Source organism: Oxyura jamaicensis, chromosome 10, assembly GCF_011077185.1.
Source record: "Oxyura jamaicensis isolate SHBP4307 breed ruddy duck chromosome 10, BPBGC_Ojam_1.0, whole genome shotgun sequence".
Lineage (NCBI taxonomy): Eukaryota > Metazoa > Chordata > Aves > Anseriformes > Anatidae > Oxyura > Oxyura jamaicensis.
This window is the reverse complement of record NC_048902.1, coordinates 6,214,259-6,272,147: the sequence shown is the minus strand read 5'-3', so window position 1 is coordinate 6,272,147 and position 57,889 is coordinate 6,214,259. Positions and strand designations below refer to the sequence as shown.

At 39.3% G+C, this 57,889-nt stretch overlaps 1 protein-coding gene across 2 annotated transcripts; it reads left to right on the top strand.

Moving 5' to 3' along the window:
- The first annotated feature begins 6,470 nt into the window (after positions 1-6,470).
- On the top strand, positions 6,471-31,550 carry ANXA2 (annexin A2). 2 transcript variants are annotated; one of them, XM_035335975.1, is made up of 14 exons: positions 6,471-6,648; positions 10,911-10,970; positions 14,753-14,852; positions 20,182-20,276; positions 21,017-21,073; positions 23,300-23,413; positions 25,073-25,163; positions 26,505-26,584; positions 26,913-26,972; positions 27,603-27,696; positions 28,412-28,507; positions 29,426-29,484; positions 30,110-30,232; positions 31,173-31,550. In XM_035335975.1, the coding sequence occupies exons 2-14, from the start codon at positions 10,923-10,925 to the stop codon at positions 31,230-31,232; spliced, it is 1,077 nt and encodes a 358-aa protein (XP_035191866.1). In that variant the 5' UTR covers positions 6,471-6,648; positions 10,911-10,922; the 3' UTR covers positions 31,233-31,550. The 2 variants fall into 2 exon arrangements, with proteins under 2 accessions (XP_035191866.1, XP_035191867.1); XM_035335976.1 differs by lacking the exon at positions 21,017-21,073 and having other exon boundaries at positions 6,488-6,648.
- The last annotated feature ends 26,339 nt before the right edge of the window (positions 31,551-57,889 follow it).

Here is a 57,889-nt window from a genome sequence, read left to right as displayed (position 1 = left end):
TTGTTTTCTGTGTCAGCTAGGTGAGAATAATGATGGATCTTGCTTCATTTTGAGCATCTTGACTGGAGCATAGATGATTCCATGTTGTTTTCTGTTAACAGCAGGCAGCCAGTGTGATGGGATTCCACTACAGTTATCAACCTTTGTTTTTTGGTTACTGGTGGTGACCTTCAATTAGGCTATATATATATTCCCTGAGACATCTTTCTTTATTACTAGCTTCTGTGTGTACTTAAAGAAGTTTCTTTCCGACTGAGCCCTGTAATTAAAGTCCTAGGTTGTATTTTGCTTCGCTACTCCCTTGTCTTGATTTAGATCCTACATCACCCAGGCATCTGTTTCTTTGTGGAGGCAAGCTCCTTGCTGCCCACAGGGCTAGGGAGCAAGGATCCACTGAGGTTGTAAGATAAAAGAGTGAGGATGATATTTCCACCGGTGATGAGGAAAATCTCTGAAAATAGAGTTAATTCTGCGGTTATGGTTGGACACACAAGAAAGTGTGTTCAGAGAAGGAACACAGAACAGCAGATGGAAGTGAATTTACATGCATAAAGACTAGAAAAGGAGCTGAAGAGAAGTCCAGTGATTGAACAGAGTATAAGGAGATACAAGGTGACTTTTGGAAGTTGTGTGCAAGGTGCAGCCAACTAGTGGGAGAGAGAGGTAGATGTTTTACTAGTCATGGAAAGTATTTGCTGTCAGGTTCTGGTGCAGTGGGCGAAACACCTTGAGCTTCACTATGGGAAGTAACTGTAGAATATCGCCATCACCTCTTTGGTTGAAAGTATTGCTAAAATACATATTTAAATAAGGTTCAATCCATTTTCTTGTGTGTTGGGTCCCCATGTTCAGTAAGGGCCCCACTGCTGACCAGAGCCGAGCCAATAAGCGATGTTGTTTGTGCCTCTGTAAGAGCAGATTTAAGACAGGAAAGAAAAAAAAAGAAAAAAAAAAAAGAAAAAAAAAAAAACTGCACCACACAGCAGCTGGGAGAGTGAGAGGAGTGAGGAACAGCCTTGCAGGCACCAAGGTCAGCGAAGAAGAAGGGGGAAAGGTGCTCCAGGTGCCGGAGCAGAAGTCCCCTGGGGCCTGTGGTGAGGCCCATGGTGAAGCAGGCTGTCCCCCTGCAGCCCATGGAGTACCACGGTGGAGCAGGGTTCCACGCTGCAGCCCGTGGAGTAGACCATGGTGGAGCAGGGGGACCTGCACTGACAGAGACTGCAGCCTGTGGAAGAGCCCTGCTGGAGCAGATTCCGGGCCGGACCTGCAGCCTGTGGAGAGGAGCCCACGCAGGAGCAGGTGACCTGGCAGGAGCTGCTGCCCGTGGGGGACCCAGGTTGGAGCAGTTTGCTCCCGAGGGATGGACCCCGTGGTACGGACCCAGATCTGGAGCAGTTCTTGAAGAGCTGCTGCCTGTGGGCAGCCCACGCTGGATCAGTTCAGCAAGGACTGCATCCCATGGGAGGGACCCCACAGCACAGGGGATGAGAGTGACCGAGAAGGAGCGGCAGAGAAGAAGTGCTACAGACTGACCATAACCCCCATGCCCCCGTTCCCCTGCGCCGCTTGGGGGGAGGAGGTGGATGAGGGTGGGTGGATGGGGGGGAAGGTGCTTTTGGTTTCTTTCCTTTGTTTCTCACTTCTCCAGCTTGTTAGTAATAGCAATAAATCTCACTATCCCCTATGCTGAGTCTGTTTTGCCCGTCACAATAATTACTGTGCAATTTCCCTGTCCTTATCTCAAGCCTTGAGCCCTTTTCATCATATTTTCTCCCCATTACTCTTTGAGGAGGGGGAGTGAGAGAGCGGTTGTAGTGGAGCTCGGCAGCCCACTTGAGTAAAACCACCACAACTGGAAACAATTTCTTGACTATGATGTAATTCTTTATGTTGAATTAATTTATTTGGAGTTAACAGTCAAAAGACAGGACCTGATCAGTGAGAAGAAGGCAGTGATCCCAGATCACACAGTAAGCCATAGCATACAGTCCAGGCTTCCTGTTTCTAACCTGGATGGCCTGCTCACAAGCATACTATCTATCTGCCTGTAACCAGGCTGAAATGGCAAATGCCACCTACACTTATCTACTATAACACTTTGTAAAATGCACACATAACAAAATAGGTGAGATCTGTCTAACACAAGATCACTGCAGAGATAAGTGTAGCTCTTTAAAAAGAATTATTTCAAGTCAATGAAATTCTGTGTATAGAACAACATTTGTACAGGAATATGTGCGTACGTGTAGGAATTAGATTGCACAGAACAGAATTGATCCCAGGGATTAGGTTTCTAGGTGGAGCATGTAACAGGATATCTAGTTCTCCGGTACTGTAGCAGATAAAAAGATGGCATTGATATTCAATGTACTTTTTGAAAACATAGAGCAGAATTACAGTTCTGTAGGATTAAGAGTAAATCACTATGGATGGTAATGAAAAATTCTGCATTTCCCAAGGGGCAGAAAAAAGAAAAAAAAAAAAAAAAAAAAAAAAAAAGCACTTCCACTGTTTAGAGCTTTCCTCATATAGGCAAGGTGTGCTTTCAGAAGTCTGCAATAGATGTAATAACTTGCCAAGTCATTATCATGGGAGTCCAACTAGCATAACTTGAAAGGTAGATTTTCCTTTTTTTGTAACCTGTGATCCCTCTAAGTACTAATAACAAATCTGTGTATTTGTTTCATGGCAGTTCCCAAATCAGACCAAATAGCCAAGGTGCAAAAATAATACCCAGAGGTCTGCTTGATCATATGTTAAGCAGAATGGAATTTGTTATCCTCTTGCAACATAATACATTCAGTGAGGCAACATGGTACATAGAGGATCAGCCACGCCTAAACCAGAAAGTCCTCTGTCCTCATCCCGTCGTTTTGGTATTTTAAGAAAAATGTTTAAATAGGCAATGAATGTTGACAGAATTGTGGCCTTCATAACTACAGTGTTAATGCACTTTTTTTTTTGAGAAAGCATTGTGAGAGAGAGTGAGCAAGATCTGTGTAGATGAAGGAGCCAAACAATCCAGGGACAGAAGTGAGAGAGAAAAAAAATTGAGAGCCAGAGTGGCCCCATTTGTATTAATGTTATTGCAGTAGTAAAGCTTGGTGCAGAGGGGAACTTAAGTTGAATGTTCAAGTTAAACGGATCAGTTCTCCAGTAGTATAAAATAAGACGAAGATAGTGACAAGGAAAATTAGTGATGTTGCTGAGATGGAAGAGGTGTATTAAATAGAAGGTAAACAGAGAGAAAATGAGTATCAAACATATCAAATCATATTAAGGAATAAAAAAAAAAAAATAGGAGAGTTAGCAATGGTGATGTCACTGAGTCTGAGAAGGTGGAGTAAATGGACCTACAGGCATGTCCATAGAGGGTAGGATGTACCACAGCCCCAGTGAGCTGTCGGAAAGGAAGAATGAGAAGTTAGCACAATTACATTGGTTTTTCCATCCTCAGGACTCTGGGGAGCTCCAGTCAAGAGAAGTGCTCTCTGATTTCTGTGGTCAGCATGCAGGAAGATGGGGATCACAAATGGGTAATTGCAGTTGAGGTAGTTGCAGGTCATTTGAAACATGACTTTCTGTGCAGGTATTTTAAGGGATTGTGGGGATTTAGCGATGTAAATACAAGTTGAAAACCTTTCCTGGTACTGCCTTACTTGCAGGCTAGTTGCAGCATGTTTCTTCTAGTTAAACATCTGAGAGGCAGGCACAGAGGGAGACTGGGCCTGTGATAAGTGCAGTCCTTCTCCGAGCCTTTTAATCAGCCTAATGCTATCAGTAGTTACTCTAATGTCGTGCTAAGGAGTTGTGTTGTGGACCAGAACATACTGTGATCGGTGTTGTACAAACCCTCCAAGCTTTCAGTAAATCTTCAGAAATAACCTATATGACTTACAAGCGTATGTCTCATTTTAAAAAGTGATTCAGGCACTTGGCTGCTGTTCTCCCATTGAATTAATTTCCTTTCCTTGTTTGGCAGATAACGAGTCTTTCCTATTTGCACAGTCTGACTGCTGCCTTCTTCAGCTCACTGGTTTTGCAGAGTATTTTTTTTCCTCAAAGACAGGAAGAATGTATAGTATTTCCATGGATCACCAGGCCTTGGTATTAGAGGATGTTTGTTGCTTGCTAGAAGTATTGATGTCTTTTCTGCTGCGCTTACCTGTTAGGTTCCCCAGCTGGTACAAGTGCCTTTGATGTCAGTAGACCTGCGTAAGCAAAGATCAACTGAGGTAATTCATTATGTTTTAATGTAATGTTCATGTCTTCGTGACTGATTTCAGTTACTACTCTTTTTTTTCCCCGCTATGGTTCACTCTTTTTTTCCTTACTGAAGCACTTCAGCAGTCCCCGAAGGTTGTCAGATCAGACAGGCTGCTGAATGTGGGATACTGTTTAAAATGAGGTGAGTGTGCGATTCGGAGATTGAATAATTGATTAAGTTGGATATTAGAGGCAATATTATCTGTTCTTTTTCTGAAGCTGTTGGAATTACTGGAAAACGTTTTCATGCTGCTCTTAATGTAGCTAGAATAGTAATAGTTTGCTTGATATCAAAGCTGCTTCAAACTGTTTGTATGAAAATCTAGTTAAAATAATGGTGGTATATGAGCTATATGCTACCTCAAGCTTTAAGAAATATTGAGTTGTTAAAAATAGAATAATTTTCTGAGGAAATGGGAATAGTAGTGCCATTAGAACAGGCTGCAGTAGAGGACAGAAAGGTAAGTAGACCTTCAGTTAAGAGAATGAATGTGCTGAGATTGAATGTATGTTAACATGTGACTCGGGAGTTTTTATACAAGAATGCAACATAAAGTATTGTCTACACGTACATATGTGAAAACATTTTCTTCCAGCTGAGAGTGTTCTGGTTATGCTTTTCCACTGCTTTGCTTTGAAATTTGTTTGACAAGAGATTGGGAACCCACCCCTAGCTGCCAAACTATCCCCGAGGGATTGCATCCATTAGTAAGCAAATTGGCTGTCTGGCATCTGCTCAGCTGCTCATCCCTATTTAAAGCCCCTAATGAATATTGCAATACAGGATAGCTGTTACTTCTGGGACTGTGAGTATTTCTGATCTGTGAATCACCTTTCCAAGTTTCCAGTGATTTTTCTAAGAAACCTGAAAAGCAGGGAGAAATTATATGTTTAACTGTCAGTGACAGACCCTGGTGGACAGGAATTAATTCTTAAAGAAGATTCATTAATAGAGTGGCCTTGCCAAAAAGAAAACTTAATGCGATATTGGCAATGATGTTCTTTGACAAAATGCTGTGCCGTACTAACTCTTTTTTTGAATAAAATAGACTTGTAGGAGATAGCCATAGGAAAAGGCTATTAACGTTATTTTTACGTTCTGCAATGACTGGTTAATCCATCCACTCTTTTGCTTCTACCTGATGTTTGAAGTCTAGTAATACTTCTTTGTTTTTGAATCTCTGATCTGGTTTAGTCCCAGCAGTTATTTGGTCTCACAACCCATGTTCTTCTGTCTCTCTAGTGCTTGCCTGCTTTTGTCACCGCTGCTTTATGTCTTTTGCCAAGCCTGAAGCCAAACTTCATAGCGGAGGCAAATAGCTCTCAAATTCACTCTGTGGCAACATACTCTTGAAATAACTGCCTCGAGGTGGTCACCTGTAGGGGATTCAATAAAAGACAAGCATTTAAAATACAAGATTAACCCCATGTATTGGGAAGAGGGAGTGCTTACTTCTCTCCAAAGCATTTGGGCTTGATTACCAGTGAATTGTCCACATATCGTGGTGAAACAGCAATCTCAAGTGATCATGTGAAGTTTTTATTTTAGAATTTCCTTTTACTCCACGTTGCTTTTTGTGACCAGTGTCACCTCCGGGCTTTGATCAGTCATTTTTTCACGAGAAGTTTATTTCCCTTTTTTTTTTTTTTTCCTTCGTTGGGTGTGGTGTGCCTGAGTTCCCCGAGCACGCATGGGTGAGCCTTGGAGCAGAGGGCTCCTGGCGTTTATTGCCGGTGACACACGGCTCTTCGCCTTGTGCCAGCGGCGATACTGGGGGCTTGTCTTATGAGTCAGGACCTGTGGCAGGCCTGGCGCTAGCCGCGGGGCCGGAGGAGCTGGGCTCGCCCCGGGCAGGACGCGGTGGCAGCAGGGCCCGGCCTGGCACCGAACGGGGCTGACGTGGCTGGGCTGCGGCCGGGCCCCGCCGCGGGGGGACCCCCGTAGGGTGGGTGGTCCCGACCCGAGAGCTGCCCTCTTCTCCTCTCCTCCCCGTATTCTCCCTGCCCCGCGGGCCCCGCTCCCCTCAGCCCCCTCAGCCTGAGCCCCTGCCCCCGGAGCGTAGCTGCAGGCGGCTCCTCCGCGCCCTCGGGAACCTCCGCGGCTGGGGCGTCGGGGGATACAGATACCAGGGCAGAGATACGGGGACACAGATACCGGGACGAAGGCCGGCCCGGCCTGGTCCTGCCCTGCCGTCGCCCACCCCGTCCCTCGCCCCTTCCCCAGGGCGGGCAGCGGGCGCGGCCGGGTGAGTCAGCGCCGCGCGGGGGGGGGGCTCCGGGGCGGGGAGGGCCCGCCCGGCCCTACAAAACCCCGCCCGGGCTGCCGCTGGCCCCAGCCGCTGCTAGAGCCGCCGCCACAGCCGCCCTGCCCGCCCTGGCCAGGTGAGGTCCCCCCCGGGCGCCCCTCGGCCCCCAGAAGCAGCGCGGAGCCGGGCGGGGGCAGGCGGCGGGGCCGGAGGGGGCGAGCGGGGGTCGGGGCAGTCGCTGCCACCGAGGGCGGGGGTCGGCCGCCGCTCTCCCCTTCTCATCCACCTCCTCTTTCTGCGGCCGTGCCCGCCCGCTGCTGTTTCTCGGCTTCCCCTCGGAGCGGCGACTCCAGGGGTGCGGCTGCCCGGGGCGCTTGGTGTGCCCCGCAGCGGGACCGGGCGTGGCGGCAGCGCCCGGGAAAGAGGAACCGCCGGGCAGCCCGTTACCCGCCTCTCCCGGGGAAGGCAGGGCACGGCTCAGCCCGAGTAACGCCGCGGTACCCTCAGCTCGCTTTTCTCCCCCGGGAAGAGTGCGCTCGTCCCGCCGTGCCGAGGCTGAGCTGAAGGCGGCCACGGGGCGCCCCCAGCCCGGCGGGGGCGGCAGGAGAGGGGCGGCTGCCGCAGGAGGCGGCCCGGGCCCCCTGCGGCTCCTGGCGGCCCGGCCCGGCCCGGGCGTGGCGCTCCCGGCGCTTTGCAGAACCGCTCGGGGCTGGGAGGTGGCGGGGCTCCCCGCCCTCCTCCGCCCTGCGCCAGAGCACAGGCAGGGCACAGGAACGCTGCTGTCTGCTTTAACGGGAGGAAAAGGGAGAAGTTTTTTGTTGTTGTTGTTTTGTTTTGTTTTCCTCCCAGGGTACTTAACCAGGAGCTTGTCGTGTTCTTATGCGTGACTTTTTTTTTTTTTTTTTTTTTTTTTTTTTTTGATAGGGTTTTTCTTGTAAAATCTCCGAAGTGAAATGAGTTGAGTTCAAAGACATAAAGATCCTCATTTTTCTATGGTCAGTGTTCTCCTGGAATGGGACATTTCCTGGGTTATTAGTGTCTGTGAAAGAGAATGGTTCTAGAATGGTTTGGGGCTGCGTGGTTTAACAGTTTTGAAGAGCCTTTTGTTTACAGCTATTTTTTTCTTCAAGCACTTTGACTTCAAACGTCCTGCTAAATCTTGCAGTGTGGTTTGGAGAGAGAGTGAGCCTGCCAGATTTGTGCTGGTGATTAGCATAAAATATTCTGTAAGTGAAATAAGGACCCAACAGCTTTCATGACATATGTCAGCCACTGCAGCTCTTCCTCTTCCCCACTCTCCCTCATCTCCGTTGCCAGGCCTCGCCCTAGTTTGGAGACCTGACACAAATGTGCTCTGAGTGAGGCAGTTTCCATTCTCTCATTCCGGGGATGCCGTTTCCTTGGCTCATGTGTATGGGAACACCCTTTGCTCAGTCTCTGTCTACAGAGGTAGATTAAATTCTTAAAATGCTAACTCTGCTTATTGAGCAATGTAGTTGTTTGTGCATACTTGGCACTTTTTTCCATGGATCATGCGTGGGTTTATGTTTGTTTGGTTTTCCCCTAACATAATGTACCTGGGCTGCCTCTGGGATTCAAGGTATGGGGCTTTTCTGCCAACACTGAGGGGATGTGAAGTACAGACTAGACCCAATACAATAATAGGTTTGTGTACCACTGATTATTGTTGGTGGTGAATGCAGACTGGGGTCAAAATAGTTGTTCATCACTTTTAGTAAAATAACAATTTGATTCAGGTTACACAGTGCAAACTTATGAGTAAAACTGACTATAGAAAATTGCCTGAAGTTATTGAAGTTTCTGTTTACATTAGGGAGGTAGAAATGGATTCTTTCCAGCATAAGGAAGAACAAGCTGGTGCATGTATTTTCTATTTACATGCTCAAACCCAACCAGAACTTTTCAAATCTACATTGGATAGAATCAGTTCATCTGAAAAACACTTAGAATTTGTTCTCAAATGTGATGGCATTGCAAAGCAGGGTGTTACAAGAGATGCATTTGTTCTGAGCAAGGTCTTTCTCTGCAAAGTTTTTTGCAAAAACTCCCATTTTTTCTGTTGCCAACATGCTGCTGACGGACGGGTGGTTGCTATAGCATTGTTGTGTGCTGATGACACGAACCTTCCAGCCCCAGCCCTACGTGAGGGCGTGTTAGTTCTGTTCCTGGATGCTGTTCAAGTGTTTTGTTCCAACAAGCCTGATTCAATGTGGTTTTTAATTGATTTAGAAATAGGAGTCTTGCGAAAAGCTTTGTGAAAGATGATACTGCAGTGCTTTGCTTCAGTTTTTACTGGTGTTTTCTGGTTCTTTGTGGCAAGGAGGACTACAGGACTTCCATTGCTTATCTGTGGGTTGTAAAACTGTCCGAGTACAAAGGTCTCATTGTTAGGCACTTCATTTTATTGAAATAAACATGAAGAATTTCATAACTCAGGAATACGTCATCCACCTCTAAAGAGTATATATAATTAATAGCGCCAATAGCTCATTACAACTTCTGATGCCTATCTTTAAAAAGCCGGGCTGGATTTTTGCTCTGAAAAAGATTTATTCTCAAATAAGTCAACGTGTGACTGTGCTTTTCATTCTCTGCCCTTTTTTTCCTCCCCGGGATCTTAACGTCCCTTGAAATAGAGTTGCATTTGTTACTCATGCACATAGGTTGCTTCAGAAGATGGAAGGTTTTCTTGTTGTATGTTAAGTGAGGAAACATGCAATTACTGCATTTCTGCTATAAAAGCCATGTAATTGTGTTTCTGCATTTTATTCCTAAAACTAAGGTTTTCACTGCTTTTCTCTTGTAAAGAATGGGGGGGGGGGGGGGCGGGGATTCCTAGATGTTGAAACAATAAATACTTATCTACAGTTTTAACCAGATCTCTGCTATTTGGAAACTATTTCTAACTTCTTGCTAAATTCTGAGGTCTTGATTCCAGATCCAGTCATTGCCTGGAGGGTAGTTCTCTTTGTCTGGGATATTTGCCTGAGGAAGCCCCAAAATCATAAAAAGAGTCATGAGTAATTTCAAACAATGACAGCAAGTTCTGAAAACCTCTGGAATGGGCACGCCTAGGAGTTGGCTCGGAGGGCAGTGGATTGGGAACTGGTGACAGCATTGAAGTGAAGGGAATAGCTCCCAGTGAGGCTGAGAATAATGCAATTTTGATTCCAGGTCTAGTTATCAGTTAGTTTAACGTCACTGATCTTTAGGTGTCACTGAACTTTCTGTCTTACCTGTCATCAAGCCCGTTCTTTTCCCTGTTTGATAATGCTGTCTCTACAGCTTGACTGTAGAGCTCCTGAGAAGCAAGCTTTGATTTCAATGGACAAAATAATGTTTATTGCAGGTGCCAACCTGAGTGACTAGAAGGAAATGTGAATGGCAATATCCTTCCTTTCAGTAGAAGAATTTGCAAGCTGTGTTTTGGGAATGCATCAAGCCACTTAAATATTGCCTCTAGTGTATAACCTGGGGGGGGGGCGGGGGGCGGAGGCAACTTCTTCCTTAGTTGAGAGACCCTTCCAGTAAAACAGCAATACAGCCCTGGCAAACGTCCCTGCCCAGAAAGCAAAGCTGAAAATAAGCAGGGTGTTGTAATGTACATACATCAAATCGTTGTTTGTTTTTGCAATGTGTCAGTCTCAGGGCTGTTTTTTTTCTGTTTTTCTTTACATGTCTTAGCAAGATGTTGTACGGTTTCTGGCAGTGGAGCGATGGTATTGATTACCTTACCTCATGGGCTGTTATTCAAGCTAACATTTTAGAATAGTCTTTGTTACCTGGTATCTGACAGTCACGTTACTAATGGACATTTGTAGCCTTGTTCTGAGGTTCCTATTACTGGGAAGTCACTACAGTGCCATATGATATTGGAGGTGTTGAGGCCTGCATCCAGGATTAAAGATTAAACAGCGTTATGATTTTCTAAAATGTCTGCATGGATATAAATAGTTTCATTGTATTTTTTGAGCACCTGAGGAATTTAGCATCTGATTTAAATGCTGTTATTTGTTGCTGATGTTTGGATTTGAGCTGAACCAGGCTATACTCTTTCTCCACAATTTTCCTTGTACTGAGTTGTAGGTTTGGTTCATCTTCTTTCTAAGGTAGAGATTATCCAGTTCCTAAGCAGCAGAAATTGTTTTATAAGAAGTAAAGAAAAATTTTTGTTGTACAATAAAGTGAAGACCTTTCACTGTTGCATTAGATGTAGTAGTGTGGCTTGGCAACTCTTAAATCAGCATTCTTGCTTGGGATTAGTAGACTCATTGGATTGTGTCAGTTTCAGTGCTGCAGTGTGCAGATCTGTATAACATGCTGCTCTAACTGTAAATATACTTAAGTCTGCTTGTTCTATTTTTTCTCTCCCTCCAGCATTCTTTCACGATGTCTACTGTCCATGAAATTTTAAGCAAGCTCAGCCTTGAAGGAGATGTAAGTATTGTTATTCAAACCAGAAAAGTTTGTTTTACCTAAATGCTGTGTCTTTTTTCTTTTACAGAACTCTTCCAGCAGTTTTGCTGAGCTGTACGGTTCACAAGATTCCACACATCTCTGCTCCTTAGACTTATTTTGACTAAAATCTTGTCAGTAGTGGTCTGTTTTCAGCCACGAAGCTACTGTAAATCATAGGACGGTTGTATGAGGTGACTAATGACAGCTTGTCCAACTGGCCAGCAGCATGAGCAGTGTTCATGTGCAGTTTAAGCAACATGCTGGAAAATCACACTCTTTGACTTCTTACATTGCAACATTAGATGGTGGGGTTACCAGTGTAGTGTCAGGATATTGTGCCATGAATTTGTGGTTCTGTGATTGGTACTGAAGAGGAAGTGAATCCCATCTAAGCATCATTTCATCATGTTGCTTATAATCTTACTCTACATTTAAATTTTATGACCAATAACTGCAGACCTGAGCTTGGTACAAGCAAACTTTTGCCAATTTTTGGTACTCGTGAAATAAGTTAGACCGTATGATCTCTGTGAAAGAGCTGATGAAAATAACTCGTTAGTGCATTGTAAGTAACAAAGCTGCTTTTGTATAGCGAAAGTGGTCAGCTCTTCAGATTTCTGGTCCATTTTATTTTTAATGAGGAATTTCTTTTGGAATAATAATTGAACAATCTAGTCTTCCATGAGTAATTTCAAAAGTCAAATTTGAGTACTATCACATGCTTGCATTTTCATCAGAAATCCTGCCTGCCACAGAGCTGAAGAAATTCCAGGGATCCTATTTGTTCTGTAGGTCCTAAGTTGGAAACCAGCATTGAGTATGTAGTTCACATAAATGATTTGCCCAGTTCCATTCCCCTAAACAATGATTCAGCAAATCAGCTAATGTAACACAGTATTTCAGCCATCCATTTTCCTCAGAACAGGTTTTAATTTTTGTATTATAGAATAGTCACAGCTGAACGCTATCGTTTGCAGTAAGGGACATGTGCATTCTGCATCACTGGTATAGCAACTGATTTGTTTCAAGACCAAAAAACTGCCTTTAACTGGCCTGCTTGCTTCGGACTCAGACTGCCTTCTCTTTCCAGTAACGAAAGAGGGAGTTGAGGTGAAGTTAATCTGTGCTTACCATTTCTGCATCTATCCACAAGAGAGAATTGAAAGACTCTGACAGAGATCTTCCTGATACGCTTTATCATATCCTCTACACTGGGAAACGGAAGCCTGGATTTTAGTCATGACTGTATAGATCACTTGCAGGGTGATGTCAGGCCAACTCATTTGCCAAAGATGACTGGTGATTTCTTTTTATTTTTGAAGGCAGAGAATACTGAACTGTGGCTATCTTGAAAGATTCATGGTTTTTGTAAGAAATTTTTGGAAGAAACCTTTTGAGCTTTCCTGTTAGTGATGTTTAACCTCTCATTGCTGTTTTGTTCTTCCCAGTATGGTTTAATTCCTCAAGCTTGGAGGAAGTAAACCAGTTGTAGGATGTCTGAAACAGAGTAGGTATGTGGGGAAAAAGCAATCTTGCCCTGCTTTAGTCTGACCCAAACTGCTGGTGCATTTACACACTAGACTGAACTTTTACTGCTACATCCTGGAAAACTTTGTACTAAACCAAATGCAAAGTCAGTTGGAAAAACTCTTCTGTCTGAAAACATACACTAGCTGTACTCTGGTACCAGAGTAACGTGAGACCTTATTGTCTGGAATGGCTATTTTTCATAGGCAGAATAATCATCCTGATAAGACCTTTCCATACTTCACTGAAGTACCAAAGAGTCAATAAACATCACCCCAGAGAGTAAAACATCTATGTGGATGCTGATTTTGGAGGCAGTCCATTTACTGGTGGAGTAGCTGGCAGTTTTCAGTGTTTCCTGGATATATATCTGCATGGCACTTTCTGGGTCTTTTGAATGGTGCCTGGAGATCTGAATCCAACTTGTTACATGCACTGGGTGGAGAGACACCCAATGGCTCTGAGTGGCCCCCAGATGGCTTCACATTGCAAATATGCTATGTATTTTCTGGGTGTATGATGCAGTCTTGCAGTAAAATACTCTGTCCAAATGGCATGTAAACTATTTAGAGCTGGGTGGAAGGAGAGGCACGCAGCTGTGCTCAGCTCACCAGGTGGCTTACATGGGATTATCCAGCTATGGTGGTTAAACAGGAGGGCCGCGTTGATTTGTTCACCTGTGTACTAATGGACATCAGTTTAGGAATCTTTCAGGCACACTGATTTCTTTGAGACTGCATTGCTCATCTCCACTTACTGTTTTTGTTAGCAATTCTGTCTGCTGTCAGGAAAGGCTGTGCTTTGCGGTATGGCTGTGGGCCAGACTGCAGTCAGTTGCAGCCAGACTGCTAGGTTGAGCTGATGGTAAGAGATGAGCAAGAATGGTTCAGTTTATCAGTGATTTATGGACTCCCATCTCTGCAGGGTAACACAGATGTTCTCAGGCAGGTATAGTAGCTACAGCCAGAGGAATCTGTTCAGGACAGCATGACCTCTACAGGTCATGACAGCATCAAATGTAGTTTGTTTGTTTGTTTTTTAAAGAAACTTAGATTTTTTTTAGTTAAAATTTGTCTTCATTTTAACAACTTGTCTGTAAAAAGATCTTCCAGGCATATTAAGATACCTTAGTCCTGTTTATGAATCCTGATTTCTGTTAGAGTTGGGGACTGAAGCAAATGTTTCCAGGGATCCTTACCAAAAAAGCTTAGTCATTCATTCACTTAGGGAACAGCTATGGCAATTTCAAATATTAGTCACTATGCATCTTTGCCAGAGTTTTAGCTCTCTAAATTAGGCTCACCAGAATGGGATTTATGCATATTTCTTGGCTATTGATATGAAAATCTGTGGTTTAGTTTAACCTGCCCATGGGAGGTGATATGCGTTAATACATTACTTGCATTGAAGCAGCTGAGAAGAGCTCAGCTGCTATTCTCTTGACCTGCTGTTTGAAGCTGCAATCCTCTGGAGAGGGCTGTCATAAACAGCTGATAAAATCTGGTAACTTCTAATATGTTCCAGTTGTAGATACTCAGCAAACAAGTGCATTCTTAGCAGAGGTAATTTGAAGTGTCATTTAGTTTACTTTAGTTTTGTGCTGGTTAAACCAAGCATCTGGAGGCACAGACTTTGAAAAGGAGATAGTAAGTAGCTTGTGCTTTCCAGAAGTGTAGGTCCAAAAAGATGTATTTGGTGTTATGTTTAATGTCCGTGAAATAGAGGATTAACAATCAGCAAGTCAGAACAAGTTTCATGCTCTATCTCACTCTACTTATTTTTCTTCATTGTAGCTTGAAATCCCAAGTAACGTGTTGGCTTAAAATCTAAAATACTTCAGACTTTCAAAACAGTTGCTTAAAATTTCTTTGAATTACTTTTATGTAGTCAAGTTCTTTCAAATCTAGCCAAAAAGCTCCAGATTTTAAAAACTAGGATTAGCAAATAAATTTGGAATGTGATAGATTTTTGCTACAGTAGTATCCATTTGTACATATAGGTTGGTAAAGTAAACATGGTTGAATGGATTTCTGGACAACATACATCTGGAGAACAGTTTGGTGGCTCTTAGCAGATCTCAGTCTTCATAAATAGCCCAAGGTAGTTGTTGTATTTAAACATTTGGCTAAGTAACAGCTAACTAAAGGAGGTACATGTATTAGCTGCAGAGAGAACAGCTTATATTGTTTAACCTTTTTTTTCTTTTTTTTTTTTTTTCTATTCCCCCCCCGCAGCATTCTCTCCCTCCAAGTGCATATGCCACAGTTAAAGCATACTCAAACTTTGATGCTGACCGGGATGCTGCAGCCCTGGAAGCAGCCATCAAGACTAAAGGTGAGGACAATGGGCTGTGGGTTTGATCCAGCTTGTAAGCTAGAATGCTTACATACAAAAAACAAAACCAAACAAACAAAAGGTACAGTGTCACACAACTAGCATTCCAACATTTTAATGTCCATAATCTGGATACCTGTTTTAGGGTTTGGATTTTTTTTAGGGTTTTGGATTTCTCAGACCTAACCGATGAAATCTTAACAGAGTTAGATTTCAAGATATGTAAATGTATGCTTTAAGACGTGTTTTAAAAGGTTGTACCCAAGAGTCGTTTAGGTTATTGCTGAAAATACCCACTTGTTTTCTCTTGACTTACCAGTATTTGAAATTCTACTACTTTTCTGCCACTGAGAATCAAGCGTCAGCTTCTGTGGCAGTGATTTGGGACCAAGCTCTCAATTACAGATTTCTATTGGACTGGACACTGCTTCCTTTCAGCTCTCCAAGCACCTGAATAGGGATGGTTTGAACATCTTTCTCTGGGTTTTGAACTAAATGCTTGTGTATCTTATAGGGGTCAATGTCCTAGAAACAATAGAGTCTAGTTTCTGAAATGATGTTGCAATATTTGAGGAGTGAGGCAATATGTCAGTCCACTACTTCTCTGAACCGGGCTCCCAGGCGGACTTACATGTCCTTTTATCAGTGTCAGGATCCACCACTTCTCCTAACTGGTGGGGAGACCATGATGAAGCAGAAGAGATGCAGCCCCGTGGAAAAGCCTGGTGTACTGAAACAATCAGGAGTACAGGGAGTATGGGCTCCATCTCCAGGGTGATACTATGTTGGTATTCCTGGGGTGGTGATCCTTAATCCTTGACCTGCTCTAAAACAAAGAAAGGGTGTGTGCCAGGCTCTCCAGACTTTCTTGGGGCCTGAGAGGCAACACCTGGGAGAAATTTAAAAGCCAAACAATTTCTCATCAGAAAGAAATGCCTAGTCTTCCATCAGTGCCAGCAAAGCACATATTTGGTTTCCTATTAAAAGGTAAAATACTACCCCTCTCTAACAAGCATGAGTCTCCCTTTCACAAGATTTCTTAATTTAACAGGAGAAATCTGTTATATGCTCGTTAAAGTAGGTTCAGTTCTGATTTTAAGTGACTTTATGGACTGTTTTTAAAAAAGTTTATTTTATTTTTTTTAAGTAAATGTTATTGTTCTTGGCAGAAGATGCTTTGCACATATGTAGAGTTATGTTTAGATTTAATATGTATATAAACTACATATATTACAATCCTTGGAGTAGTCTTTCAAGTTGTATCTTTTGTAGCAACAGTACAGAATTTATATCATAGAGAGTCTTATCTCTGGGTAAAATTATTTGGATATATCTTATGCACTTTTATATAAAACAATATGCAAGTACAGCATTTGTGTTGGGGAGAGCTAGTTTTGAGAACTTACCGTTTAATTTTCTAGTTGTTTCCCAGCAACGCGAACGCCCTGTATCAGTGTCATCTCTGTTTTGGTGGTTGTGTGTGATGTGGGTAAAACGTAACCTTGCTGGCTGAACAACAGATCTATTTGCCTCAGGGCAAAAACCTGGGGTAGAATGTCTGACTATTCTGTTCTGTGTAATATCTCAGTACTCCAACATTCATTCACACTCTTCAGAGGTTAGCCATCTAGTTATCTGTTGCGGGATCTGTGAGAAATACTGTGGTGTGTTTATTGGGACTTAGATGCTATCTGCAAAAACTGTGCTGCACAAATACACTGCTCAGCCTTTTGCTGGGCTTTAACTGGAGTTGAATTTAGTGGAGGGTTGTTCTGTGTATCCAACAGCCTAGAAAGGGAGATGTGCAAGTATGGCTCTAGAGTACAGAAAAACTGGTGGCACTTAGGAATAGTTTGCGCTAGAGTTAACATAACGCCAGTGAATTGTTACAGTTCTATCTTGTTCCATTTGTAATAAATGTGATTGCTGTGCCATTTTCACTTTTACAGTATTAAGGTTTTCTGTAGATTTCATCTCGTGCCATAGTATTTTCTTTTTAAGTGTTGTTTTGTTGCATAGGACAAGAAATCATTTAATATCTGTGTAACACTCCGTTATGCCCTTCATGTTGTATAGATTAGCTCAAGTGTATGAGCTTAAATAAAGGAAATACTAGTAGAGCATATGCTAGATTTCCTTTTCATTCTTTGTAGAAAAGAAGACTGCTAAAGTCTCTTTCTTGTTTCCAAGTTACTCCCCAGAATTATGACTTTATGCATCTCAAATAGTTTAAATAATTTTATTGTCAGGCTAGTCTGTGAGTAGTTAAATACTTGTGCTCAAACCACAGCATTTTGTTGAGGTCAGTGGTATATATTTCGATTCTGACTTGCAGAATTCCTACATAGGTTTTATTGTAGGAAAGTGTTTGTGACATACATACATACATACATACATACATATATATATATATATATAAAATTATGTCCAGAAGTCATTAAAACATTGATGAGGTGTAAACCATAGTGTAGGTCTTGTGTAAAACTGAATTCACTTTTTAATGTGGTGTGTTCAACATGCCCATACCTTTTACAGAGTTTTTCTTGTTTTGGAGTAAAACTTCAGAGGAAATGTGCTGGCACGCTGGTGAGGGGGGACAGTGCCTGAAATCCACCAAACTGTATCAGTTGATATTGAGAATATTAATTGTATCGGTACAGGAACATTTCAACACAGTTTGGGTTTGGAGCAATCTTAGTAAGCAAAAAGCCAAAGCTCAAATTATAGTCCTATTTTATCTGAGTTTTTCTCTTTAACGCCAGTGGGATCAGGGTTTTATCCAAGGAAAATAAGACAAGTCATGATCATGAGCTCAGTTGAATGGTCATAGGACTGTGTTGGTACCAGATCTATGATGGTTTTGAGGTCTCGCAAGGGCTAATTGCATACATCTCCCACTAATAACTGGAGCCAGCTACAATCCCACTTAATTGATGGATGCAGGTTGATGATCTCTGCCGTACTTCAGTGCTGTTAGGGCTGATAGCTTCTGGTGTTCTGTCTATTGTGTGTTTGAAAATGAAATTTGAAGAGAACAGACTTCAACTAAGTGAGCTGAATGAACGTATGCCGGCTCTTGCAAAATAAGAATGTTTGCTCTGTTCTCACCTCCTCTAAGGAAATTAGGAGACTGTTCGTATCCTCTTTTTTGTTCAGAACAATGCTGGTGCTGTTGTTTTGGCTTGTAGAAATTCAAGTATGGTGTCTTTTAACACAGAAAAAATTGTCTCCAACAGTTTGCATGTATTCATTTCCTCTTTTTTTCGCTGATTGAGCCGTAACACAGTGATCTTACCAACACAACAGATTACCTTGTTTAGGAGGAAAGTTGTCCTTTACTGGGGGAGTGGGGGTGTTGAAAGTATACTTTTTATCTAGTATATTTCCATCTGCAAGGAACATTCATGCTGGGGAAAAAAAAAAGCAAGCAACTTTGTTACCCACTGATAGAAATACACTGATGAAGTCTACCCTGAAACTTCCAGAGACTTCAGTGAACAGCAGAGAAAAATGTTTGAGCGGCTGAAATGCTCCACCCCAGCTCAGCAGATGTGAGTCAGCATCCTGTCCAGGCAGTACCATTCCCAAGTGTGCAGTCCATAAAATGCCAGAGCAATGAGTTAGCACATATTTCCATCCACAAAGTATTTGAATAAGAAATCTGGATGCAGTCATTTGTGGGCTTCTAAGCTATCACAATTGTCATAAAACTTTGAAATGTCATTTATCAGTTTTGAATAGTTAAATTTAGAATTAATTAAAACACTTAAGAGATTGTTCTATGCCTAAGCCCTGTAAAGGCTGAAAAGCTGTGTGTGTGTGGCCATTTCTGGACTGGGAGAATTTGCTTTATTTTGTAAAATGGAAACACTTTAAAATGTTCTAGCTGTAGATTATGGCTGAAGCGTGCAGTCAGCATGTTTTCAGACCAAAATTTCTAAGACGTATAATGCTTTCCAGGGCTTTTTCATATTTGCAGGCGAAGCTTACGTGAATAAGAGCACGGATGTAGGTCTGCCTCAATATGAGCTAAGGACATGAGGCTATCAAGTACAGTATTTCCACATGAAGAATGTGGGCAAGAAGGAGACAGGAAGCTGAATCTTTTGGACTCATCTCGTTTCAGATTCTCTAACTAGGAACTACAAGTTTTTTTGCAACATTCACTGTGATTTATTATATAATATCTATTGCAGTTGTCTCAGGCTGCTGTGAGGTTGCTTTTGGTATTAAGGAATATAAATGTAAATGGGTTCTGGCAGGGATCTGGGATCTGCTAGTAGCTGCTGATGCATTCTGTACTTTATGGTTTCTATCAAAAAAAATCATCATTTACGCTAATGTTTGCACAAATGTGAAAGAAGCTATTTGTAATGTTTGTTGTAGTAAATGTAAGAGACCTGAGTCACTCTGGGCTTGATCTGATGTCTAGTTTAGAACTTCATATTTGCTTCAAAGCCTACCATGCAATTCACTATTTAAAAAAATATATATGTATATATACACATCATCTTTCTGTTGCAGAACATGCACTGTATTAGTCTTATATGTACAACACTTAGAAATAGATTTTCCTTTTCTAAGCTTGTAGTTGAATGATACTGCATGGATTTGGAAAACTTCACTTAAGTTCATTTAAAGCTAAACCTTTACTGCTGCATTGTTCAACTACTAAAACAGAGGTTGGGATTTTGAGCACACAAGTCTCTAGCCAGCTTAATTAAAGCTCAGTGCAAATCTTCTAGTTGTGATTAAGAAAAAAAAAAATACAATGTTCCTTCCAGTGTGGAAAAGAACAAACAAAAAAAAACACAACAAACTACTATTCAAACTACTACAGCTGGGAGAACACAGAGTATACTGTTTTATTTACCCCATTTTTATGTTTGGAGTGTTAGTTAAATGACTAGAGGGTGAATTAGAAAATATACCCGTTTTATTAAGAAGCCTTAATTGAAAACACTGAACTCAAAAGACAGGGTAGATTTTAATAAGTTTAAATTGGTTTCAGTTGTAAAGCCTGTGTTCTTGAGCAACTTGCTTTGCAGAGTACTGAGTGAACACGAGTGAAGCAGAAAACAGAAGCAGCAAAACAGGTCATGGACTAGACTTCGTTGATATGTTTACTTGCCTGTGCACACAAAGATCTGCATTGCATTGAAAATCTGTTCTGTCTCCAATGCCAGGGCATTACATATACCAACTAGTAAGAGCGACTGAACTCTGCTCCAGACAGCGCATATGCTATGTTTTGAGTGTCAGAGAACATACTAATACAAAGGGAAGGGTAAAAAGAGTTTCCGTAACTCTTTGTCTTATGTCTTTGTAGGTGTGGATGAGGTCACCATCATCAACATCCTGACAAACCGCAGCAATGAACAGAGGCAGGATATTGCTTTTGCCTATCAGAGGAGAACAAAAAAGGTAACAAAACTTGCAGAAATGCCAATTATTAATCTTGTGGATAGTTATTAGATTTTCAGGCCTTGTACATCTCACAGTTAATTTGGAATAAGCTGGAGATAAATACTGTTTGGTTATTTTTTTTTCAGTGGAAGATGTATTTACTGTGCCCAGGTGTTACAGTTAAGGACTGGTAGTATTCCAAATAGGTTACATACGTGCAACTGGGACTGAAACCTGCTGGAGATGCTGTTTTCCTAGCACTTGTAGAAATCATGATGGGTAACACATCAGCCATCAAGATTCCATGCTGAAATGTGTTGAACAGTAGTGAAAAGCCATTGACAGCAAGTGTCTCAATTGGAAGGAAAAGGTGAAAAGTGATAGTTTTAGGGGAGATACATATGTTGTTAAGACAACTCAGCATAAAGAAAACATTCCATTTCTGTTCACAGGTGTAGTTTAAAAGAGAAAAGACTGCAGTCAGTTGTGCTACAAGGGCTGCAGATGTGGAACGAAGTGATGTAATGAGCTGGTCTAGGTACTATCCTGTCAGAAATATTGTATGCACTGATCTATTGATGGAGAGGAATCTGTAAAATAATAAGCAGCCGTCCGCATAATGAGTCCTTCTGTCTGGAAGGCAAGAGATGTTCTCTTGACTTTTGAAGTTGATAGGCTTATCAAAAGTTAAGTTTTATGCCCATGTAAAAGAAGAAACTTGTGTGGAGTTGGAATTATGATGAATGTATCTCTTTCAGGTTTGCCAGTCCCCAAATGGTAGTCCTCCAAGCCAGAACGCTCATCCAAAACCACATGTAAATCTGAAGTTTAGTTTTGTAAATTCACCAGCTGTTATGCATGGCTGATATAGACACATGTGCGGAAACACACATAGATTGGACACATGCATGTGTGCATGTCTGCACCTTGGCAGTCACTTCCTGTGGGCAGCTGGGGAAATGTTCTATATAAGCTGGACCCTAGTAGTCAAGTGTATCACTGTTAAATGTTTTGCATGACCACAAAAATGCAGAGTCAAGAAAATATGCAGCTTCTTTCATGTAAGTGTTTTATCTCTTCCTTTACCTTTTTTCCTTGCTGCAAACAAAACCAAACTGAATTTATCAAGTATAACAAGTGCCAAAGGATAAACAGCTATAGAAATAATGGAAATCTGCAGTAGAAACCACTCAGTGAAATAAACAACTGAATGGTAAGAGAGGAGAAAATGAAATACAAAGACGTATCTTGTTTAGTGATGCAGGTATATGTTCCAGGGAAACTGTCTCATGGATTTCTTTGGCAATGCATCATGGTAGGCTGCTCATTTTGTATGTTGCAGGATTTCTAAGTAGATGAGGAATGGTCTGATCTATGCAGTCCTCCCCCATCACAAGCATGAATGGAGTTACCAGTGACTACTGAGGGATCTGTATTTGTGTCTTTCCAAAGCTTCACGTGTTTCTGGTCAATCTGAACTGCCACCAATGATCTCCAAGTTTGAAATGATCTGCTAATATCCAGATGATCATTTGGAACACTTAGTAAAATCATCAATTTATAAATAGCAAAGAAAACAGTTACCTGTCCATTGCCCGCTATGTGCTCCTCTCCTAGCTGCGGCAGAGGATGGCAGAGTGGAGCCCCTGCTTTCTTACGTCGGGGGAGAAGTTCTTATCTTTCCAGGAGCCTGCTCATATGAGAGACCATGTTTTTGATTCAGTTTGGGGTGTTTTGTTGCAGTTAGTTTGGTAACTCATTTTCTATTGATTTGTATTTCCTTCAGCCTTCACACAAAAGCGCAAAGATTGCAAAAACTTTACTTGTTTAATTGTAATTCATGTCACTGTTACAATTCATTTTAGAGGTATGTGGTTATTCTCTGTTTCAGCTGATGTCTGAAGAATCTGTTTTCTCACAATAAATAGTGAAATCTTTTATGCAAACAATTAGTGTACTAAAATATCTGTTGGACTAAATCAGCTAGATGTCCAAGACTCAAATGTTGTGGTCAATCCATGCAGTAAGTGCCTAAAATATTAGCATATATTAGCATCCTGGATTAAACTGGTGACTTTGGAAATAAATGCCTTGGCTGTTTATATCTCTGATACAGATTTATTTGCAGTTTTGCTGAACCTACTTCATCTTTTTCTCCCCTACCCCTCAATCTCACAGATTGTTAGTGTAGAAACCAGCAACTGAAAAGCAACAACTCTCCTTTGAGTGCTATGTACTTACCTTCAGCTTAGGGAGGGTATTGACCTGTGTGGACTCCAGGCTTGATTCCAGGGATTTGAACTTCGGAACTACACTGCACTGAAGCTGATCCTAACATTATTCAAGTTACATCTGAACTCCATAAAAGAGGAAATGTCACTGACTTTGATGCAGACTTGCATGCATCCTGTGAAGTGAATATATGTGTCTCTTCCTCTAGGATTGACTGGTGATTAACAATAGACTTTGGATACACAATTCTGATAGTTTTCTTGAAGATCAGGATAATTTTTCTGCCATTAAGGATCATTCTTTTTTTCTTCAACCAGCTGTTTGGGAACTGGGCCTTTACAGTGGAGTAACTGCAGTCAGTTTTCCAATGTGTCAGCTAATATAGGCTTGTGATAATAGGAAAAAACACAAATAATATGCTACAGGGAAAACTGAACGTATGATGGAGAAACCCTGACTGCAGGGAGTCACACTCAGATCTGTCAGTGCTTATTAGATCTAACAAAGTGTCAGTGCTGCAAGACCGGAGCTGAGCTGTTCAGAGTCACTTGGATGTCTCTGCATCATGCTTCCCAGCCACCAGTGAATTTCTTCTTATATTGAAAAGATGAGAAAATTTTGATTTGCCCTAACTTCATTTTTAGGATTTCACAAAACAAAAGCTCTTTATGTTCTGTTTCCTTGTCAATTGTTTAAGAAACACTGTTGCAGGCTTGGAGACGTAAAGAAAGCACTACGGGCTAAATTCACTGGAGATCAGAAGTGAGCCTTAATTTTGTTCTTCCATTCTGTCTCCTTTTTCTGTACAGGAACTTTCGGCAGCACTGAAATCTGCTCTGTCAGGTCATTTAGAGGCAGTGATCTTGGGCTTGCTGAAGACACCATCACAGTATGATGCATCTGAACTGAAAGCTGCCATGAAGGTAAGTGAGACTTGAAATTTCAGTCTGTTAGGCTGATGTCACTATGTCAGGAATGAATATGGCCTTTGTATTCAAGGGCAGCTTTCAAATACATCCATTTTTAAATTTTATTATTTTTATTTTAGTTTGGCACTACAGTTTAAGCATCCATCTGAAAGGAATCCAAAATCTCAGTGGGAAATTAAAGAAGTTCTGTGATTTTTTTCATGTTATTTTTAGTGTTAATTAATTTTTTTAGGAAAAAAAAAAAAAAGAATCAGTTCAGGTGTAACTAATAGGCTGCTCTGACTACTTGCTGCTCTCATGACTGTTCCTTTAAACAATGTACAGGTTCCTAGTACAAAAAAAAAAAAGAGCAGCTGCTAGCTGGAGCTATTAAATCCTCTGCATGCATTTATAGGCTGAAAAAGTAGTTTGCAGTTACTGGGTCATATCACTGATTTTGTAAGAACATTGTGTACCAGGCCTGCATCTATGTGGAACATGAGGAGGAGGGGGCATCAAAGCATTCTTGGAGCAGCAGTAACTCACTGAACTCAGTCCCCTACAGTCACACGCAAGCATGGAATAGGTCACTAGTTGAGAAACATCTGCTCTGCCAGCCACTAAGACAAGACTTTGAGAGGTGCTCATACCAGTGCTTTCACCTTTCTAAGCAAACCAAAGTTTGGAAGCTTGTATTTATAATCATCCCTTAAATTCCAAATATTCTTCATGATGTTGCTGTTTTCTTAATATGTAAAAAATAATAAATAAATAAATAAAAAAGTATTACAATTTCTATGCTGAAACCCAGAACAAGACAAAGAGCTGATTTACTAATTTGTCCAGACTATGAAAAGCAAGTAGAAAAGAAAAAATGCCAGTACTGAGGATGGTAAGCCTTTAATGGGAGAGGGGCAAATCCTTTCTTTGAGCAATCAGATGCTGCCCTCTTCTGGTTTAAGGCCAGGCTATCCAGAATTTGCTGTAAATCTAGTATGTGTGTAACATATGCCACACTATGTTTAGGATGACCGTATACTTGCAGCATTTCTGCTGCATTTACCACCTGAATACCAAACCATTACCTTAGAGTAGCTATAGGTACAGAGTATTATATTCTCTTATTAAGTCAGATACTCCCATCTCCCAAGCACTCAGTCTACTGTTCTGAATTTGCTTGAGCTTAAGATCGATTTGATTGTTTTCTTAACTTTGTTTTCATAGTGGGAGAGGTGTCTGGAGGGAGGTAGGGAAGAACAAATTGGTTGCTGCCCATTTGCATGCTAAGAATCAGTTTCATCCTGTCCTCTCAATAGAAAGAACCACACATAGGCTACAGTAAGTTTACTTCCAGCAGTTGTGGTGGTGGTGGTGAGGTCACTGAATGTTACAGACACTTATGAGAAATGCACGTTGCCCAGAGATAATACTTGCAACAAGATCTCAAAGCTATTGGAGAAAACTAATATTTGGCAAATAGAAATGTTCCATCTGGGCTTTCTCTGGCCCATTAGAAACATCTATACAGTTACCAAAAATATCTTTGAATGGTTGTGAAACTGTTAAGAGTGGGAGAAAGGAGAGAGGATAATGAAACATCTGTAAAATATTTTGAAACTGTTCAAGCATGTCTGTTTATTTCTAGCAACTAACTGAACTACATATCTGTTCCAGGGCCTGGGAACTGATGAAGACACTCTCATTGAAATCATCTGCTCACGGACAAATCAGGAGCTTAGTGAAATTAATAGAGTCTACAGAGAAAGTAAGTTCATTTTGAAAGTTTCAATGCATTATGTGTGTATTTGAAGCTACTTGGATAATACCCCCTTTGTATTGATTTCATTGATTTTCTTATAGCATGTCTGCTTTGATTCTCTGGTGCTTGGGTATAAGAAATTTTAAATTGGCATGTTGGATATTAGTGTGTGTATATAGTTCCATATGTTGCTCGGTAGCAAACAAGTTGGAGAACATTCACTACTCATCTAAGTTGTGTCTAAATGTTCTTTTGGAAGCTACATGCATTCTGTGCATGGTGATAGAATCCACGATGAAAGATGTATGGATTCTAGGATCAGTTATGCTATAAATAGGTCTATCTGAAATCCCCTAAAACATACTTAGAAGTTTTAGGTAGACCTGCCAGAAAAGACATGAAGTAAAACTTTATAAAAGTATATATGCTCTCTTTCAACTTTTCTATAAAGCATGTTGTCTGATTTAAGGTATAATTCATAGTTGATTGTAAGGAGCTATGACAGTGACCTAAGGTCCATCTTAAAAAATTACTTGCCTTAAATATTCATATTTTCTTACTGGCCATTCTGTTTGTGTCCATTGCCATTTGTAGTGCAGCTGTCCAGTACCTGTTTGTTTCTCTGAGCTTCAGAACTGAGCTTCACCAGAATTAGATTGAAATGGAGAAAATTGCTCTGTGCTAATGCTTAACTGTTGTCAAGCAATTCCACTAAGACACTGATAGAATCAAAAAGGACAAGCAAAACCAATGTAATCTTAATGATCCGTATTGAAAAAACTATGTAACAGCAATGAGAATGTCCTACTGTAGATGAAATTGCTGTAGAACAGTAGAGAGAGAATGTGATATTGTAGCAATAGAATATGATCACTTGGAAAACCACAAAGATGTTGAGACACCATACTGGAATCATATTCAACGTTCCTTTGTTCTATCATAACGGCTTTTGTCTTTTACATTAAACTTGTAGTTGCATTTGTCTAGTCGTAAATCTGTGAGTGGTGAAGGTCTACATGCTATGGCTGGCAAACAAGCAGTCATTGATAACTAAGAATGGTGTAGTAGTATATTCAGCTTCAAGCAAAATTCCCTTCCTTTTAATATTCTCAGACTCTCCTGTTATCTTTCCACACCAGGAGATACGCTTTGTTGACATGGGAACTCCAGAAACTAGCTGATAGCAGTGTTTTTTCTTTTGTATGCAAGCACGCGTTGTTTTCCTTGCTTTCCATATATGATTTAGATAGCTGTTTGCTGTGTATAAAACACAATGATTAGGTACTGTTCTTGTGAAGAGGTATTTGTAGGATACCTTTAGTTGAAAAAGAATTTTTTGTTTTCTAGTGTACAAGACAGAACTGGAAAAGGACATTGTATCAGACACATCTGGTGACTTCCGCAAGCTGATGGTTGCCCTGGCCAAGGTGGGTCTTTTCATCTCTTTCTGCTTTTCCTAATGTGCCTGCGCATTGGTAGTTGACTGGTGATTGCCAGTAAAACAACAGGATTTCTGATTCAATTTTAAACTTCCCTGTATTTTCAATCTTTTGAAGATAAGTAAAAACAATTCAAATGTTGAAGGATGGTATATTTTGACAGGAACACAGTGTTCATAGCAGCTTCATAATGGAGGTGAAGCATAAGTTTACTCATTTAGCAAACACTGTTTAATAAAACAAAAGAAAATATGCATGTAGTAAATTGCTTTCAATCTATTAAGCTTCTTCTAAATCCTGCTATCCTCATTTGAAGGGCAAAAGATGTGAAGATACTTCTGTGATCGACTATGAACTGATTGACCAAGATGCTAGGGTAAGTGCTGGTAAGAACCATGAAATATCTCAAGTTGGTCAAACTTATGCAGATATTCAGAGTACAATTGCTGTGAGAACTAGAAGCATTTATGAAGACAGGTGTGTATATTTCAGATTGTCTTGCATAGCAGTGTTTGCATGCTATCAAGGTATTTGTTACTTGCAATCTTGATAACAATTTTTATGGGCTACTTACCCACTAGTACCTGTACAGAAACTCTTTGTTACTTCTTTTAGGTACATAGAAAATGAGATCTTCTAACAAAAGGGAATATCTTGCAAAGACTGGCAAACAAAAAATTGCAAAAGATTTAGAAAGAGTGATTATTGAACTTAGTGGCTGTGTAATCCTTGTTGATATTACACCTGTAGGATATCAAAAGCAGTTCTGCTGAGGTAAACAGAGGTAAATACAGAGTAATTGCTTTCTATTTACCTCTACGCATAGTTTTAGTCTTGGTTTTGGGTTAGTTCTATATATTTTGTCCTTAGTGGTCTGCCCAGTCATGTGTCTTTTTGTATTTCTCCCACTGACAGAGTTCCAGTAGTGCTGTTTTTCTAGTAATTTTATATATATTTGAGATGTTTTTTGTGTAACTCATGATTTTGCTTTGCTTTCTAAATCCAGGAACTCTATGATGCTGGTGTGAAGAGGAAGGGAACTGATGTACCCAAATGGATCAACATTATGACTGAAAGGAGTGTTCCACACCTGCAAAAAGGTACTGTTTGAAAGAAAGATATTTTTTTTTTCCCTACAAGAGAAAGTTAAAGTGGTAACTATTTTATCCCAAAATTGATTGAGAAGAGTGTGAAAAGTAATAAAACAAGGAAATCTTACTCGAATACGTCTTGTTACAATTTCTTTAAGTATCTGTGGATGTGTTAATCTCACAATTTGAATGTATGTAGAGCTCTTTTTTACATTTTTTTACCAATTCTTTTTGCAACAATTTTCCAATGGTATGCCATGTACATTGATAAGGAAAATATTACAAACCTAGAAAGTGGGGTTGCGTGAGACCTTGAAGTGGTCCTTTAACTTTTCATTCTGTCTCAGGGTAGGCTAGCTATATCACACGTTTAAATTTGACATTGAAGACCATCAAGCAGCTTCTGTAAGCACATGGGGAAACCCATTTGAAAGTTATTTTCAGGAGCTAAATCACTGTTGTTTGAAAAAATACTAGTGACAGCACTAAGATGGTATTTTGCAGCATTGTGGAGGTGTACAAGGAAAACAAAAAGATGATAGCATGAGAACTTTATTATCAGCTGGCAAACTGGCTGTACTTAAGATGAGTTCTCAGTGGGACTGGAACACATATTTTTTAAATCATGTCTCTGCATTGCTCTGTCTGCATTTTTTGTTTGGGTGGTTACTTTTAACAACTCTTGGTTTGGCTTTGATTTCATCTGCTTTCTTTCTTGTAATAGTGTTTGAGAGGTACAAGAGCTACAGTCCATATGATATGTTGGAGAGCATCAAGAAGGAGGTTAAGGGAGATCTGGAGAATGCCTTCCTTAATCTTGGTGAGTTACTCTGAAGTAAAGTCTACCTTTAGATAGCGTCTTTTTCAGTGCACTTGCAGCATACTGGGATGAGAATAGGGCTCAGTTTCCTCTGTTTCTGCAGGAGAAAGAAACCAGAAGGGCTGGCACTATTTGGTCCATTTGCATATTTTAGGACATTAAAAGTATTGAGAGGTAGCATTTTTTTGCTCTCTGCAAAATATATGTCTTGCTTTCCAAATGAAAATGAAAAGGCATGTTTTGTGATCTGTTGCTAGTTTCACTTCTCTCTGATACTGAAGCTTAATGTTTATTTCCCCCAAACACAAAAGGCTGGAATTCTAGCTGGGCACATTAAGTATTCAACATGGACATAGGCTGGAGATTGAGGTGTGTGTGTGTGAGGGAAGAGAAAGTGGTGGATACTGGGTGGCTGGTATTGTGGCATGCAATGAAAATGACTGGAATATTGCCAGGTTTCATGGGACATTTTTAAGAAGAGAATTCATTTCAAACTGACGGAGAAACAAATTGTTTAAGGCAAACGCAAAAACAAAGACAGGTTAACCTTGGAAGGGATGCTTTGCATGGATTAACATGCAATGAACATGTTCAGAAAGAAGTAGTTTATAAAAGTAAAAGATAGACTTAAGAATGCTAGCCTTCCACCACACACAGTTTCATTCAGAGATGATACTAATGATGGAGGGAAATCTCTCTCAGATTGTAAGTATTTGTGCTTCAATCACAAGCTTAGCCAAACAACTTGTAAGTAACCTCAGCTAAAAATGATTTATCCGTGTCCCCTTTTGGAGAAACTTTTGGTGGAAACCTTATTTTGACTACTTAGCACATCTTCAAAAAGACTTCAAGATTCTGTGTTCTGTTCTTCCGTGTATGGTTGGGATGTGTACCTATTCATCATCTTTCTCTCTTCAGTCCAGTGCATTCAGAACAAGCAGCTGTATTTTGCGGACAGACTGTATGATTCCATGAAGGTAGGAAAGACTGTTCATCCTTACTAGTCATTATGTTCTAGCCATTGCTTCATCAAATAATTATTTCTTAGGTAGTTTTATTCACACGATGTGTAACTGGCATGTAGAAGAATGAACTAAGACTTCATATTGTTCAAAAGCATTCTTTAATAGCTATGCACATCTGATGTAGGGAAGTACAGGGGAGGGTCCTGTAATAATTAGATTAGTTGGTTGTTTTTGCAGGTAAACAAGAGCTGATAGCAGAAAATTTGTTAATTGAAATGCCAAAACAGATAACTAAATTTGTCTCAAAACATTTTCTTGATAAAAGGAATGAAGGAGAAACACCTGGTGACAGGCATTAGGCAATACCAGGAAGAAGACCTCCTGGTGAACCAGAACTGCGGATTGCAGTCTAGGTAGCTAGATGGGTGTCTAGAAGTTGGTCAAACACTGCTGATGAGAAGGGTATGTTCATGCTCCAATTCCTGGATCACAATAATGACTTTAGTTAGCAGGTGTAATTCATTGGAGCTTTTGTTGATGCATCTCAGTTGCCTGTAGTTCATTGTTTTTTCTGTCAGTTACAGCATCCTTTCATGTGTTTCAGCTCTTAAAGTTCTAAATGTGAATGTGCTTGTAGGGCAAGGGAACTCGTGACAAGGTCCTGATCAGGATTATGGTCTCCCGCTGTGAGGTTGACATGCTGAAAATTAAGAGTGAATTCAAGAGGAAATATGGAAAATCCCTCTATTATTTCATCCAGGTAAGTTTTCAGCTCTGTTTATATTAGTCATGTGGACATTCATAACCCCTCTTCTTTGGGCTAATTCTACCATTAGAATTCATGGGAGGTCTTTTAGAGGCTGCAGTGAGAATAGTAGGTCATAACCAATTATCAATGTCCAATAGAAAAACCCACCTTAAATTTTCAAGTCTACTGCTGGTACAGTTCCTGGCAGCCAATTAACTGTTAAGTGTGGGTTTCGTCCAATGAGATGATGTATTATAAAAGAAAATTTTGTTCACCCATCTCTATCTCAGACAAAAAGAAAAAAAAAAAACTTGCCCTGGGATTACTGAATGAACATAGATCATCTGAATTGTTGTTATCTTTCATACCAGTGCCCACGGAGTAGGCTTTTTAGCCAGATTTTTTGTCCTCTGTGTGATTGGGCAGAGGAAATATTAAGTGATAGGTTTTATTTAATTTGGGGTATAGGTAAGGAACTTGTGTGCCTGTTTAAAAACTGTTCTTATATCCACCCTTGCATCAGCAAGATATGTTCTACCTTGTTTAGATGTAGTTGCAATCAAAACCTTAAGCCCATATCTTTTCCTAAAGAAGTCAATTTGAGACTATAAGGAAGTCTTCAAAACTGAATTTAATGTGTAATTTTGTGGTGATTAGTGAAAAGGAACAGAATCAAGTCATTCAGCTTTCCTTTGTCGTGTTACTCTTTTTTGTACCAAAATTTCCTGTCTTGACCTTGCATATGTTTTGCAAAAATTATAAATAATTTCAATTCACATATAAGTAAAACTCAATTTTGATAGTCTGCTCCAGGCTGGCAAGGCTTGAGCTGCAATACAGGCAGGCCCACGTTTAGACTAATGTGTATGCCTTCTTATTTTGCAATTGTTTCTTAATACATAGCTTGCTTTTTTTTTTTTTTTTTTTTTTTTTTTTTTTTTTTGCTTTACAGCAAGACACAAAAGGTGATTACCAGAGGGCACTGCTGAACCTGTGTGGTGGAGAGGACTGAAAACTGTGATGGAAGAAGTCCAAATCAAGAGACGTGTTTTTTCTGCTCTTCCTATTACTGTAACCCTAGGAAAAAATGACTTGCCTGTAACCTTGACTTGCCTTCCTATCTGCAAGACCACTGTTATAGTATGCTTTCCAAGTGCTGTTTGCACTTCTCTCAGCAGCAGTGCTCTGCTTGGTTCTGCCAAAGTCCTTAACAGCATAAAGCCACAGAAACTAATGTTCCAGAGATAAGAGGTTAAAAGTGCTTCTGAAAGACTGCCTCTTTGTGCAATGTTTCTAATAAAACTTAAATAAAACTGATGTTTTACTTTAAGGTGTATCTCTTTTAGACCTTTAATTTGAAAATTAGGTGAACAATTGATACATATTTAGCCTTTGCCATCCATTTTCTGTATTTTTTTCCCTGTGGCTGAAGCTTTATCTTCCTCCCTCGAAGCCTTTCCCGTTTGGTTATGCAACTTCTTACGAAAAGCAAAACGGGTCCCCAGATTTTTATTTGTGTATGTTTGCAAATCAGTGACGGTAAAACTCAAGCCCCACGTGTGTTTTTGTGTCCGTGTCGAACAAGGGGCGAGTGTTCGTGAATCCCTCTACAACGTTCAGAACGGGCGGCACGCGGGGCCGGGCGGCGCCCTGCCGGGGTGCCTCGGGCCGGCCTCGGGCCTGTGAGGTGCCAGCTTCCCGCCTGTTGCCTTCCCGCCCTTCTGCCTGCGCGTGCCGCTCCCGCCGGGCAGCGCCTCGCGCCTGAGGGACGCTGAGCTCTTCAGAAGGCTCCGGGCAGCCCCTGCGCGCTTCTCGTCCGCCTCGGGGACCTGGAACCGTCCAAAACCCAGCCGAGAGGCGTTTAGGAAGCCGCAGGCGCACGCCGTGCCCCCGTAGCCGTGCCTGCCGCTTAGGGAGTCCTGTTTTCTGCTGTGCGGTGACAGGTATTTAACGCTTTATTTGGGAGTGTTGCGTTTCTGCCCTCCTGTGTCGGGGCCGAGGCGAGCAGGCATCGTGGGGCAAGGGCCCTGGGTGCTCTGCGAGCGTTCACGTACCCACATACTGCTTCTCACGGAGGCTCTGGGCACAATTTCAGTATAAATATTAAGTAACTAACGAGAAATTGTTTTTCTCGTTTCTCAGCTGTTGTTCCTTTGGCAATAAGAAGCTGCTAGCATGTATTAGCTGTTTTCTCTCAGACATAACCTGTTTTGTGGCCCTGTTTCAGAGGCAGATTGAGTTCTATGGGTAAATCTTAAGACTTAAAATCAAGCCTTCTGAAATGAGAAGCAGACAGTAGCCTGTTTCGTGTTGCTGTTGAAGGGGTGAGAGATCTTGCTGCAATATCATTGGCTGTACACCACAAGGAATATTTGGTATAAAATGCAGTTGATAAAATATTGGTAACAAATGCACAAATGATAGAATTTTTCAGGAGCAGCTCCAATTTAATGCCTGATGGAGCAGTGTCGTTCACACCTGTTCACAAAATGCCTCTCTGACTAGATTTGTACATCTAAAAACTATTGCTGAAAGAGCAAATCACTCTGAATCTAATTAGGTAAGCCATCTCTATAAACTTTGCTTGCTCAAATGTGGCCTTGTAAAAGAAATGAAATGGCGAGTATTTTTCCAGTTAGTGGAACGAACAAGTAGAATTTGATGGCTAGCATGCTTTGCCTTGCTGCTCCATGGCATTTAGAATTGCAGGCAGCCCTTCTTTGGGAGCAAAGCAACGTTAAATAAACCCGCACAATTTCAAAGGCCAGGACCATTTTTGCTAAACGTAGACTAGAAACCATATTAGCCTCCTGTGAATTCTAAAAAAAAATTTCTTCACATAATATGTGTTTTGTTGATGTTGTTAGGTTATATATGATTTTTATTTATGTATTGGTACTACTGGCTTATTGATGTTCTAGATAGGGACAAATTTGCAAGCTTTCATGTAAATCCTGTCATGTGGTTGTAGGCTTGCTAATATAGGTCCCTGGTCATACATACTTTGTCAGGATCAGGTCTTGTGGACTTTGAAAATCAAAACCATCTCAAAGAATGGTACTTGGCAGTGTTGAAATGTTTTACTAGTAATTCCGCACCTGGCAAATCAAACACGTGATAAAACGAAGGGGGAAAAAAAAAAAGGCATAATTTCAGTTGCTGGTGATACAATTTAGACTATTACTTTATCTGAGATACGTTTGCCTTCAGAAGAAAAATTTTATGCACTTAAAATATGCCTCTCCACACATTTTTGGGACAGCGAGAATCTGAAGAAAGGGTTTGATCTCATTTTTTGGGGATCAGATCTTGATTTAGTTTATTGTGTTTGTTCTTCAGAGACTGCATTCCAATAACACATGCAACAATAGAAAGTTTCCCAGGGATATTTTACAGTTTGTTGGCACCATTTATCTGAATAAACCAGATTCCACAACAAATAACGGTAGTAGGATTTACTTGGATCTATACTAGTCTCTTATCAGATCTGCTTTGTAACATAGACATAGAGCTAAAGGAGCATATACCTTTCCATGAATATGGATTTAAACACCTATAAAGAAACTAGTGATATTTCTAACATGGCTCTAGGTGATTTCCTTGGTGTGGTTTACAGTCATACGCATGAGGGTGACTTTTACTGTTTCTTTTACACAACTTCCTTCCTCATATTTGAGGTGAGTTAGTCACCTGAAAATAGCTTAAAGAGTCTAAGTCAGATTACGATCAAGACACTAATGGTGGAATAGCTGTCCGGGATTACACCTCGATGCAAAAATCCTTATTGCTGCAATTTGTAACTCCAATTACACAGCATGTAAGAGGTGGTTTCTTATTGCAGTGCATTGATATAGAGTAATGCTAGCTGTTTTATAAGGGAGAAAGATTTAAAATGGATTAATTAAAATTAATTGTAGTTCAGTGAAGAACTAAGACAATGTTTACAACCTATTCAATGAAAAAGCTTCTTGCAAGATGAAAGGTTTTTTAAGTGGTTGCTTTTAAAATACCTTTTTCATTGATATTTTAAAAAGGGAAAAAAACTATGTAGCATTTTTACTTCAGAAAAGCATAGTGTTTGCTCTGTAAACACTATGACTGTCTTTAAAGCTTGTCCCTTAAGTGTAAGTTTTCCTTGCAATGAGGGATCATGAGCTCTACAGAAGCACCAGATAGAGAAGCAGGTTTTATTTTTTATATGTTTCTGTTTATATTTTATTCCTTCTAGTGAAAGCTAGCTGTACATGACTACCTTTGGAACCAAACCTTGCTGACTGTAAGGCTCTTTGGGGTAAGATGCAGTAAGAAACAAATAACTGAATATGAAATTACAGCTCATATGTTATTCGGGTCTCACTGTAGGTGATGCTTTTGGTGTATTGTCAGCAACTGCTCACGAGAGGGAGCTCAGAGAAAGCTTCAAGTATTCCTGCCTTTAAAGCAAAACAAAAATCCTAATACATCTTGATATATTATGAACTCTGCTTTCTCCAAACATTTACATTCCTTGACTCTAAACCTTCATGTCAAAAATTCAGTTTCATCTTCCAGTATTTTTTCTGTATCCAGAAATTGACTATGTTCTTTGAAATAATTACCTAAATTTTATAATTGCTCTCTTTAGGGCACAGGAAACACAAATGGTTTTTGATATTCTAATCATACTATGAATTTTCCAAACTGGAAAGTTTTTTGTAAATAACCTTCCAAAGAGTGGATTAATAATGACAGTAACAGTAAAGGAATTTTCTCCCCGTTAGCAGGAAGTGTTTTGATTTTGAAATAATCTGCTGCTTTCTGATTTAAAACAGGTACTCATTCTCATTTTCTCCATATAAAATTAAATACATTGCCGTATCTCTTGCTCTATTCATATTAGCACTTTAGAATTTAGCTGCTATCATTTGCACAATCTTTGCATTTTCACTGTCTTATCTGATAATAAAATGTGTGCCGTTAACATAGCTTTTCTAAAGGAGAAATTTCCAATTATTTGAGTACATTAATGTTCCTTTTCTTCTCACTCAGACTGTTGTTTCCATACTCTGGAAATGTTTTTAAATTTTTAATACAGCAAGAATTATTTCAATTATATGAAGGGGCTTTGTTTAAGTTCAGCCTATGCGTTTTTTGTGTATTAATGAAGAAAATACTCATTTGTTGTTTTTTTTACTGTGTCTTATCTAAGGACCTGTTTAGTGATTAATAGAAAATAATATTTTGCTAATTAAGGCTGTTTGGAAGGAATATATACAGGTGTGTTAACTGTAGAACACAGTGTATTGCTTGTGAATTCATGATTTAATAGCTATTAAATAATTTGCCCATTCTTCTACTGCCTTGTGGTAGGAGTCCTTAGCAGTCAGTTTTATACCTGTGTATTTTCAGGTAGCAATTTACTTGTGAGGTGAAAATAAGCTTTACTGCTTGTGGGGGCTATTTCTAAACTTACACAGCATTCATCTGTTGCACAAAAATCTGTGTTTATTATTATTATTGAAATAATAGTTGTAAATATATTTTATCACTGAAGTGAAGAAATCAGGATGAATTATTTGATCCAACATTTTATAAAAGATTGAATTTATGAAATGTTTTTGAAATTTTGTTCCATGAAAAAGAAAGGCTAACTTAAAGTTGCTGCATTTGTTTTTAAAGTAAATGCAAAACAAACAAACAAACAAATCTCTTTCTAGAATCTTTGAAATTTATTAAGCACTAAAGAAGAGTAATTATATTGGAAAAAAATATGTTTTAAAAAGATTTTATCATAAAAACATTAAACGAGTTACTTTATATACTTGTAGGCTTTCTACGATTATATAGTTAACTCAATTTTGTTTCCGAGACAGAACTGCAATGAAGTTATTGCAAATAAATTTAATAATTATGTACTTAAATAGGTCAGTAAAGCAACAGTTGGCATTTTAAAATAAATACACTAATAATAGGGAACCTAAATTCTTTCCAACTTCTGTTTTCCTCCCCATTTCCATAATTGATGTTAGGAGCTTTTTAGGTATGTTTTAGGTTTTTCTGTGGCCTATTAGTTCTGAATTTTTATTCTCATTGCAACAAGTTTTTTTCTTGCAAGAGAGCATGAAACAGTTTATACTGTATAGTAGTTTTGAACTATGACTAAGTCACAATATTATTGCAAATGGTGAATTACAGGAAGATTTTTTTTCTGTTCTTTTGCATTTTTTTATTTAAAAAATATCTCACTAAAGCAACTGCTTTTTTTTTTTTTTCTGATTACATTCAGGTCTCATGCTACATTTGTTGATGGGGTAGGTGGGACAATTTTCCTCCTTTTTCTTTTCCTTTTCTTTCTTGAGCTAGTTTATTTTTCTTTGAGCGAACAGGGTTGACCTGTCAGTTCAAAACTGGCACGGATAATGAGGTGTAATGTCTTGTGTGTGTCATGTAGAATAAGGAATAAGATTAAAAAAAAAATACTGATAAGGTGTGATATGGCTTTTTCAGTTATTTCTGCCTTCCACCCTTTATTGCTATATAAAAGATACATCGCTGTATATCCTGGAAATACCAGATTGTGAAGAAAAATGCAAGTGCAGTTGTTTCAGAAGCTGCTGCATGCATAATGATAATACAGTGTTTTAAAACTTTGCTGGAACTTGGTGGGAGCCAAAAGGCTCAAAATAATGACCATTAGTAAACTAACTGATACACTGACAAAATATTCAGAGGCTGCCAATGTGCATGATTTGAGAGCTCACAGCAGCACAGAACATAAGAAGATTCAATCTACTTCTCTCTTTTTATTATGTGTGTTATATGTATTTTAGATTAGTGTAGGTCATAGCTTGGGAAACACCTTGACATCAGATGAATAAGCTGCAGAGATGCCTTGATTCTGCATGTAAGAAATTCATTTTAAAAGGAAGTGAGTTAAATAAGAGATGATTCACATAGAACAATTTGCTCTGATTAAACATCAGAAAGGAAAGATGGGAATGTTGTGTGTAATTTATCAAAAAAGTAAAACCCCTGAGTTGGGAGAACACTACTGGAATTCCTGGAGTGATATGTCTGTTAAGCTGTAAGAACCTGCCTGAGCTGTCCAAGTGAGTGGAATGCTCACCCTCAGTCATCTGTACATTCAGGTCTGTGTCTTCAGTCTGGAATGCAGAGTATTAGGCACTCCAATGTCTTTGAAGATCTAGACTTGTCATTTTCTGCTGTCTACATTCCTCTCCATACCTGACCCTATTACAGTATGCTTGCCCCTTAGTCAGGTATTTACCAGGTTTTGAAGTTTTGTGGGCCCTTCGGCCAGGACAGTGCTCCACTGACCTTGTTCAGAGCATCTTTAAAATAGGGCAGAAATTGGGCTTGCAGACATGCTGTTTGATCCCAGACTTTCTTCGTTGGTTAGATTAAACAGTGTAATTCCATCTTCCTATGCCACTAAAAAGTCTCTTAGTTTTAGAAAAAATTATAATTGAAAGCTTCATATCACACCTCACCAATCACAATAGACGTGAATTGGCTGTGAAAATGCTCTTGATTCAGGATTAATCCAGTAGTTGATGTGTTTTATAAGTATAGCTGTCCTCTTCTCCTCCCAAACAAAATTAAGATGCTAGCTAACATTTTCTCCATTTTCCTAGTGTATTCATGACTGCACATTTTAAAATGGTCTTACCAAAGTATGCAGTTCTGTTTAATTAGTTTGGCAGCAGTTTGGATTTGATGTTACAAGAAAAAAAGATACTGTGTTTGGGACAGAATTACCTGATAGTGTTACCCTGTTGGTCTTCATATACTGTGTGACATTGGGTAAGTCATTTAGCTGCTCTCTGCCTTAGTTTCCCTTTGAAATTAGAGATGAATTCTTTATTTAAAATAAAATAACATTTTAAAGTAAATCTTGACATATCAAGCCTACTACAAGTGGTGGACTATTCTCATTGATATTTTCCGCTACTAGGTTCAGTTCTTCTGCACTGGTGACCATTACTTGTCATTAATTAATTGTGTTTCAGCTCAAATACTGCTTGAGAAATGTCCTTTCAAGCCTTGATCAAACTTTCATAGCTTATGTATCTGAAATTATTTTCCCAGGTGAGCAAGTATTTTCACAGTTGTCTGAGCTGTAGGTCTTAGATTGCACTAGAACAGTGGTGAATCTCTGAAAACTTGGGATCAGGAGGCAGTTCAATATTCAGTGCTTTATGGGATGAACAGAACAGCTGGTAACTGAGTGAACCTTTTAGATGGAAGTGTTTCAGGAAAGTGCTCTGCTGTGATGGGAGAACTGTCCAGTCTGTCCTGTCATGTCTGTCCTGCCAATGCCCTTTGTCCTATCTTTAGTCTTGTGGGAGTCTGATCAGTGATTCTTCATGATTGTTTCTGGCTCCAGTTCAAAACAACTGCATGTTCTCCCAGTCTGTCCCAAAGCAACGGAGCACAAAATGCATACCATTTTTCAGACCCATTTTCCACTCTGCCTCTCACACACGTAGTCCATGTAACTGGAGGACCTAGTTTGCATTGAGTGGAAGATTTAGTCTGCGCCCTACCTGATTCTTCTGCAGTCCCTTCATCTCTTTTTGTCTTTTTTTTTTTTTTTCCTGACAATTATTTTAATTTTCCCCTCTTAAGCATTGTAGAATAAAAACCAGACAACTCCTTAGAGTGTTGAAAGGCAAGGGAAATCAGTTAAGAAGGCTGATGATTATTTTGATATTTGAGGATGTTCAGAAAGGAGGGGGGAGGAGCTAATTTTACTTACAACACTAAATACTACACCAGATCATTGAAAAAGAACTCAGCTTTGTATTAGTGTATAGATTTGCCATTAAATCGTTAAGAGCATCATTAGACTGATTCAAATTCAGTGTTGGATTTTCCACATGGGCTTTCTTGATATTAATAGCGCTTGTGTATTCAGAGGGAATTGCAGGAAGAGTGTCCAACAACTGTCAGAGTAGCTGCTGCTGAAACCTCTGCTTGGCTCAACTTAGAATTTATTGTCATTTAGTGAAAATATTGTTGAGAACATAACCTTTTGTAATGTTTAATGTTTTATTGGCTATAAAAGATAAAATATAGAGTAAAGGGAAGTAAAATAGTATTTTGTTAGGTCAGAAGGTAGATTTATGCTTCTACTTACTGATAGAATAATCAGTGGGTCATAAAGATCAGACCGCCTGCCTCCTATCTCTTCCTTTTTTATGTGTGTATTCAACAATCCCTTCTTTGTGATAGTTAGACCCATGGGAGCTTACCAAAACACCAGGCCCCTTTTGTCCAAGGGAATTAAATTAGCTGTTTAGATCAAGAAGAATGTAGTGGATGCTTCTGTTTCAGACATTAAGCAGTTGGGATAGGACTAAATAGACTAGGATGCTTGACATGTGCAAATGGATCGCTTGCTCACAAGGGACACTCAGCTGTGTTGTGAGCTAATTCAGCACACAAAAACTAGCATTAAATAAATTCTGCATTAACATTTGGTGGGAAGTAATAAGCAAATAGATCTCAACTCTTCAGATTAAAGAGTGACAAGGTGTATCTCATCATGTTTCACAATATATCTAGTTGCTTCTTACTCAAATAGATTAACAGTGGAAATACCATGTTTGGAGGCTTCTCTGAAAAACAGAAACGCATTGAAATTGATATTGTAGTAATCTTGTTGTTAGATAATCCAGGTGCTGTTGATGAAATTGATAAGTTCTCACAATTGGTCTCAGAGGAAGTGAAGACTGCGTGGCACCGTGAGAGAAATCCCCTTGGTGAAGCAGAGCACTGTGGCAGAGGACTGAGGGCAGCATCTGTCATGGTGTGATTGCCCAGTAGAAGTACAGAGAATTTTATACACTCCAGAAATGATGGTGGGTTTTGGCTTGTTTGTTTTCATAATAACAGAGTGAGTTGGACTTGGAGCTATGAGTTACTGTAAGAGCTTTGGTAACTCCATTGGTGACTGTTGAAGGGGCTGCTCAGGACAGCTTTTGTTGCATTAAGACTTCATTTCCAATTGTACTGCTAAAGCAACTTTCTCAGAGGGTAGAATTCATCCCAAAGACTTATTCCAGGTAGCTTAATTTGGTAAATCCTGCAAGAAAATGCCTAGCGTAGACAATGCTTGGTATGAGTGCTATAAATCTTTTTTTTATTAATTACATGTATTTCTCATAAACCATGAACCTGCTTTTTCTCTTGAAACAGGAGGTTCAGCTTTGCTTCTGGTCACTTTCCCCTGCATCCTTTCCCTACTTCTCCTCCTCAGTGGGTAAAACAAATCTCCCCCCACTGCAAAACCTTGCACAAGAAATCTCAATCTGAAATTCAAAACATGAAGTAAGAAAACCTGGAACATGCATATCATGCTTACAGTATGTGTATATGGTGATCTGTTCTTACATTTCTAGGAATGCAGAAAGAGATTTTTGATTCAAGTTTTATACTCTGGTTTACCTGCATTGAAATAATCTCTTCAAGGAAAACCAGCAGAAACCTTAGACTAATGGGACAATACTGGCTATTCACATTTCACTAAATCCTTTATCCTCCGAAGTAAAGTCTGAATTTTCAGCCACTAATGTGAACAGTGACACAGATTCAGAATTATGCTTGATCTGGGCTGTGAAATGTGCCTGTTTTTCAGGGCTTTCCTTTAAAAATCAAGGAATGTCCTGCTCACGACACTGACAGTATGGGGAAAATACATTAAAAACAGTACTTTACATTTCTATTCCAGCAGTTATCCCAAGAGATCCCAGAGAGCTTCAGTAACTACAGTGGAACCTGCTTTTAATGAAGAGGAGTGACAGACCTCAATTGTTCTAGCATATTTCCTTGATTTTTTTCACCTTACAATGATTCATTTTTCTGTCTCTCATGGCTGGGTGGGGGGAAGATAGCTGTATTTGAGGAGGTTTATATCTTTGCAAATCTGCTGGTATCCCAGGAGACAGAAATAAAGAAGTTTTGGTCTGTAGCTTAGGGATAGTAACACACAAGAAATATTCTCACTTTGGCTGTGCTGTTCTGAAAGGACTTTCTCTGCAAAAAAATTCCTTGCTTCTGCAGGAGTGATATGACTTGCTACTGTACTTAGAATGAGGTTTATTTGCTCCTGTTGTAGTGAATTGTGCATGTGGACGTACACTGCTGAAATTCAATCAGCTTAGTGGAGCAAAGCCCCCTGTGCATCGTGGTGAAAGGGGTAAAATGAAGTTCTCTTTATGCAGGTGGTTTGGTGGGGCAGGCAACTTAAATGGCCATCTCTCCCTGTCACTGCTTACCACCTGTCCGTTAGCTTCTAAGGAAAAAAAAAAACACAAATTTTCTAATAGTCTTCTTAGGTTAGGTCAGTTACGGGTTCTCATGCAACACTAGCTCGTTATTTTCTGGAGCATCTTGACTAATCTACTTATAGACTGAACTGTTTAAATGAGAACTTGGGTCACGGGAGAGGAAAGAGATCTTACAACTGAACCACACAAGTGCTGCTCTATTTGGCTCTCAACAGTTCCAGTTCCTGCTGAGGAGCCCAAGATCCTTTTTAAAGCCCAGTTCCACTAATGAAATATGACGCTTTTATTAAATATGTAAAACCACCCAATTGTCAAGTACATACAACATACAGACAAGACAGCTGAGCAGTAAGTACTACTTGGCTGCGGGCAGGGATTTGCAAAATCTGAAGGAGAAAAAAAATCCCGCAAGGAATGGCGACAGTCTGCATTGCAGTACACCAACTCCTGCAAGAGTGCACTGTACTTTTCATCTTCCTTCATTGTACCTTACATGAAAGGATCATCTGGAGGGGCAGCTGTTGGCCTCACACCAATTCTAAATAATGGATGGTACCAGCTTTTGTGTTCTTCTTTTGTGGAGCCAGTTTGTGTGTCATTTTACGGGCTCCTAGAGCCCAAGGAAATATGATTTGGAGCCAACTCTGGTTCCATGGCTCTGGTTTGCCTAGCTCAGGAAAACACCCGGGCTGTTTCAGATAGGCCATCTGGCTCTCTTGAATGGGTTTATTAGTAATAGGGGAGGTGGGTCTATTAGCTTGGGACAGAAACTCAGAAACAGATGCTTTGTTTATGTGTAAAATATGGCTTTGAGCCAAATCACTAATCATCATTGCCTCTGAAGTGGTTCTAATCATTTGTATGAGACTCTATCAGCTCTTGTGTTGTTTATACAAGCTGGTAGTTTAGAGGTGTTGTGTACCAGATATTTGTAGTCATAATTTCTCCAAACAGGTTAAGGCAAACATTATGAGAATCAGCATATTAATGTGCTGTGTTTCAAATTAGAATTATAAACACACTTTCCTCATTGGAGGCCTAATCTGCTAGGAAGAAGCCAGATGTTTACTGATGGCACCATTATTTAGAAGGACCTATCAAACTAAAACAAATTATTGTTGTTTAACTGGAGGAAAGCCTAGTTTTATGTATCAACCTAGTAAAACAGCTCTGTGCTGATACTGACTGAAGTAATTTTTGTTTTGCAGGCAGCAGGCCAAACATGAATTCCACCAGATTTGCAGGTTCCTCTTATTGGCTTTAGGAAAGCAAAGGGAAGTGTGCTTACATTTGAATAACCTGTATGAAATAAATGAATAGAGCGAGGAAAAAAAAAATGAATGGCAGAAGGGTTTTTGGCTTATTTTTACCACAAAATGATTCTTAGACTGAGCAACAAACTGAATTACCTTTTAAGATGTCAGTGAACATTAAAATAAGATTAAAATACAGCTAGATAGTTTTGTGAAAAATGGAACATTTGAACATATTCTGTGTAATTCTCTTCTTTATTTATTTTATTTTCCAGTGGTTCTAAAGTGTTTCTGAGGAGTGGAAATTATAACTGGCTAATGTATGTGAATGGTAAAAATCATGCTTTTATTTATTAATTCTTTGGAGTGTTTTGAAATGATATTTTGTGATAAGAATGTGATAATTGCAGCAAGTTTGCCTTTATCTACTGACTTTTTTTTTCTTTTCCTTTTTTTTTTTTTTTTTTTTTTTTTCCCCAAATGTCTGATTCTGTACCTGCTTTCCTAACAGAAATTTGTGATAAAGGCAACGATCTGACTCTGTCTCACGATCTTCAGGAAATCTGTCTTCAGTTAGTCTCACAACAGAAAATATTCTCATTTTATACAGCTTTGCATCAAAGTAGCTTTGTTTACTTCCATTAGTTTTTTCCTGTTTTGGTAAACTGGAAAACTGGCAATGTGCTTTAGTATTGTACGGAAGACCAGATTCTAAAAATTATTTGAAGACATGCCTATAATACCAAGCTTTTATATTATCATGAAGTTATGTTTTTGCTGAAGAGGCTGAGCTTCAGAATATACTTAAAACCTCAGCCAGAATGTTGCTGTGCCAAATACAGGTCTTTGCTCAATATAAGGAAAGAAAGTAATGTAACATGTATTGTTTCATCATTCTAGTCATCTACAGGTGAGCTAGAATATACAAGATAGGTATCATGTTGGTATAATTTATATCACACTGTGTGTTGATATGTAAATTGATACTTTTGGTGTATTTTGATGGACTTGCAGAACTAGCAAGTTCTTTACTGGAACCTGTGGGCATGTTAGTGTGACTGAATTATCAATCTACAAAATGGGTTATTCATGATACTATGAAATACAGAATCAAAATTAGTTTACAGAATCAAAAGTAGTTGGGGAGTAGGTATTTTCTGAAGCAAGTTGTGTGATAGAGATAATCCCAAACATTTTGGTTATTTGCACGTAGTAGAGAGTCAAACAGTGCCTTTGCTTTCCAAAAAGGAAGAACAGTAACCTGAAATCTGTGTTTGAGCTGTAGATAGTAAAACAGTGTTGTAGCTTCTTAGGATGCTAGGTGACTTGGAGGAGAAAATAGTAAGTATGCAGTGAAATGAAATGTGGCACCATTTGGCTATATCTGTTGACAGGAGAGTATTGTAGAACTGAGCACTCTCAGTTCTCCCACTGAAATCTCATTAGAAGTTTGGACTTGCAGGAAAGCATGATAAGGTCTAAGCAAAGCAATATGAGCAATACTGCTTGTAACGCAGCCCTTTTGTGGCTAGCCACTGCAGCCCATGATCTGTGCAAAAATAACTCATGGTTCAAAAACACCTCTACCCACCCAGAGTGTAAAAGCTTAATTGGTAGAAATCCCTGCTGTACCTATCACTCTCCTATCTGTAATCTTACTGGGCACAGTTCTAAAAGCATTGAGACAAAATGAAAAGTTATTTAATTTCTCTTCTGTGCTTCAGAACTTCCTGAGTGTGCATAGGACCATAAAATAAATAGTAATTCCCTTTTTAATTAGCCTGTTCCTCATCTTTGCAGCTACTTTCTTTGACAAGTACATCATCAATTTCCCTTGATATTCCAACTGAGGACAACGAACGATACAATTCTATCAAAGTGAGGATCTTTTGCGTTCATGAAGAGGCTGCTTTAGTGTTCCTGGCATTGTCTAGACTGTGAGTGCTGTGGTTTGTGTGAAAAGTTATTAATAGCAATGCGGAGTTCTTTATATGTTGGGTATATTAATGGCTGCACTGAGTTCTCCATGTGTTCAGTTCATAAGGAGTTCAATGACATTTCTATCTTCATAATGAAATGAGGGTGTAAACTATTCCTTTGCTTAGCAATAGCATCAGACAGGAAATAGTTGAAAAGTAAAAATATATCTGAGGTCTTTATTAAGACTATTTCAAAACTTTGCTTTCTTAATTAGCATGTGCTCTTTAGTTAGATATTTGGTTAGGTGGTATATCTTTTGTTCAGGAGTCAGGAGAGTCTCAGGAAGTAACTGTGAGGCCAAATTCAATGGTCCAGCCCAGAGAAAAGCTCACACTGACTCATGTTCAATAGACTCCACAGAATTTGTCCAAGAAGGAAGGAATTTTACCTTCATAGACTGGAAATGTCTAATTAAGAGCCCAAGTGGGTGTTCTTTGAAGTCAGTTGGGGCTATTCATGGAGAGAACAACCATTCAGCGTAAGTAAAGGTGTCTGCCCCCCCCCCCCCCCCCCCAAATTTAACAAATGTTGTACTGTGTTAAAATAATATGAGAATTAAACACAGAACAAATGCAGTGTTTCAGTTAATGAGTCTATTAGGCCTCATTTCCCTTGGAAACTTGTAATTATAATTAATTACCTCAAATCTGCTGCTAATCCATTTGAGCTTAGAAAAGACATGAATTTTAAAAAGTTAATTTTTTACTGCTATGTTATTATATTTGAATATTCAAATATTCAACTGAGTGACTGAAAACAACTGAATGACTTTGATTGTACATATATCTTCAAACTCATGTCAAGCTCTCACTGTGCTGCATTCAGTTGCTGTTGAGCAAAAAATTTGTTAAAAATTGTAAAAATATATCAGGAAGTGAATAGGGAGACTTCATATTTGCATTGGCTTGAAAATAATACTATAAGATATATTTCCAAATTGCATTGAGCAGTGATGAAGTTGTTCCATTTCTGTATACTAAAAGGGCATATGGAAGTGAAAATCCTACCATTTCACCAACTCTCAAACAAAATGTTTTTGACCGAACTTTAGAACCTCCAGCTGTCATGTCAGTTTCCATAGAATCACAGAATGTCCTGAGTTGGAAGGGACCCTGGGGATCAAGTCCAATTCCTGGCTCCACACAAGTCAACCTAAAAGTTAAACTGTATTTCTAAGAGTGTTGTCCCAAGTGCTTCTTGAACACTGGCAGGCTTGGGGCTATGACCACTTCCCTGGGGAGCCTGTTCCAGTGCCTGACCACCCTCTCAGTGAAGAACCCTTTGCTGATACCCAGTCTGAATTTTCCCCAACACACCTTTAAGCCATTTCTATCCAACTTCTTGCTTGCTGGTCTAGGTGAGACTATGTTTTTAAGAGTACTTGACAAGAAAGGAAATATTCTAGCAAACACATGATTATACTAAATCCAGGATGGGTGTAAATCTGTGTGACTACAGAGCATTTACATTAGCTGAACAAACGTCCTTATGGTAAAACAACATGGACCAGTTATTTCACCTTCTTTCATTCAGAAAGGTAGTATTTAGTTTGGGAACTTGGTAGTTTTAAAAGGTATAACAGAGTTGAACAGTCCTAGCAATTCCAAGCTGTACAGAAAGAAATCTATTCCATAATGAAATCACAGGGAAAATAATTAAGTGATGCTGGCCTGAGAGTTGTCATAAGACTCTACGTTGTACAATGCATATGTGAGTGTAGCTCTCTAACAACTTTTTCAAAAGGTTCTTGAATGGTTATCAGCTGTAATTCCATTTTTACAATGGCTGTGAAGAAGAAGAATTAGTATTTATGAAGGTATGCCCTGTGACATAACTAGCTGCAGTTTTCAAAGAAGAATTAAACTTAACAGTGCATTGTTTTCTTGTAGCTGCTAAGCCACTGTTTTCCTTAATTGCCGCAGATTGGCCCTGTCCTGGAAGGTGAATAACTTCCTTAAAGGACTGTCAGGAAAAGCTACAAGAATGACACCATAGCAAACTGTGGCTAGTACTGCCTGTATGTAATCTTTCAGGATCTGTGTTCTCCTGCAGCTTTTCCTCCAGGTCCAGCACAGATGTCCTGGAAAGGCAGCAATCCACTGATAGAGGTCTGGGCTGTATAATCAACTGCTTGGAAAGTTAACCATGGTGAATGAAGACAAAAACAGTGGCATCCAACTATTACACCTACAAACTCCAGTTTATTTTAATTCACAGCAAGGTCTGTGCTACCTACAACTGAGCCAAATTGCCTCTAAATACTGTTTTGTGACAGTATACTTCTGTGAGTGTGGCCTGTGGTGCGTAATTTTACCATCTGGCACTGTGATTTATTTTTTATCCTAAACAAATGCTAAATATTTGTGGAGCAAATGTTATAAACACAAATATATGCTCTTTGCTTCTGTTTTTTTTTCTGTAGAATAGTCTGATTTGAGTCTTGAGAGGTCTTGTCAAAGACTCACTCTTGAGTTTATTTTCTCTGCTGTTTAAAAGCTTAAAAGTCATCATACTTATGAAATGGATGCAGTGAGAATAGAGCTTAGACAGTTCCCTCTTGACCTAGAAGATAATTTGGAGTTATTTCATAGGTTTTAAAAACCAGTTATGATAATGTTATGAGTCTTAGCTTTGCTGCTATTGAATGCATTGTAGGATTGCAAAGTAGTGCCATCATTAGGTTTTAATTTCTACCCTGACTTCCAGCTAGCTGTAGGAGCTGCCAGCTATGTACTGCATTTCTAGCAACTACTGTCCTGAAGACAGGAAATAGATTAGGGGAATCCAGTCCAGGTACCCAGGGAGAAATGTCACTTCAGTCACACCAGCTGTGTGGAGCTTTTAAGACAGAACAGGCTGATTTTGGTACTGTGTTAATCATTGGTGTGCCACGTGAGAAATGTTATTATGGGAAGAAAAGTGTTATTAAATAGACAGGTGAGGAAAAGCTTGAGCTGGTCTAAGTTTCTGTGCTGTTCCTCTGCTGTTTCTCGTTGTCTCACACACATTTATCTGTCATCCTTTAACTCTTTGTGGCAACAGGTAGTGGAAAAGTCAGAGCTGGTAGCTCTGTGGCCTTCACTAACTACTAGCCAGTGTCTCACATGACAAAACTCTCACCTTATGTTGGCATGAGTATTTGTTACAGTACATTATCTCTGAATATAGGAAACCATCAAAATAGTGTGCCAGACTGTGAATGCTTAGAACTTTTGTTTGTATGGATCTCCAAGTATTTGCTTGTGCTTTTCTCCAGCTTCTTTCCCATGCAGATGAGAAATTTTGTGAGGTTCATGGGGTTTTGTTTTATTTTGTCTTCTATTGTTTGTAATTATTTTAATGCCCTCCTTCATAACTCTGAACTACTTCAGAACAAGTCCAAAAGTAGCTCTCTATTAGATTAAGAGGGGATGATGGTGGGAGAGTAGGTTATACTGTAGGAGAAAAGATTAGCAGTTATTCAGCTGCTTATCCTTAGTAGTAATTGAAAGTACTGGATGTATACAGCGTCTCCTCCATAACATAGCCCAGGTCATATACATACTCCCAGTAAAAAGTTAACTTTAATTTAAATATAGTTGTGTGAATTGTGATTTTCCTTAAAGCACTTCTGCAAATAATTTCTTTAATCACTATGTTGACATTATATGTTCAGTTAATTCCAGTGTGATGTATGGAAGACAAGTATTGTGGTTAGGGATTGACTGCACTGGAATCTCATCTCCCACCAGTGATGTTTCTCCAGTATTTCCAAATAGTAGATATTGATGGTAGAGCTATGTGTTTTGTACCTCTCCTAGTGGCTTTACATCTGTGCATTTGGATTTTTTTTAATTTATTCATTTTTCGATAACTAAACTATAGTTAAGGTACAAGATGGCCAGGAAAGTAACCCACCCTGTTTTTGCAGCCTGACTACTCCAGCATTCTTGATTCCTGTGTGCAGGGAAGTACTGTTGTATTAAGATATAGACAGAAACAGCATGGATGCCAATCTGAAGTTCTTGTGCCAAGTTGCTGTCCATGAAGTTTCTTTAATAAGGATATTTGGAAATTCCACTATGTATAAAATGTCTTTTTTTCAAAGAAGAAATTCTTGAATGGGAGTTCTTACCCCTCCACAAACTTTTGTGATATTTTTTAGTAGTTACTTGGATCTTTTTCGGAGTTTCCTTATTTTGCTTTGCTCCCTGATGTGTTCTTGTGGAAAAATCAGACTCCAAATGCCTTCTCTGCCTCGGGTGGCCTTGGATATGCAAATCTGTCTTGAATAGCAGAGGAGTTGATAACTCTGGCCTACAGCTCTCACACAAAGGAGACAGATTTGTCTTCTTTACCCCCTGTTTGTTTCCTCAGGAACTCTGTTCTTGGTTGACAATATAAAGCAAAACGAAGAGAAAAACAAAAAGCCTGCTCTAAGCAAAAGTAAGGGAAAGGGGAGTAGGGAAAGAAAAAGCACTGCTTGTGTCTCGACCATATAAATTGCTTACTGCAATTTTTTGAAAGGTGTTTCTCTTACTGTTTTACTCTCATTAGTGAAAGTGAGGAGTAAAGTATTTGTCAGATTCTCCACGTTTCCCCGTTGTCATTGGATTTGTCACAATATGTCACCACAGAACAAATGTTTCAGAAGGGTCCTGAACCACTTTTACTGAAAAAGGTATGAAGTGTGTTATCTCCAATATGCTAATACGCTAGAGAAAAGGGAAACACTATTGTGGATGTATCTGGAAGAAAAGGAGGCTATCGTAGACATATAAAAGAAAAACAAACCTATCTTGATTAGCAGATACGTTTAATCAATGGCAGCCTTTTCTTAGCCAATTAGTTTGTTATTTAAGGCTTTAAATGTTCAATTAGTGGGTTAATCCTTCTTGTAGGTTTTTATCCTTCATTAGCTGGCAATTGATGTATTTGTTTATCTTGATTTTCTTAAAGTATGTGGTTAAAAGAAATGGGTATTAATGCTTTGAATAGTAATCAAAGATCAAAGCTTTTCATAGTGAATTGCCAGAAAAAGTGCTATAATACATGTTTCACATCAATGCACCTGGTAAAAATTTCTAAGCTAGTTACTGGCCAGCTATTCCACACCTTTTATGTATCCCTGGCTAAATGCAGTAGCTAGTAAAAACAGTACTACCAATAGTTGTAAATTACTACTATTTTTTTTAACTGATCCATTTTATAGTATAAATGAGAACTGCAATACCATAATTAGGAAACTGAAACTGGAAAGGACTGTTGCTTGTGTAACGCAAAAACCTCTACAAAAGTTCAGCAGAGAGAATTTTTGATGTAGCAGGAGTGTTAACAGCTGCACTAAATTAGAAGCTGCCTATGGAATCCATAATAAAACAGACAGTGAGGCTTCAAACAGAATTTCCATGTCTGAGTATGCCTATGTTCCAGAGCCATCTCTGTTTTTTGCTTTATAACCTTCACTCTTTCCAATTTCCTTTTTCTGAGTTTGTGTTTTAATAAACAATAATGCAATAAAAGGATTCTCTGATGTTAATGATGTATATGCATTGCTCAACAACAAGGGCTTTTTAAAATTAATTAATAGCTTAGTATGAAAAATGAATTAATTGCTGCAGCAGGAGGCCAGTGAGTCTGTAGGAGTTTTAGACTTACCCAGAAAATTGATGATTTGTGAGCAGCAGAAATGGAAGTTTCATTATGCTGCCCTACATAGGTGCTTCAGATGTGATTCCAGGGAGCGTCCACTGGACAAAATGTACCTCATTTCATTCCAGTTGCTCTTTTGTATCTAAAAAGCTGTTCTCTGAGCTTAAAGAAAATGTTCAGAGCAAAGTTTTTTTGTTTGTTTGTTCGTTTGTGCATTAGTGTGTTATTTCTTATTTCTGTAGAGGCTTCTTCACCAGGGTCTTTCCCCTCCATTTTCAGACTCTTTGTGCTTGTTTTGGTGTTCTTTGCTAGACTCCTGTCAACAATTTGTCAGAAGTCTTTGATCCAGGTCAGATGTGGCTTGAGTGTTATTTTTATGTCTGTAAAACATATCCCTAGAGACTGCAATTTTCTTTACTTCACTACTGAATGTTGTTTTCCCTTTCTCCTTAACTCATTGGTGTGTATCTTTTCAGTCAAGGCTTGAAAGATCCTTGTTGATGCGTGAATAAGGATGTATACACAAATTCCTCTTTCCATCCAGAGTTACTTTTTCTGAAAGCCTCAACTCAACTGCTATCAACTGCGCAGCCAGTTATAGTTTCAGGCTGTCCATAGGGTAGGATTCTATTAGGGCAGTTCTTTGGGAGAGGGAGTCTAATTCACTACCCCCCCCCCCCTCACATCTGTGAAGGGTGTTGTGCCATTACCAAGCAAACAAGGCTTTAGGAAGGATTTCTTGAAAGGCTCAACATTTCTTGAAAAATTCTTGAATCTTTTCAAGAAACATTTGCTATTCAAAGCTTTGGTGCTGTGACTTCAGGAATAGGGAAAACAGCATTGGTCAGAAAAATTGAGGCAAAGTAGGAGCTGTAATTGTCTTAAACATGCATTTCACTTAGATTTAATAGGATGTGTATTTTATGTTAGCTGAATGCTAATTTTTAGATAAACATTTATTGCTGTTTAACAACTTTGTAATAGATGTGAATATCCAGCAGAGATGTGTTACATTGCTGTTATTTCTTAATAAATATATTTTAGATAATCAATGAGAATTTAATGTGCAATTACAGTCTTATTAAATCTAAATTGAATGTGTGGTTTAGAAAATGGAGAGCTGTGGCTCCAGCAGTCACATACGTCTGCCTGCTTTGCTGCAGATGCTATAAACCTGATTTTATCAACAGTGACTTGACATGAAATTCATGATTTTAAAAAAGCTGCCTCATTTCCCTGCTGAAGCTTATTGTGACTTTATTGCTCTGTTGTTAGCTACTAGTGAGGGTTTCATTAAGTTTGCTACGTAGTCAGCTGCAAAGAAGTGCTTTTGTCTTGGTAGAGTATAAAATTCAAGCTTGTGATGGTTAATGAGTGCTCTTGCAAAAGTGTCTGCATTGCTGGAAAGTTGAATGTAGGTAGTTGTTCCTGACAGCTGGGACAAACTGCTTACAAGCAGAAAAGTTACAATTTTTTTTTATTTTTTTTTTTTTGGGGGGGGGGGGGGGGGGGGGGGAGTTTGATTGTAAGAGTCTTACTTCCTTTCCTCTCTTCCCGGTTTATTTAGGGCATAGTGTTTTTACAAGGGAGACTATGTACTAAAGAGAGAGATGGAACAGGATTTGTTTATGGAAATAATTCAGTGCCAAGTCATTATAATAGTATTACTTATTTTAAGTCTCTTGTCCTACGAGATGCATCATTGAACATAGTGAATAAGGCCATAAGTTTGTTTCACAAGCTCTAGAAGTACCCTGAAAAGACTGAAGATCCCATGAAGATTTCATAGAACAGATGAACTTCCTCTGTGTGTCTTCAGTGAGCTGCAAACTCACCAAAGTGAGTATGTATGTATAGACTGGCGTTATAGACATTATCCTTTCTGTATTCAAGCTGTAGATAGGGTTGAATCCAAACAGCTGGGAATAGCTACAAAGCTACTACTGAAAAGCTGTTTTTGAATAGGAATGACTATTCAACTACAAACCACCTGGGAAAGCAGCTGACCAATATTCAGCAAAGGTAGTTCCTGCTTTCATTGGGTAGTGTCTTATTAAGGAGTGCCTGAATAAAGACATTGGAAAGTTGTAAAAAAGCAAGAGATCTCTAAGTTCATTTGGTAAACAGAAGTTGGGGTTGTGAATTCTTCTAGGGAGAAGCAACCTAGAGTGAAGCGTCACTTCCAGGAAATCAGTTTTTGTAAAGGTTTATTTCGTACAGCTAAAAACTAGGGCAAGGATATGGTGCCTACATCAACTGTGAGTCTCATAAAAAGCTCATTTGTAAACCAGAAGCTCATGGTTGAGGTTTTGTGAGCTATGGAAAGAGCCCAAAGGCTGAAGTCATGGGATCTGGGCTGCTAGTTCATACAATGCTGCGGAAGACAGGAGATCTGCACTACAAGGGGGGGGGGCGGCCCCCCGCGGGCAGAACCTGAAAAGAGCTTTAGTGCCTTTTTCTCAGTCTGGGCTGCAGAGACAGAAGATAGTGAGTAGACTCGGAGAGCAGCCAGCAAGTGACTAGTGGGATGCACTATAAAATGTGCAGATATAGCTGTTTAATCAGTGTGCAGTATAGTACAATGGCTAGAAAGGTAAGGTTGACCTGTCCTGAGATATATGACTTTTTTGGTTAATTACTTCTTTCTGTATTGTGCTTATCTTTTTGTTCTGTACCATCTCCCTATTAATTCTGATTTCATAATTAGGTCATCACCTATTCTTATATGTTCAGATTAAAGCTCTCAAGTAGTGTAGGATCATTCTTGACCTTTTAAATAACCTCTTTTAATAATTTGGTAGTGAATGAGTAAACAGTAATGAGTTTACCATGATTCTTTCTCTGCATTCAACTTCATTTGATGCACTGAGGCTTAGTGAAGAAGGCCAATTATTTTTGAAATCATACTAATTAGTAGAAAGGCCATGCCCCCGTGGTTAGTGATCTGAATCAGTATTGTTCTCCATCTCCTTTGCCACTCCATGCACTGCTCTCTTGCCTAAACTGGGAGAAACCTATCATGAATTCTGAACTAAATGCATCCCTGGTAGAAGCACATCACAACTGCTAGAACAGCAGTAGAGATGAATATGTCCCTTTATGTTGCCAAATGGCTAAGCTGTATGGATAAAACTGAGTAGAGGTAACTATTCTGGAGGGCGGTAATAGTGTAAACACATGCACATCATGGAGTAATGAAACAGCTATTTAGCTAGCTAGATGAAGGTCCATACCTCCTGCAGGAACTAGATGTGGCATGCCCTTATAATTCCAGAAAGATGTTGAAAAGATAGCACAACTGGGAATTTTTAAGATGGACACATTTTGGACCTTAAACAGAAATATTTTCATTTGGAATATGTACAGTTGAGATGTTTAACCAGTTCCTAAGCTCTGTCAGCTTCTCAATGCTTAAGCTACTTCTGCAACCACCTGTTGTTTAGATCAGGTTAGTACAGATGTGATAGAACAAGTATCTCACTGAAAATTAATTATTAGTTTTCATCTTCCACTGTGTGCAGGTGGAGTCAGCAGGGAGAATTTGAAAGGCTGAAATTAGACAGCTATAACATTTCAGAGGCACAAAGTTTTCACTTATGTTAGAGATTAAACCAATTTATTTCTGACACCACTTTGAAACAATGAATTGAATGAGCCAAATGTAAAAGGAAGTATATGTTTGACTTTACTGCAAGGCTGACATGTATCTAGATAAGAGTATATGCCCTCTGTGGCTAAAACAACCACAGCAGCATCCTTCTTGTATGATTTACAATAAATCAAAGCAGCGCAACACGGGTGTTAAGACAAAACTGATGAGTCTCAGAGACAGTATTATGAATTCCTGTCATTTGAGATGGGATAACCTGAGCTATCACAATAGCAGAATACTTAGTCTAGGCTAAGGTAATGTTAAATTTTACCCATATTTTCTCCTTCCAACAAAAGACTCATAAGGGTGTATGTGCTTATTGGTAAAATCAGTAGCAATAGGCCTGGCCTATCCTTTAATAGCATAGGGGAAAAGTGACTGCAGTCCTACTAAGAAGGTGGGTCCTTTTTGTGTAAGATTTGTTTGCCTTGTGTGCTGAACTAGCTAAGCTAACTTTGTGTCACTGCTTTTTTAAACCATTGTCTTGTGCATGTGTGATTTAAAAAGAAATGCTTATGAAGGTAGTGGATTTGTTATCAGTTGTTTTAAAATTTTATCGGTATATTTTTCTTTCTACTTGCTTGTTTCCATTTTGCTCACATTACAAATAGAGTTTTGAAAGCCTCTTGAAAATGTTGTCCTGCTGATGTTAAAAAATAGTTTGTTCTCAACATCCATGGCTATTCTAGTTTATGAAAGTGAGGCAAAAATAAGTTAATTTTTCTTAAAGATAGAATGAAATATATGTCACTCCCTCTCATTATTTACAGGTCTGCTGCTGTCAGAGAGATGGGAGAAGTGTAGTCCACTGGCTTCACTTTCAAGGGATGCATTGTCTCAGATGTTGATGACTTGTGGCCCTGGTGCTGAGGTGTGTCTGTCAGCAGCTCTGACATGTGCATGTTGGCAGCTTGTGACCTCTGAGCCCTGAAAGGATTCCATCATGGAAATAAATGTCAGTGAACTTCACAGACAGGATCCCGTAGCAATTCCTCCGATCTAGAAAGTCCATCTTGATCAAACTCTACACTGGGAGATTCTGTGCTTTGGTATTACTGTCTCAAAATGCCCCTGTAGCTTTTGAGAGAGACAGTATTTGTCATGATTGCTTCCTGCCTTAAGAAGCTTGCAGTGTGCAGTCAAACAGCTTTATTATTCTTGTTAGAAAGTGGTAGCTTAGATTCCTGTAGCTCTTTTTACAGGACAGGGCTTTCAAAATGGAAGGCAAGAATGTCAGCCTCAAGACATGACCAGAACAGAGAAACTATGAGGAGGCTTATCTTTTTTTTTCCATCTAGCTAGCCGCTTGTACTAGTGTGGACTCCGTCCTTTTTTTTTCTTTCCTACCCATGTGCTTGTATGGGGCAGGCGAACCCCTGTCCTTTTCAGCAATGAGTTATAATGTAAGCAGGGCAGAGCAGAGGGACAAAGAAGACCTTGATCTCTTTTACCTCCATGCGTGATTAAGAAAAATATGTGACAGTCTAGCCACAAGCCCCTAGTGTTTGTTGAGTACTCAGAGATGCATAGAAGCTCTCCAGCAGGCAAATCCAGCTTGTGATCCTATTGTAAGCCCAGTTTCCTGTTTGTTTGAAGGCATTTCCCATATTTATGTATATTTTGAATACCAACAAAGACCCCAAAGTGAAACTGTAAGCCAGCATCGTTTGCTGGGTCAATCTTATTCCTTGTTCTAGATTCCTCCTGAGTTGAAGTTCAATGAATTAGTAGTTATATTGCTCATGACTGCTTATCATTCCAGCTCCAAAATGTGATTTAAGTTTTGTAGTGTATCTTACACCTTGATGCAGCAGTCAAGAGATAAAACAGACACTTCCTAGGCCATGCTGAAATGTAAATTAACAGGAATGTGTGTGGGGGATCTAAGTTCTTGCCTCTTTAAATTTTTATTATTTCCCATCCAAGCTTACTGTTTTTGTTTAATCTTGCCATTCCTTTTCTTCTTCATTGTGTGCTCTTGTTCTTAGGGATATGCAAACTTTATTAGTCAGCTCAGCTTTCAAGCTCTATGCGTTTTTGTGTTTGAGAATTGGGAATCAGGTACTTTTACAGTTAGCCTAAGGGGAGAGCTGGGCAGGAGGAGCCTTTATGAATAATCAGGGTTGACATCTCCAACGTTGTTCCTTCATTATAAATATTGTTAAAGGAGCTGTGACCACCATGGGCTCAAACAGAACAGAGCATGGAGTGGAAGAAAAAGACAGCCTTTGATATCTGCTCTCTACTAGTTATCACTCCATTGATGACACTGGCATTGACAGGTCTCTTAGATTTGGCTGCCTTTTTTCAGAAAGTTTTTTCTTCTATTAGCATAATTATTCTGTCTGTTGAAGGCTGAGCTCATTGTACGCACTGTAAAAGCTGAAAACACTAGTTAATATTAGTGCTTGTAAATTTTCTTAAATGCTGTATGCCTAATAGATGGGTAGAGTTTTCTGATTGCATCAACTGTTTTTTGCTGCCTTCCTTACCTGAATTTACTGAATGTCCCAAACATTAATGAATCTCTCTCTCTATCTCTCTCCCTGTAATCTAAATGATTGTTTTGCTCCCTTCCTGCAAGTTTACATTTTTGACTAATACAGAAGTATGCAACACTGTTTATTTAAATAGAACCTTGCTGTAAGCTTTTTCCTCTATCTTCCTAATTTAATTGTATAGGAAAATAGTTGCTCAAGCCTGGACTTTTTTGATTCCTCTTTTAGAAAACTAAAATGTATTTTTGCTGTCACAATCAAGCTCTCTACTGCATTAAATATTACTTAGAGGGAAAGGATTCTATTTAGTGGGATGATTAGTTCTCTAAAGGGTTAGCACTGTTTCATGGGACATGTATTGTAAATTTTCTATTCATAAAATACTTTGAAGTTTTAAAAGATATAAAAGTCTTAAATAAAATCAAATTATATATTCAGAATGACCTTGCTTTTAGAATAGAATAGAAAATGTTTGCTAGTATGAGCATGATAATTGCTTTTACAGGTTCCTTAGTTTTGGCACCTACGTTTTTCCTTCTTAAATCATTGACAGTTGGAACGCTTGCTGTGGTATCTGCAGTGCCCTGGGCACTTGTGCAGACAAGTTTTTTTTTTTTTTTTTTTTTTTTCTTCTACTCAGATCCTCCTCTGGCCTGGTGTCTTCCTGGTAAAATGTCTAAAAAATTATTTTTGTAGATGAACTGAGAATTTTCTTCAATGCTCAGCACTGCTGCCAGAGCATAAGCAGAGGAGATGATGAGAGAATGCCGAGAAGACACTGTTTTTCAACAGAGCTGAGGAAGAGGTGAGAAGAGATGCTGAGATAGCCTCAAGCTTACCTTCTTTTTTTTTTTTTTTCTTTTCCTTTATCAGAACACACTTTCAGTGTCTTGAGTGTCTTGGAGGTAGGGTTGGAGAGGGAAAGTAAGCACGCTGCCTCCTTCCCAAATATGTTTTCAGTTTGACAATTACAGAGAAAATGGTGATGAATTGTTCATAGTTTGCGATGTGTGGTATTTACACTTCTTTGAGTCCATGGATTTGGCTCTAAATAGGCTCTGAAGGTAACCCAGAGAATCAAGTCTATGAGAAAACATGAATTCTGTTTATATTGGTATATATTTACATATTTAATTATATTTATAATTTCTTACTATGAAAAAAGTTTGGGGATCTATATATTAGAAAAGAATGAGACATGGACTTGTGTGTGCCTTGTATTTTAATTCAAGTGACTTTGCTTTACTTCCTGATTCAGTGATTTCTACATAAGGGGAGAACACTTGGGCCTTGTCGTGGTGGTCATGGGGTGCTATGCACTGCTTGGGATAATTTGTGCTGCAGAATTCTTTTTTTTTTTTTTT

Excerpts from the sequence above, each read along its gene's own strand:
- ANXA2 (XM_035335975.1), top strand. The coding sequence starts at position 10,923 with ATGTCTACTGTCCATGAAATTTTAAGCAAGCTCAGCCTTGAAGGAGAT. Across the intron at positions 20,277-21,016 it reads ATCAGAGGAGAACAAAAAAG|GTTTGCCAGTCCCCAAATGG; the intron begins GTAACAAAACTT and ends TATCTCTTTCAG. Across the intron at positions 23,414-25,072 it reads AACTGAAAGCTGCCATGAAG|GGCCTGGGAACTGATGAAGA; the intron begins GTAAGTGAGACT and ends TATCTGTTCCAG.